At 34.5% G+C, this 72,089-nt stretch overlaps 3 protein-coding genes across 7 annotated transcripts; all 3 read left to right on the forward strand.

Moving 5' to 3' along the window:
- The first annotated feature begins 545 nt into the window (after window positions 1-545).
- On the forward strand, window positions 546-1,735 carry LOC140875689 (probable membrane-associated kinase regulator 1). The gene has a single exon (XM_073279457.1). It carries the CDS (start codon window positions 647-649, stop codon window positions 1,589-1,591), a length of 945 nt encoding a protein of 314 aa, XP_073135558.1. The 5' UTR covers window positions 546-646; the 3' UTR covers window positions 1,592-1,735.
- Window positions 1,736-15,580: 13,845 nt separating this feature from the next.
- Window positions 15,581-21,471, forward strand: LOC140882452 (uncharacterized). Of its 5 annotated transcripts, none has more exons than XM_073288481.1 (5): window positions 15,581-15,707; window positions 16,418-18,499; window positions 19,237-19,821; window positions 19,979-20,108; window positions 21,096-21,471. In XM_073288481.1, exon 2 carries the CDS (start codon window positions 16,563-16,565, stop codon window positions 18,219-18,221), a length of 1,659 nt encoding a protein of 552 aa, XP_073144582.1. In that variant the 5' UTR covers window positions 15,581-15,707; window positions 16,418-16,562; the 3' UTR covers window positions 18,222-18,499; window positions 19,237-19,821; window positions 19,979-20,108; window positions 21,096-21,471. The 5 variants fall into 5 exon arrangements, with proteins under 5 accessions (XP_073144582.1, XP_073144591.1, XP_073144600.1 ...); XM_073288490.1 differs by lacking the exon at window positions 21,096-21,471 and having other exon boundaries at window positions 19,237-19,599; window positions 19,764-19,821; window positions 19,979-20,678; XM_073288499.1 differs by lacking the exon at window positions 21,096-21,471 and having other exon boundaries at window positions 19,237-19,455; window positions 19,764-19,821; window positions 19,979-20,678.
- A 1,800-nt stretch (window positions 21,472-23,271) lies between these two features.
- LOC140879197 (heavy metal-associated isoprenylated plant protein 32-like) lies at window positions 23,272-25,743 on the forward strand. The gene is made up of 3 exons (XM_073282871.1): window positions 23,272-23,896; window positions 24,164-24,239; window positions 24,343-25,743. The coding sequence occupies exons 1-3, from the start codon at window positions 23,867-23,869 to the stop codon at window positions 25,689-25,691; spliced, it is 1,455 nt and encodes a 484-aa protein (XP_073138972.1). The 5' UTR covers window positions 23,272-23,866; the 3' UTR covers window positions 25,692-25,743.
- Window positions 25,744-72,089: the final 46,346 nt, after the last annotated feature.

The raw sequence follows: 72,089 nt of genomic DNA on the forward strand, positions 1-72,089 counted from the left end.
ATAACTAATGGCAGTGACAGCGCCATGCATGGGTCCTTTCCAATTAATTATTATCTTATCCCACTTCCCAAATTCTTTTTCTTTCAAAACCACAACACACATACATCAAAGATCTCGATTTCGAAACAATTTTTTCAACCAACGCAAAAATATGTGTACTACCAACTTCGCTAATTTGAAATTCTATTGAAAATAATTTAATAATAAAAAGATTTTATCAATTGAACATTTGATAATTTGACCCTATATTAAATTAAATCAATGTTTAGTTGACTAAAACCAACTTATTTAACACACAAAAGCTCTTATGAAACTGCCCAATACACTAATTTTGTGAAACGAATCTATAACTCATAAAAAATATTAATTTTTTATAGTAATACGACTCAATTTACAAATATAAATCAATGAGACCGTTCAGTAAGAACCTGATAAATAAGATAACATTAATTAATTGTTTACCTGGCTATGCAAGCTAATAATATATATATTTTATATGTAACTTAAATAAATTATTTTTCAACCACATTTTATATCTCATTCATTATGCAAACTCTCTCATCTTCCCAAGCTATATCCTTTTATCTCTTCCCCTAAAAAAAAAAACATAATGTGACCGGCGGCCACGACCTCCACCACGACCACCATGGGACGGCGTCATTTCGGCGCTAAATCTCACACACTCCCATCTTCCCCCACCCACTCCTTCTCTTCATCTTCCTCCTCCGATTTCGAGTTCACAATATCACTCTCTCCGCACAAGTCCGCCGCCGCCCTCTGCCCCGCCGACGAGCTCTTTTACAAAGGACAGATCCTCCCCTTACACCTCTCCCCCCGCCTCTCCATGGTCCGAACCCTCCTCCTCTCCTCCCCTTCCTCCTCCGACACCACCACCACCGCCTCCCGTGACTCCACGGCCTCCCACTCCTCCGACTCCTCCTCCACCGACCTCCTCCACCACCACGACTGCGACTCCTCCCGTCCCAGCTCCGTCGCCGACGACGAATTCAAACGACTCTGCACCACCACCACCACCTCCAATCTCAATTCATTCAACTTCCACGCAAGAAAATCGTCGAAATACTTCTCCCTCTCGAAGTTCTCATCCGTCTTCCGCAAGGAACACAAGAACCCGACTCCGGCGTTGTCCGGCGCCACCGCCGTGAAGCGAGTGAGTTCAAGCGCCAAAGATGTCATACGCAAATACTTGAAAAAGGTGAAGCCTTTATACGAAAAGCTCTCCCAGAAACAGAAAATGTCTCCTCCGCAGCCGTCGAAACTCAAGAAACCCACGAATCCAACCCTCTGCATGATGAGAGATAAAGATCAAGAACCCAAAACACGTCTAAAATATCCGCCGGAGAACACTTCATTTTCAGGAAACTTGGTGTATCCCAGAAGAAGAAGTTCCATTTCCAGCTGCCCATCATCGATCGGATCATCGCCTAGCCACGGCAGAAACGGGTTCGGGTTCTCGAAAACGGGTCGTTCGGATGCTTCGTCAATGGAGGAACTGCAGAGTGCGATTCAGAGCGCAATCGCGCATTGCAAAAACTCCATGCTTCAGCATAAGAACACGATCACAATTTGATATATGTAGATCAAATTAACTGAGACTATTTGTTGATTAATTAACATCTTTTGCTCATTATTTGACTTAATTTATGGATCAAGTCATCAGTTATTTATTATGCATGTGATCTAATCATGTTCAATGTTCTGGATTTTCTCTTTGTTTGATTCACAAGAATTTAAATTTTGGAATTTTTGTAATGGAGTTTTGTTCACGACGACTCCATAAATGTTTGAATTTTGTTTTTTGTTTTTTGTTTTTTTTTTTTAATTTTTAGCAGCTCAAATTAGGGGTGGGCACGGGTCGGGTAGTTCGGGTTTCGGGTAGTTCGGGTCGGGTACCCGATTAGTCGGGTAGTATTTTATACTACCCGAAACTGAACCGATAACATCGGGTACCCGACTCTTCGGGTAACCGATTAAGTCGGGTTCGGGTCGGGTTCGGGTTCGGGTAACCTAGTTTTTTAAAAAAAACAAAAAAATTAATTTTTAAAAAATAAAAATAATCAAAATAAATACAAACTTTCTCTCATGAAAGAATAAGGACACAGTCCCTTCCCTCATTCACCAAATCATGCATATTTTGTACTAAAATAATGGGCCTCATAATAAAAGTCCAAACCAATAGCCCAATTAATTTTTATATTTTTAAATAAAGTAATAAAAATCGGATAGTCGGGTACCCGATCGGGTAATTCGGGTAGCAGTTTGCTACCCGAAACCGAACCGACTTAATAATAGTCAGGTTCGGTTACTACCCGAACCCGATTAAAAAACCGAACAACCCGATTTTCGTATCCGATCGGGTTCGGGTCGGGTCGGGACCCGAACTACCCGATCCGATTGCCCACCCCTAGCTCAAATATAGGTACAAGAATCTGGCATGTGCATTCAAACTGTCTTAATTGTACTCTCAGCTTTTTCTGGCTGGACAACATTTATTAGGTGAAGCAAAATTCAAGCTTCCTTCTTCCAAATAAATATTCAAGCTTCTATCCTATTGAATATAATATGCTAGCTAGAGTTTAAATATTATTTGTGAATATGAGTCAATAAAAATAGTTTGCAAATTATTTTTAGATTTTGGGGAAAAATTAGTAGCGAGGAAAATGAAACAATAATTATACATTACTTAGGTTGTGTTTAAATTAAAAGATTTCAAATTCAAGAATTTTGATTGTATTTTATGGTTAACGATGAAATCATATATCAAATTTTAAATTTATAAACAACTTATTTACACAAACTAATATTTGAAATCCTCTCAAACTTTTGTATCCAAAAATGAGGTTTGTATGTCTATTTATAAGAGAGGGATCGGAAGGTCCGATCTGGGCATGAATTCTACGTGTAAACATCATTTTGACACGTAGAGTTTGGAAGGTCCAAACTGACACTTGTCGAATCTACCATGATACATGTTGCCTGCTGAGTTCGGAAGATCTGATCTTAGTCCGAAAGGTCCGAACTTCTTCTGCTTCTTCTGAACAGGTTCAGCTGCTTCCGAACTATTCGGGCCCCCGGAACTCTTTTACCATTTTCAGACATCTCGGAGCTGATTTTCCACTTATTTTTTCAAACAATGACTTTTTAATCATGTTTTGACACATTTAAAATTTAGTGTCATTTTCTACTATGTAAAATGGAACTCGGGTTACTACGTGTAAAACCAAGTGGGAGTCCTTCGAAAGCTAAAACTGGATTTTAATTCATAAAGTTCAATGTTTTTACCTATATATGTTAACTTTGAGTGGCATGTTTCGATAACTCTTCTGTCAAAATAATTATTGTTCTCATGCAATCTCCTTTTAATTAATCAATACCGGCACGTACTTAAAATTTATGAGAATCCATCATGTCATGTTAACTCTAATACAATTCATGCTATGATACATCAATGTAATTGTTGTCAAATCGCTAGGGTATCCACTTCATTATATTAATGGGTCACATTGCAAAGCAAATAATGAGAGTGACCATCAATAGGGCTTAAATTCCGTGGTAGATATGTAATGATCGATAGATCTTGCATGCCAAAGCTTGTACTTTGCTAAAAAAAAGTTTTGTTGGGTGATTGGCTACCTGGTCCACCAAGGACAATTTAGAAAATTTTGAACTAGAGACATGTCATTAATTGATGGTCACGGGATATCTTTGCTATTTTATAAAACTCGAAACCTTTAGAAACCGAATTTGGTCCAAATTGGTTAAACCAATGTAGTAGCCCGGTTTTATTTTACAAAATTAAGTGATTTTAAACATGTTAGAAAATAACATATAATTTTATAAAAAGTGTCAAAACATATTTAAGGAGTCTTTATTTGGTAAAAATAAGTGGAAAATCATATCTGAAACGTCCAAAAATGGTAGAAAAGGTCTCAGGGGTCTCAGACAGTCCAAAAACAACCAAACGAGTTCGGAAGGCCCGAAGCAGTTCGGAGCATGCGGACCAGTTCGGACCGTCCGAACTCAGCAGGGTTCATGTGTCTATTGGATCGGACAAGTGGCAGTTCGGACCATCCGAACCCAGTTCGGATCGTCCGAACCCAGTTCGGATTGTCCGAACTCCGCCTATAAATAGGCCATCCGAGGCTCATTATTTTCTCACAATTTCAGCTCCTCTCTCGGTTCTAGTGCAATATAGGTGTTTTCCAGCCTTCCTAGGCTTGGTCCGGAGGTTGGTGAGGCGTTCCAGGGGTGATGCGGAGTGGTGCCCAAGTTTTGGGGCATTCGTCATCAGCGGGCTGACGACGGACGCAAGTATAGCTCTGGCTCCTTATAGTAAATAGAAAGTATGCTATAGTAAGACTTTTATAATAAGGTTATAATGCATGAGTATTTTGCATTGTAATGCGAACTAGAGGCTTGGAGTTTAGAGCTGGTATAGCTTGCCTAGTAGAACTAATGTACGTAAGTACAGACTGAGATAGTCAGCTAAATATACATGTTTATGTATTGCATAATTATGTGTTGCATTATTATCTGTCATGATATGCATGATATATATTGTTCATGATTTGTATGCGGCATTTGCATACCATGTTGAGTCTGTTATCCTTTTGAGATAGTCAGTTGTTCTAGAGTCGCTCAGCCCTAGGGTTGTTCTTATTATACGATCGGTACCGTGTGACACCCACTGGATCGACGGGGTAGCGTGTGCGGTTTACCCAGGACGGTGATAGTCCAAGATCGGGTTCAGTATGTGTGACACCCACTGGATCTTCGGAGCAGCGTACTCATACTAAAGGGCCAGTGTACTGAGCATGATTTTCCAGATTTGATCTCAGTTTACCCAGAGCATTCATAGTTCATGTTGCATGCATCATATAGACCTGTATATTCAATACTTTACGTACTGGGTGTTAGCGCTCACGTTCCTGCTTTTATCTCGGACACCCCATTCGACGGGCAGGTTTTGCAGGTGGACCAGGAGCGAGCGAGATCAGTGGTTGGTCGGTGACCAGGGCTTGGTAGCATTCAGAGATTTTTAGATTAAGATTTGATTCAGTATATATTCGATTTGGTTGTATCAAGATTTATGTATTTTGGAATTGTATATCTTTAAGATTTTTCGCTGTTATTTCTCTGATTATGTTTAATTAAGTTAAATGCATGCTTAAACTTCTGATTAGTAGGTGATCATGGTGCGGGTCACTACAACCAAACTAAAGATACATCTCAAACACCGTTAATTATTGGTCTAAACCTAAAACCAAGATGGATAGAATCATATTGTCACTTTGATTTTATCATGTTGTGTCGTCATTAATCTAGACACATGATAATGTATGTGTGTGCATCATATGCTAGTCTAGCAAGACGGGTTAAATTAATGTATTGGAATGAAATGTGATAATAATTCATTTCTTGTTCCTAAAAAATTTAAAAACTATATAAAACATATGTGACAGTACGTAAATGTTTTTGATATTATTAATCACAGTTCAAGTTTCAGAGAGCTAGAAAGCAACTGGTTATGAATAAAAATTAATTAATATAGATTTGTTACTTCTAGTTTGCATGAATGCATGATCTCAAGTCTCTTTTGATTCTGACTAAACTCGGATTTGATTATATTTAAATTAGTAAATGTTTTAGGTTATGCATTGTATTGCGTTTGATTTCAACTCTCATCTATAATGGATAAGTTTTTGTTTGATTGATAATTTGATACATGCTATTCATAAGCGACAACTACCTTAAAAAATAAAAAAAAAATTTAAATAAATAAGTGACAACTCACTCTTTTCTTCAAAAAATTGTGTGTGTTTGTTTATATTTAAATATATATGTCTGTATATATATATATGATTATATATGTATATATATATATGTATACACACGTTAAAAAAATTACAATTTTAGTCTTGTAAGTTGATATATTTTGAGTTTTAGTCATGTAAATTATTAATATTAATTATTAGTTTTCATCCAATAATTTGGATTTTTTTTTTTTTTGGGGGGTGGGGAAGAGGGGTGGGTTTTGATCTTTTTCTGCCAAAGTTCGATAAACCAATATTATATTACTAGTCATGTTTGCACATATACTGCGTGTGATTAAATATAAATATTATTTATTGTATAAGATAGCTAGTAAGATAATACATTAGTTTATTCTAAAAAAACAAATGGAACAAATAAGAAAAAAACCAAACCCAATATTTCAAAATGGAAGGAAAGAAGCTAGTCGTTTCCATTTATTTTTGCTCAAATAAATTTTAATGGGTATAATATATATTATATTTTCGTCACATAATCCATGAAGAAGATCATGGGTGTCAAATAAGTATATATATTGGTAAATTTGGTGGCTTCAAATAAAAAAAAAAAGAACAAAAAAAAATTGAATGAAAACCAAACCCGGATAAGTTACATAACTACATGAACCCAAATTAACAAATTAACTTATTGGAGAACTAAAATTGATTATTTTTCCATATAATATATATCTTTTAATTTATTTTTGTTTGTGTGTGTGGCATTGGACAAGTTGAGTCGAGAATGTAAAGGGTTTACTCCACATGTTTGGGGAAGGGGACAAGTCACATGCACCCCTTCATTATATTGATGATCATCTTAAAAAAGGTTGACTCCGAAGGGAATTTTATTCCACATGAGTTAGAGGCTTATTGGCTCATGCGAAGGTTAAATCGAGGGATGTGCACGAATGACAGGGACCTGAAAAAGAGAGCAACATGGCCCAACCCCCAAAGCAAACCCCACAATATTTCAGCAGGGAATATGCTCCACACGAGGATCGAACCCACAACACTAGGTAATTTTTTCTCACGTCACCTCAGTCCTTACCAACTCGCATATGCCCCTGTGGGCCATATATATATTGATGATCATCATCATCATTATGGATGGGTATGGCCGTTGTGAAAAAGTAAGCAAAACAAATCTTCATGTACTCGTCCTTTCCACCATACATGCATACATACACATATACATACACATTTCAAATCAATTTTTCTTAGTGGCCTGTAATGACATAATTGTATTTGTAAGCAATGTTTAAAAATTGTTTGACTTAAGATATTAAAAGTATATTAAATTTTAAAAAATCTTTAAGCTTAAAAGATCAAATTAATTGACCATGCTTAATTATGCAATAGTCGAAAATTAATGAATTACCACGCTTCAATTTTTTTAAAACTTTGCTTGAATATAGAACTTTCAAATATTTTTCGAAATAGGATTATCGGTGGTGACATTACTTCTCTTCAAACAAATTTTTTTAAGGGAGAACTTGTTATGATGTCAATCTAATAATCTATTAATTCGATATCACCTCTTTACTTAATACCGAGAGATCCAATTCAAAGATACACATAGAGAATTAACCAATCGATAAACCAATAACCTGAGTCTAAAACCAGAAAACTTAAAGCAATAGAAATCAAGAACACCAATTTACGTGGTTCGGCTATAACGAGCCTACATCCACGGGAGATCACCACTTCTTATTTAGAACAATCCAAGATCCAATACACTTTTACAATCGAAAAACAAAGAAGTAAGAACAATACATATTTAAAGATTGTGCTTTTAAACCCTCAATCACAGCTGCTATCTTGCTTCTGTGTTTCCTTTCAACTTCTAGGGTGTAATTCCTTGTGATCTTCAAGTTTCTGGAGAATTGCCTTGATCTATATCGATCCCTTATCTGATTTCCCTTTGTTCTGATATCTCCCCTCTCTAAGAAGAACTGAATCTGTTATATTTTGACGTTTTCCAACGACTAGCACATTGATGGGCTTCTTAATCACAGACCATGTTTTGGGCCCAAAGCATTAAGTCATGGCCAGTAACTTAATGCTTATATTAGGCCCAACAACAATATCCCTTCTCGAGGACCATTTAAAATCAGCTGGTTTGATAGGCACATCTCAACAAATCTCCACCTTGACTGATAACCATGGCTGATCTCCATTCCTTCCTCTTATTGTTTACTTCAATTCCACTGCTCCAATCAAGTCTAAGCAAAGCTTAAACTTTGATTGAGGCAATGTTTTTGTTAGAGCATCTGCAGGGTTGTCATTTGTACTGATCTTTTCAAGTTAAACTTCCCCTTTTCCAATTATGTCTCGAACAAAATGCTGCTTTACATCAATGTGCTTAGTCCTTTCATGGAAAGTCTGATGCTTTGAAAGATAGATGACACTTTGACTATCACAATGGATCACCACCTGTTCTTGTTTCAGTCCAAGTTCAGTGATCAATCCTCTTAACCAAATTGCTTCCTTTAAAGCTTCTGTCATGGCTATATACTCTGCCTCAGTTGTTGAAAGAGCGACCACAGATTGTAGATTAGCTTTCCAACTTATAGCAGTCTCATACATTGTAAACACGTAGCTGGTTAAAGACTTCCTTGTATCAATGTTTCCAGCATAATCGGAATCAACAAATCCTTCTACTGATTTCTGTCCATTTTCTTGCTTCTGATACAGCAGACCAATGCCTTTTGATCCCCTTAAGTATCTCAGTATCCATTTAAGAGCCTCCCAATGTTGTATCCCTGGATTTGCCATAAACCTAGAAACAACACTTATTGCATGAGCCAAATCTGGCCTGCTACACACCATAGCATACATTATACTACCCACTCCACTTGCATAAGGTATGGATTCCATTTCTTTCTTCTGATCATCTTCTATGAGATATTGGTCTGATGATAGCTTCATGTGCTGTCCAAGTGGTGTGGTAACAGATTTGCACTCTTGCATATTGAATCTCAACAGTACCTTGGCAAGGTAGTCTCATTGACTTAAGATCAGATTTCCTTTCTTCCTGTTTCTCTGAATTTTCATCCCCAATATTTTTTTGGCTTCTCATAGATCCTTCATGTCAAATTCAGAATTCAATTCTCCCTTTAACTTCTGAATTCCAGCCTTGCTGCTACTTGCTATGAGCATGTCTTCTACATATAATAAGAGGTATGTTTTTGAATGATCCAGCTCTTCTTTGTAGTAAACACATGTGTCATAGCAGCTCCTGTGGAATTCTATTTTCATCATAAACTCATCAAATTTCATGTACCACTGCCTAGGACTTTGTTTCAAACCATAGAGAGATCGTTTGAGTAGACATTCTTTACTTTTACCTCCTGGAATAAGATAACCTTCAAGAGGCTCCATGAAAATAGTCTCCTCTAAATCACCATGAAGGAAGACTGTTTTTACATCAAGTTGTTCCATCTCTAAATCCATTTGAGTGACTATGGCAAGAATCATTCTTATTGAGTAGTGTTTCACTACATGGGAATAAATCTCATTGAAATCCACTCCTTCAATTTGTGAGTATCCTTTGGCCACCAATCTGGCTTTGAATTTGACTTTGCTTGCTGCTGTAGAATATTATTTAATCTTATAAATCCATTTACAGCCTAGGATCCTTTGGTGTTTTGGTTTATCAACCAATTCCCAAGTTTTATTGTAAAGAAGTGAATCTAGTTCTTCTTGCATTGCCAACTTCCACTGATCTTTGTATTTACTTAGCATTGCATCCTTGTATGATGATGGTTCACCATATTCCACCAGTTCTGTTGTACTTAAAGCATATGAAACCAAATTTGCATCTGAGTATCTGACAGGTGGCCTTATTTCCCTTCTCTGTCGGTCTCTAGCAAGTTTATAAGATTCAAGGTTGGTTTCTGCTTGAGGTATGACAATCTCTGCATGTTCCTCTTATTCTTTGAGATGTTGAGGTTCAGCTTTATCCTTATCCTGTAACTCCACCTCAACTTGAGTATCATTAATCCTTTCACTTTCTGTTTTAAGTTCTGCCTTCTTCAAGTTATATCTCATTCTTGTTTCATCAAAAGTCACATCTCTTGAATTGAAACATAAGGTCCATTTGGCTCCAAGTTCCATAGTTTGTAAACCTGGACCCCTTTTGGATATCCTATGCAGATGCATTTCAAAGCCCTTGGTTCCAATTTATCTTTCTTTATGTGTGCATATGCTAGACAACCAAATATTCTCAGGTTTGCATAGTTGGCTGATGTTCCCCTCCAGAGTTCAAGAGGTGTTTTGAAGTTTAAACTACTGGAGGGACTCATATTTATCAGATATGTTGCAGTGGCTAGAGCTTCACCCCAGAAAGTCTTAGGGAGACCTGCATTCAAGATTAAGCACCTTACCCTTTCCAATAGTGTGTGATTCATCCTTTCTGCCACTTCATTTTGCTGGGGTATGTAAGGAACTATGAAGTGTCTTGATATCCCCCTTTGTGAACACAGATCTTTGAATTCCTTGGATAAGAACTCCAAACAATTATCTGTCCTTAGGAACTTGACTTTATGTCCTGATTTGTTTTCTGCCATTTCAATCCATTCCTTGAATTTTCCAGAAGCCTCATCCTTAGTTTTAAGGAGGTAAGTCCAAACCATTTTTGAGTAATCATCAATGATAGACAAAAAAATCGGCTACCTCCAAGAGTGTAAGTTTTTTAGGGACCCCGCAGATCCAAATGGATTTACTCTAAAGGTTTGGAGGCAGTGTATTTGCCTTGACCAAATTTAACTCTCTTAGTCTTCCCTAAAATGCAATAATCACAGAGTTCAAGTCCTTGAATCTTATCCCCACAGAGAAGTTCTCTTTTAGAAAGTTCCATCATGATTTTTTTCACTCAAATGACCAAGTCTCATATGCCAAAGACTTGACTTGTCTTGAGCTTCATGAACTAGGACTGATCCTCCTATTACTATTTTTGCTTGTAAGACATACAAAGATTTCACCCTCTTTCCTTTCATGACTACCATCGAACCCTTGGAAACTTTCATCATTCCAGCTTTAGATTTGAAAGAGTATACATTTGATTCCAGTGTACCTAAAGAGATTAAATTCCTCTTTAGCTCTGGTACAAATCTAACATCCTTAATCAATCTGTTCATACCATCATGCATTTGTAGCCTAATAGTTCCAATTCCCTTGACTTTACATGACTTGTCATTCCCTAGTAATACCATGCCTTGATCTGTTTCTGTCAACTGTTCAAACCAAGACTATACTGGGTACATGTGATAGGTACAGCCCGAGCATAAGATCCAGGCATTCTTCATGTCATTATCTGCCACTACTAAAGCTTCTGCAGTGTCATATTCATCAGATACCAAAGCCACTTCTCCCTTATCATTCAGTTTTTCAAACCCGGTTTTCTTTCTTTCTGGACAATCCCTTTTAAAATGTCCTTCTTTATGACAAGTGAAGCATTTGTATCTGGTTTTGCTCTTTGATCTTGGCCTGGTCTTAGCTGTTCTTTGAACCCTCTTTTCTGCTCTGCCCCTCACATTAAGTCCTTCTCCAAGAGGCATTCCAGTGAGCTGAATCTTCCTTTGCAACTCCTTTGATTGAATAGCTGATTGTACTTCTTCCAAAGAGATAGATTGATCTCTTCCATACAACATAGCATCCTTAAAGTTTTATAGGACTTTGGTAGAGCATTCAACAATATGAGAGCCTTGTCCTCATCATCAAGTTTCACTTCTACATTTTCCAAATCGTCCAAGATCTTGATAAACTCATCAATCTGGTCCTCAATGCCTTTGCCATCCTGAATTTTGAATGAATACAAACGCTGTTGGCAAGAGACTTAGTCATATATATACTCTCCAGCTTAAGCCACATAGCAGATGCTGATTTTTCCCTTGCCTCTTCTCTTAACAGTTTGTCTCCCAAACATAGAATGATAGCACATTGAGCCTTTTCCAGTATATCCTCCTTTTCTTGATCTTTCAAAGAATTCGACATTTCCCCTTTTGTTTTCAGAGCTTCTCCCAAACCCTGTTGAATCAAGATAGCCTTCATCTTGATTCTCCATAGGGCAAAGTCGTTCTTCTCGGTAAACTTTTCGATATCGAATTTCATTGACCCAAACATGTTTCCCACAAACGGTGCCCCTGTTATGATGTCAATCTAATAATCTATTGATTCGATATCACCTCTTTACTTAATACTGAGAGATCCAATTCAAAGACACACACAGAGAATTAACCAATCGATAAACCAACAACCTGAGTCTAAAACCAGAAAACTTAAAGCAATAGAAATCAAGAACACCAATTTACGTGGTTAGGCTATAACGAGCCTATATCTACGGGAGATCGCCACTTCTTATTTAAAACAATCCAAGATCCAATACACTTTTACAATCGAACAACAAAGAAGTAAGAACAATACAGATTTACAGATTGAGCTTTTAAACCCTCAATCACAGCTGCTATCTTGCTTTTGTGTTTCCTTCAACTTCTAGGGTGTAATTCCTTGTGATCTTCAAGTTTCTGGAGAATTGCCTTGATCTATATCGATCCCTTCTCTGATTTCCCTTTGTTCTGTTATCTCCCCTCTCGAAGAAGAACTGAATCTGTTATATCTCGACTTTTCCCAACGGCTAGCACATTGATGGGCTTCTTGATCATAGACCATGTTTTGGGCCCAAATCATTAAGTCATGGCCAGTAACTTAATGCTTATATTAGGCCCAACAACAATATCCCTTCTCGAGGCCCATTTAAAATCAGCTGGTTTGATAGGCACATTTCAACAGAACTTTATGAGAAAAATGAGATGGGAAAAATCAATCTCTCTCTCTTTTCATTTTTATTGCAACATGGATGAGATTGACCAAGGTTTTGATTGTGCTTCAATAAATAATGATCAGCCATCCAATTTGGATGCACAAAAGTTCTCTGACTTATTCAAGGATGCCGATGAATGCCGTTATAGGACATTGGGATGGTTGCAAACACCATACTAAACTATTTTTGACATATTTGCAGTATGTCCAACAGAGGGAAAGATATTGGTTCCATGATTCCAGCAGAGAAAGATCAATTGGGAGAGGACGGATAAGATGGCAATCTCTTAGGCTACAACATGAGGATACAAACTTGATATCGGTGAATCACACACAATCTAAACAAAACATCGGGTCGAATAGTATTTCCTCTGATGATGTTTCAGGAAGGCAAAGTGTGCCACCAAAAATCACCAACATATCAAATAGTAAGACACAGGTCCATGAACTTTTTATAATGTCAATACAAACATGTTTGTGAAGTTTCATGAGATTACTGTCCTTGTATTTTACATAAAACAGCTATTTATTGATGGACGTATCCTTATATATGTTTAATAAATCACATATATAATTTATTTAATTTTCATAGGATGAGGAGGTAAGAAGGCCATCATCATAAAACGATAACAAGTCATGCTTGTTATGAAGAAGATAAATTATCAATTGTTCGTCGAAGAGGACCTAATCTAGCATCTCGGATTTCGCCAAACGATGAATAACAACGGACTAAGATTCTCATGTGGTCATGAATAAGTAAAAACTTCTCATTTTTAAATTTTCTAAGTACTGATATTTTTGGATTAGTTAGTTTTATTGCTATACATCTTTTTATTTTCATATATTTAAATTTGTTGAGATGAAATTGAGGTTGCTCATGATACTACAAACGATATCAAATGAGCCATTACAGAAGCTTGGCCAACATGGAAAAGGGTGTCTAATGGTTATAAGAATCTACTTGGACATATATTATTTGATATTCATATTTCATTAAAATGCAATTCCTTTTTTATTTGATATTATATTGAAATGTGATATATAGATATATATTATATATAACTGTAGATGAAAGATTTGGGATGAGAGGCAGATGACTTTGAAGTTTTTGAACGGATGCATAAAAGAAAGCAAAGTATTGGAGAATTTGTAGAAGCAATGCAGCTACCAAGAGAATGGAGCAAGAAATCATTGAGGGTAAGAAGCAATTAGAACTTGCTATCATAGAAAGTAGACAGAGAGAAGATAAAGAAAAGTAGAACGAGAGAAGAAAATCTGGAACAGATGGTACGTAAAATAATTCCAAAGGTGGGATACAAATCATGTTTTGCATGAGAAACTGGTTTCTGTTAATGACATTATGAATGATGTGAATGTTTGATTAGTTGTGGGATTTCAAATTTATTTACATACATACTTTTGAGATTTGAATAAGTTAGTTTGATGCTTTTGAGATTTGAAAATGTATTCAGTTTTTTATGTTTTTATTAATTATCAATATCAATGATTCGGTTTACAACGATGATGTAAATATTTATTTATATAAATGTTAATTATGTTATATCTTTTGCGGATTGAGAAATATGTATATGTTATTGTTTTTTTCACAAAATGATGTGGATGTGAAATATAGGAATACGGATCTATAAATGAAATAAAATTATATTTGTTATGTTATTTGAGACCGAATAATGACGGATTTGATACAAATTTAGAGACGAAATTTGTATTTGAAACTAATGGCATTCAACCAAATTAAAAACAGATTCATAAAGGGTTTTATAATCCGTCTCTAAATTTAGAAACAGAATATTTCTGTTTCAAAATCAGAGACGACACCTTCAATAACGGATTTCTGAGACGGAATTTTCCGTCTCAAACAAAACACCTTCAATAATGGATTTCTGGGACGGAATTTTCAATCTCAAACTTTTGTTTGAGACCGAAAAATGGGCTTTCAGAGACGGATTTTTTCGTCTTTAAAGCCTTATTTTCTTGTAGTATTGCAATACAGTAATTCAAATTTTTTTTGTTAGTGTTGATGTTTTACTAGTTAATTAATCAGATGGATAAAATAATATATCATATCTCATCGTGATGAATATAATATATATCTTCTCGAGAAAGAATGTAACCTAAAACAAGACATGCATGATTTAGAAATATTGATGTAACTTACGTTGTAATTATTAGGTTGCATGAATTTCAAACTCGGTCACATAATTGCAATTAATTAGTGCAAAAGTGTAACGCCAACACCCAACTATCTTTAAGGCACTAGGCCACCACAAAAACCCTTTTAAATTACTATATTTTATGTACATCGATCACACCATATATTTGCAACCTTTTAATCCAAACTTCTAGCTACTTGCATGACATCAGCTACATTAGAGAAAATTCAGGTAGTCCATCGAGATTCTAGTGACCGGCTAATAATCGAAAGAACAGACGTCGTAAGTTGATTCCTGCATCGCAAAATAAAACGAGTGGCGCTGAGGATGTCCAATAAAAACACTTCGATGAGGGGTGTTAACACACCTTGAATATGTGTGAGTATTTGTCAATTACATAATTTTGGAGAGTTTTGAGGATTTTGGCCTACGGTAGGGTGAGCAAAATATAAAAAAAATGAAATTCGATTCGGTTGGTTGGTTATTTTTTTAAAAAAATTTGGTCAAATCAGTTTAGTCGGTACGATTTCAGGTTTTTTTTAGAGAAAAATATTGGTTAAACCGATATTTTTTTTTTTTGAGAAACCGAGATTTATTTATTATTGGGCTTTTAACACAATATATCAATTTATTATAAGTCCAACCCAACAGAAAACAGATCTCATCGTGAAATTTGTTGCCCCATATTTTTTGTTGTGTAGGATCAAACAATCAGCTATAGCGAATCTCAAATTTAAACCAGTGACCCAATGAACTAGCCCAAGCCCATTAACCACAAAGATAAGACTTGGCCCAAACCGATGCCGTTCCAACTTCAACTCTCGACCTCCGGCGACATTTCTACAGTTCTCCACTTAGCGACGGAGATTCTTGTCTTGATGAGGTAATTTCTGGCTGTTCTTCCGTAAAATCTTGCGTTGCTCTACGAACGCTAATCCTTCACTCGTGGGATGATTTCAAATTATTTATTTGTTAAAAAAGGTGGAATCTTTGTGATCTCGATGTTCGTTTCTTTTGAGTTATAGCTTGATCTCTGTGTTTAAGTCGTTCACGTGATGAGTTTTGCAAGAATCTGTTCACTGTAATCACTTTTTCCTCTGCATATCTATCGGTGAACGAGTGCTGATTACGGATTTCCAAGGTTCAACCTTTGGACTTTCCGAGGTTGTATCCTGTGAAGTTTGATTTCAAAAGTGCCAGTGGGAGTGTTTTGTCACGCAACTGTTGAAATTAATACGTTTCTACTTTCTATTCTTTTGTCTGTTAGAATTTCATATTCTTTCTGTTTCTTTATTCCTTGAGACGTTTTGTAGGTAATGCATATGAGTAGGATGGAGTTGGGTATGACGGCCCAAATTCTCCATTTTTATAAATGAGAAACATGATGCTAAGATGAAATTTGACGACTCTTAATGTGATTTAGTTATTTATTCACAGGAATAGGAGTTCTTGTTTAATAGATCGATGGCATAATCTATCCAGAAGATAAACTTGCTAACTTTTTTGAGATCTTGGTCTATTAATGACACCTTTTAGCAATTTGTGGAATTCTTGCCAAAATAGAATTAACATATATGCCTAATTTCTTTTCAGATTGTGATTCTTCGTTACAACTTACAAGTATAGAAGGTGTGTTTCATGGCTACTGGTTTCAAATAAATAATCTTTGACTGAGACGACTAATCACTTTCCTATTCAACAATTTGGATGTCAAGTGCTCAAGGAAAATGCGCTAGAAATGGTTAATTTGTTACGCACCTTCTCAGACTCCAAGAAAATATTTCGCATGCATTTCCCCACCTTATTTCACACCTCAGTGCAACTGAAACACATCATCTCGCATGATGACAATGTCAGTACGTCAATACTAGATTCTTTACATGAAGGACTGAACTGGAAGACACTTACACAAAGATTCAAGTCAGTTGGATTCACCAACCCCTTAGTTCAAACTATACTGTTACAGCTGAAAGAACCGAAAAATTCAAGAAAAGCCCTGAATTTATTTCATTGGTCAGCGAAAGAGATGCATGTCCAGCATGAGACTTCCACTTTTTGCATGACAATCCATATTTTGGTCAAAGGCAGGCTCATCAAGGATGCCAAGGCATTACTTGAAACAGTTTTATCGAAACCTTCCGCTCATGATAAAGCTCAAGTACTCACTGTTCTTGATTCTTTGCTAAGTACATTTGAGGCTGTTGACTCAATTGCTTTTGTGTTTGACTTGTTCATTCGAACTTGTGCAAAGTTGAGAATGGTTGATGTTATTCTTCATTGTTGCAAATTGTTGTTTGATCGCGGTTTTCGTCTGAACTTGACGACTTTTAATATCCTGCTTCATGTGATGCAAAAATCTGGTAAAACTGATTTGCTTTGGGGTGTATATCGCCACATGATTGAAACAAGAGTTTTCCCAGATGAAGTGACAACACAAATCATGGTTAAAGCTCTATGTAAAGAAGGAAAATTGGAAAAAATTCTCGATATTATAGATAGGATGTGTGGGAAGAGGTGTTCAGTTTCTGCACTGATTGTGAATACTTGTTTGGTCTACGAAATGATAGAGGAAGATTGGATAGAAGATGGATTGCTGGTATTGAAGCAAATGTTGCAGAAAGACGTAATTGTTGACACCGTTTCATATTCATTGGTTCTGTTTGCTAAAGTCAAGATGGGAAATCTGAGTACAGCTATGGAGATATATGAGGAAATGCTTAAGAGAGGTTTTCATGAGAATGCTTTTGTCTGCAGTTTGTTCATAGGGGCATATTGTGAGAAGGGAAGGATGGACGATGCAATTGCACTGTTAGAAAAGATGGAAACTTTGGGATTTAAGCCACCAGCAGAGACCTTTAGTCTGATGATTAAAGGTTGCTCTATAAATGGACGATTGGATGATAGCTTAGTATTTTGTAAGAAGATGGTTAGGATAGGGCTTGTTCCTAGTTGTTCGGTTGTTAGTGAGATGATTGGGAAGCTTTGTGAGAATGGGAAGACTGAGCAGGCTGATGAGATGCTGACCATTTTGTTGGATAAAGGGCTTACTTGTGATGAAAATGCATTTTCTCATCTGATTTATGGTTATTGTAAAGATGGTAATATTGAGAGGGCTACAACGATTTTATTTGAAATGGAGTTCAGATCATTATCTCCTAATATGTTGGCTTTTACTTCTTTGATTGTTGGTCTCTGCAAGTGTGACAGATTAATAGAAGCGGACAAGTATCTGGAAATGATGAAATCCAGGTCACTGCTTCCAAGTCCAAATGTTTACAAGGAAGTGATTTGTAGTCACTTAAGGAAGGGTGACAAAACTAGGGCTCATCAACTTAACTGTGAGATGGTTGGAACATGGCCAAAGACTGATGATTCCCGATATATAGAATCTTGTTGATCCGCCGCTTATGCAAAAATGCCGTCGTGGTTAAAGGCTTGAAGGAAGCAATTTTATGAGCTGTACAGTCAAAGCCGGAAAGTTCATCTGGACAGCAGAGTTTTCATTTCATGTTTGTGGTTGTAATGAAAATGAAGTTAAGCACAAAGAACCATCTAGTTGACACTTGCACACCTCGTAACTGAGCTGTGTAAACCGCCTTCTAATTTTAATTTTTGCGCTGATGTGAACCTAAATTTGGATTCTGCCTTGAAGCTGTTCACAGTTCTTTATGCACGGTATGATGTTCTATCCTCAAGTTGCAGTAAATTTTTTATGAAGATTACCTGTAACTCTCAAAATTAATTTAGAAGAACCTTAACATTTCATTTTCACAGAGGCATATGAAGTACACCATGATATCAATACAGTCCGTTTTAGAAATCCGAAGGCACTTGATTGAGAGGTGATCTGTCATAATTTGGAGCTACTAAATTATTTAATTCACTAGTAATAATTGCATCCAAGAAAGGAATATTAAGTTGCAATTAAGTCTTTGTTATGGGGCATGTGGCAAACTGAACTACACATATTTGGAATTCAAATACTAACGGAGTCAAAACTAGTTCTTCCGATAGAAAATTTCCTTGAAAAACAGGTGATAGATTATCTTTTGGTGCTATGAGATATCTGAACGAGGCATAAATTAATGGGACACTTCTTTGCGAAGGAAGTTAAGTGTTGTGAACATGGTATAGAAATTTCGGTTCGTGTAATCCCAAACCTTTCATGGAATTGAACTTTTTTCCTTTTATTGCTCATCATGGATGATGAACATGAGGTGATAGCAGCAGAGTTTGACCATTTCATGTATGATTGCATAACAAATTAGGCAATATGTGGAGTAGCTTCAGACCGCGTCTGTTGTGTGTTCTGCACGAAAAAAATGTTGCTTTTTTTTCCTCCATTTGGAACTTTTCCTTTCGAGGTTTCTATATTATGCTACCTTCGAATTGAAAAACTGTTGCTTTTGCAGGATTTTGAATGAAATACCAACAAGAATTAGAGAGTTCGTCTGCGCACTCCACTTTTAGTTTTAAAGGAGAGTTTCGCTCAACAACCGAGAGGCAGATCCAATCATTTTCTGTGGCCAGAGATTTCCCTTATCCCAAAGGTCTGTATGGATGGCAATCAGATTAAGTTTTACTCATGATACATGTAAGGTATGTGGGACTGGGATAATCTTGAAGAAGAGGTATGCATCTCACAAAAATCTCATTTCAGTTCTATATATTCCATTGCGTTCCCACCTCCTCTGTTTTGTATTATATGTATACTGAGGGAAACATACAAAACTCAAGCATGAAGAAGTTTTTGGTTCTGTTTCTTTTGATCACAAGTATGGTAAAATATATTTTTATTTAATTTTCCATGTTTAGTATTCAAAAAAATGTACCAATTTTTTTATACAGAAAAGGAGTTATCATGTATTTATTTATTTTTAAATATGGATGAATCATATGATCGCAGATCGAAGAGTATGTTAAGTAGTTGTCTTTGCAGGAGGATTAAATGTTTGGCTTGGATGGGCCTAAAAGGACTGCACGGCGATCTTGTAGATGTGAGAATCACTTCAATTCTTGGGTTCTTGAGTTTGCCTCTTATCTTAAGTTTAGATGAGTAAAAACGTTGAAGCATGTGCAAACTTCACTTTTCTTTTTTTCAAAAGTGACTTCGAAAAATGGAAGGAAGTGAAACGACTTGGCCTTTCGTTCCAGGTTTCACGAACTGCGTCTGTCGTCGTTTCTCTATGATATAGCCGGTCGTGTTGGGGCGAGACACGCGCGAAATAATCTCACCAGGATCTTTCAACTTGTTTAGAATCCTACATTTTGTGCTTGTCAAAAGGTAAGAGTTTTGGCTTACTTATACTATTTTCTATTATTCGGTTCTGCAAACTAACAACCAAAAAGGGATTGCTGCAAAAGAATATTTAGCATAGAAGTTAGCAGTATGATACAAAATTCTCTGCAGTTAACATTTACAGGGGACCATCAATTATTCTCTTGCACCTGCTTCTAAGTTGAATTCTTGAGCTTTCTGGGGTATTATTATTATTATTATTATTAAATCATGAATTCTAAAAAAAGTATCAATAAATTTTGAATTTTTTCTTGAATTTTTTTTAATAAACCTTTCATTCCACGGACGTGTTAGGGATCGTTCTTACGATGGGGTGACAGGGACTGAGGAGTAAACTTGAATTTATCAAAATATATAAATATTATCTGTATTTTTTGGTGGGGGAAAAAAAAGTTTACCCTGATATGGAACAAACATGCATATTCAAATGTTTAAGTCTCTTTTGCCGTTTTTAGTTTATAGCTATACCATCATTTTTTTTGACATAGACTTCATATCTTGTTTGTCTATATATATATATTTTTATTCCTTGGACCCAGGCATTTCTTATTAAAATTCTGAATCTACCACTTTATGCCGATGATTAATAATTTAATAATTCATTCTTCTTTTCCATGAAGAAATGAATAAAAAAAAAAGCATGGGAATGCAATCATGTGTTGAGTAAACAGTAAGCAAAGATGAAATTATATTAATGTCAAGAGTAATTTATATACAAAATCTTACAAGTGTTTTTCAAATTATTTATATAAACCAATTCCGTGGGATATTATTGTATCACAAAATTTTTGTGGGGTCGTTTCATATGTCAATTTTTAAAAAAATTTTTAACTCTTCTCATCAAAAATCTATTACATGAAAGATTAGCGAGATCGTGTCATCAGAAATGTATTACATGAATGATTAGCGACGAAGAATTATTTTAGGTGAAATGACAAGTAGTTTTGAATTTATTTCACATTTCCTTTATAGCAAAAGGGGAAGGGGTCCCTCGAAGTCCAAAAGAGTACACAAGTATTCAAACTAATGTTGAGAAAGTGGATGGACAAAGGCACAAGGGTTTCATCATGATTTAGGCTTTTAAGAACGACAACACTTATTAGCTTATAAAGGAAGGATGCCAACTTATAGAAATATAGAAAATAACTCGTGTTAATCGCCTTTCGCCCCTTCCGATCCTTGTCGATTTCGCGTTTCGCCCCTTACTGATCCTCGTCGATTTCGCATTTTGCCCTCACTTTGTTGGTTGTTGATTTTGACCTCTCAAATTATTCAACATTCTAATAAGGGTGTTCCGAAACTAACTCAAAACGGAACCAAATAGTAACACCTCTGAAAATGGATTTTTTCCTTAAAGAAATTTGTGAAAGAAAATTTCATAATCAATTATTTTTAGAGTTTGCAAAACATATGTATATTATAATCACATTAAAGATAAATTTGTTACAAACTTTCGACCAAATTAAGATAACCACAACGGCCAAATTTTAAGTTTTTTTAAATATATATAAAATAGTGAAATTCTGTAACCTACGTAAGTATTTTATTTTATTATATTTTACTTATAATCATTCTCGATCACAGTAAAATAAATGTAACTTTTTTATCAGTGTCAATTGCTACTTTTTCCAAATTACAATATTGTATGCACTAATTCACCATGAAACTTAAAAATTAAAATTAATCTACCAAATCAGATCAAACTAAGCCAAAACAAAATTTCTTGATTTGGTTTTTTTTTTAAAAAAAAAAAAAAAGAAATTGTAAACCAGGTCAAATATGGTTTGATTTGTATTTTCATTTAAAATTGAACAAGCCGAAGTTGAGCTTGAGCACCTCTAATTTTTAAGATAGAAGGCTTCGAGCATAATTTTTTTTGCGTATTGTAAAGACTAAAGAGTAACGAGATATGTATATATGTTGCTTGAGCTTCTCTGCAAATATTTATAAAATATTTTTTTTTAATTGAAAAAGAGATTTATTATAATTGGATTTCGAATCTCATCTAGAGAATTTGATATCAGCTCGACTCTAAGACATTGGCTAAAATCTAAATTTTCAATCAATGTCAAGATTGTGAATTTCATGTTTTTCATTAATGGCAGTTTAAATTCAATAGTGTTAAATACTTAAATAGTGCGAGAGGTTGAATTGACCATTAATGAAATAGTGAGAGTTGGGTGTACGAAATTTGATTTTAAAAAAAATGTTTTTCAATGTAAGTTTCTTTCCTTAATTAGTTGATTAATATATACTAATTCAAGGTCAGTATAATATTTCTTGAATTTGAACACTATCTACCATTTTCCTTTGTTTCCAATTAATCATTGTATTTTTCTTTGATTAAGGATAAGAAAGGAAACCGACGAATTTCCTCAAAAATGTCCCATGCTTGACAAAATCGTTTTATAAAATTATCCAACATTATTATTTATTTTTTTCATCTATTTATTTTTTTTGTTTTTTCAAAAAAAGCAATTCACAAAGTTCAAATGAAAGTATCGACAGCAAGATGGTGACTTTTGTCACGAGCATTGAAGCATGCATGCTTAATATTTAATCCTCATTATTAAATATTTTAAAGAAAAAAATATCCATAAAATTTTCAAATCATACATGTAACTTGTAAGACGTACTTTATCATGTTTTCACATGGATATTTTTTTTATAGTAACATTACCGTTATTTTTACAAAAATTCAATTTTTTTTTTTTCACATCTGTCTATTTTAATTCTCAAGATCAAGAATATATGACATAGTATGTATACTCACACAAAACCTTGAGATTATATAAAACATGGTGTCATGTCAATGATATATTAAATTACAAAATTATCATAAATGTAATTTGCAATAATAATGAAGGATATATCAAGCTACATGTACAACCATGAGATGGTATAAACCTTGAGATTAAGCAATAATAATGAAGAATATATCATGCTACATGTACAAATGAGATTACATATTGGATTATAAAATACAATTTAAATTACAAATTTATCCTAAATGTAATTTAATTTTTTTTTTCAAATTACATTTAAGATAATTTTATAATTTTAAATGCATTTTTAAAAATCTCATTATATGCACTCTACGTATGATAATAATGATTATAAGCATACATATTTCATCAATATTTTTAAAAATAAAACGATAAACAAGATATGTTATTTTTTGATATACAATAGATAAACTCTCTACTAAACATATCTTATTTTTGTATCACCTAACCATGGTTAATATTAGTCCGAAGCCAAGCCAAGAAAACTCAAAACTCCAAAAAGCCAAGCCGACAAGCCTGGAAAGCCCATTTGAGAAGAGTCTCTTAAAAATCTATACAATACAATGCTGGAATTATGGTGTAGTAATTATCTTTATATTTGTACTTGAGGAAAACTAATTTTATTTTAGTTTTAGTAATATAAAAAAGTAAAATTTAAAGAAATGTAGGCATAAATAAAGCCCCAAAACCAAAGATGTGAGAGTGAGTATTTTCAGTGATAGCATGGTTTCTCTCTCACGCACGTTTCTTGTCTTCCCCAACTCTGAAACACAGAGCTTGACAGTAGAGTTTTAATGGTGTCCATATCCGCTCCTCAATTTCTTTCTCTCTCTCTGAAACACAGAGCTTGATTAAACTTTGTTTGCTTGCTTGGATCTGTCAACTCTGATACCCATTTTGGTTTCAAGAAATTTCTTTGTTTTAAGCTTTGTTTCTTGTGTTTTTGAGTGCGTGAAAATGAGCAAGGAAGAGTTCGTGAAGATCCAGGTAACTTCCTCTCTTCCCCATTTTCCCGTGAAGTTTGGATTCGTGATAGTTTGCACGTTTTGGATTTATGGGCTCTGTTCTCTCTTTTTCTTGTTGTAATGTAATTTGAAGTTTTCTATCAATTGTGTAAAGTAGATTGTTTCATTTCCCTCCCCAATTTGTTTTCTTTTGCTTTTACTCCCTTGTTTGTGATTTGTGCTTTTCTGAGAGTGATAAAGATGTGAACTTTAAGCTGTTTGTGTTCTCTGGCTTTGCTTGTACATGCAGACTTGTGTTCTTAAAGTCAATATACACTGTGATGGCTGTAAGCAAAAAGTGAAGAAAATCTTGCAGAAGATTGATGGTATGATTATATTTCTTTGTCCTCAAAACGTATTTGATCTAAATCAGTGAAACTGGTTGAGTTTTTTCAAGGTTTGGCTTGATTTTTAAGTTTAATTGGACAGGGGTTTACACGATAAAGATAGATTCAGAGCAGGGGAAGGTGACTGTTTCAGGCAATATTGACGCAGCCACACTTGTGAAGAAACTTACAAAGAATGGAAAACATGCTGAGATTTGGGGCGCAAGCAAGGCAAATAACCAGCTGATGAATAATCAGTTCAAGAATATGCATATGGATCATGGAAAAGGTGGGAATAACAAAGGCCAAGCTCCAAAGAATGGTGGAAACAACCCGCCTCCGAAAGGTGGGCCGCAGCCACAGGCCGGCCAAAATCCTCAGATTCAGCAGCAGCTTCAACAATTACAACAGTTGAAAGCGTTTCAAGATCTGAAACTAATGAAAGATATGAGAATGCCCATGCCCATGAATAACAAGGATCAGAGCCAGAAGGCTGTTAAGTTCAGTGTGCCTGAGGATGAAGAAGATATGACTGATGATGATGATTATGATGACGATGAGGACTATGACGATGATGACGACGACGACTATGATGATGATGAAATGGATGATATGCCTATGCATAATAAGAAGCCTGTTATGGGCAATGGCCATGGTGGTGCTCAGATGCCTAACATCATGATGAATAACTTGATGAAGGGTGTTGGAAATGCTGGTAATAATGGAGGTGGGAATTTGAAAAAAGGTGCTGCTGCTGGTGGAAATATACCTGTGCAGATGAATCCCGGTGGTGCCAACGGTGGAAAGAAAGGTGGTAATGGGAACAACAATGGCGGCAACCAGAACCAAGGTGGTGGTGGAAAGGGCGGTAAGAACGGCGGCGGGCAGCCGCAAGACGGCAAAAACGGCGGCGGACATAATAAAAATGGCCACGGTGGCGGTGGTGGAGGAGGAGGAGGTGGGGCTGGTAATGGAGGCAAGAATGGGGGTGGGGGGATGATGCCTAACATGATGATGAATATGGGTCAAATGGGGAAGAACATGCCGATGCCAATGGGTCAAATGGGAAAGAACATGCCGATGCAAATGGGTGGTCAACAAATGAATCTTCCCATGAGCCAAATGGGCAACCTTTCGGCAGTACAAGGCCTGCCGGCGGCCTCAGCTGCCAACGGTGGTGGAGCAGGGTACTTCCCGGGGGCCGCCGCCGCCGCCGAGCAGATGGGGGGAAACAACCCCTATTACCAGCAACAACTGGCAACAATGATGATGAATCAGCAACGTGCCAATGGGAACGAGAGGTTCCACCCGATGATGTATGCCCGGCCTCCCCCCGCCGTCAACTACATGCCTCCATACCCTCCTTATCCCTACCCTCCCCCGCCGGGGGAGCAAGTCGATCAGTATTCGATGTTTAGCGACGAAAACACATCCAGTTGTACGGTGATGTGAGATCGATCGATCGGATTCGACATGAACTCACTAATGATTTTAACTTTTGCTAGTCTTGATGGCATAATATACAATGGTAATGGTTAGCTTTTTTTTTTTTTTTTTTCTTTTCTACTTTCCCCCTTTGAATTTCAAGGTTAGATTAGTGTTTTTAATGATATGGAACATTTGAGAGATTGATATGATGTGTTTTAACAGGTTTCAAGAGATGTGAGAGATGGATGTAATATGGGGGATGGTGCTGGTTTTTCTTGAGAAATTATGATGGATGTTTATATATGTTGAAAAAAAAAGCAGAAATAAAATTGTAAGAAAGTGTCATTTTAGAATTGTTCTCAATTTTCTTCTTTCTACTCTCTTGCTTGTGAAAACCAAATTCAATCCCTCTTCCTAATTATCCCTTTCCATGTATATCCATCAATCACCAAAAGATGCTTGTGTTGGGATCCAAATGAACCATGAATGGTGGCATTTGACATTATTGAACTAATCCCCAACTACAAGGATTGATTGAAATATCAAATTATAGAGTCCAAGTTGGTGGGACAGATCTCATATGGATTTTTCTCTATATATTTAATATTATTTTTGGTTTTAATTTATTATATTATATAAACTTGAGTCCTTCCAAGAGATTATTGGGTGAGCGAATGGGAGTACACATCCATATATTGGATGACAAAACATTGGATCCCATTTTTCAATGAGCTGTGGACCCCATTTTGTGTATTTATTCATAAATACTATAATATATATATATAATATATGGTCATTAAATGAATTTATTTGTTTGTTTATATTTATATTAAGAGGCAGGTGAGTGGTGAGTATTATTGGGTTTGGTGTTATCCCATATCTATGCATGTGTTGATACAGAATATTTCCCAACGTACAAAGTCAAATCAAGTGCATAAGTGGGCAGATTCAACTAGAAGCAATTATATTTAAATAATGGCTATTTTTCATTTTTATTGATCATATAAATAATTATTATTATTTTTGAATAAACTAAAAATTCATAAAATATATACTGGTAGGGGAGGGCAACCACTTCAAAAAGCCTTTCTTGGTTAAACAATATGGGCACGATGGATTTATCTGTGCTATATATATATATATATTAAAGTACAATATTCATTAAAATACAATGCAAAGATTATCAGTAAGCTAATCTAATACCAATATCTATCATATATCTCTTTCTATATATAAAAATTCTCTTCGTAAACACCATATTTTGTTTTATCAAAATTGCCCTCAATTTTGTTTTGTTTTTTTTTAAAATTTCGAAAAAATTTGTCAAATTATAGATTAGTCCTACATAATTTTTAAAACTATGAGATTATTTCTATTTGAATATAAATCAAATTAATATAAAAATATTTTATAAGCACGCAACACATGTATCAGTATACTAGTATTACATTATTTTAGGATATGTTTGAACAACTATTTATACAAATCAAATCTAGATTGAGTTTTATAAAACTCGTTGTTCAGCCCGTAAAATCTATCCACGGTTTAGTCTATGCTATCTCATTCGGGCACTATCCAAATGAGATCCAACGAACTTTTTTTTTTCTTTTTTTTTTTAAGATCTCAAATGCAAAAAACAAATGAGCTGTTGAATGCAGCACATGGACAGTGCCCATGTGTTAGCATAAACAAGACATCTATCCACACCCATTGCCATTTCTAATATGCACTTCGAGATTTCCACTTAGTATTCTCTTTATTAATAAGGACGGAGCCAAGAAATTCGACTAAAAGAGACGAAAATGTTTTTTTGTTGGATGAGGGGAGAGTATGATTAGATCGTTTGGAAAAAAAAAATTGTTAGTGCAAATTTAGAAAATAACATACGTTAAATTAGAGAAAGTTGAGGGAACGGATGCAACAACCGACCAATCCTTGACTCTGTCTCTGTATGCCAATGGTAACAAAATTATGTAAAAATACGTTTAGTTAAATATAGAATGAGCAATAAATAAATAATGTCCGGAGACCATGGAAACAAATTCAAACATTTTTACAGTTAAATTACTTAATTTAAGAGTCAATTATGAATAAATCCCTAAACCCAAACCTTTCTTTCTCCCAACTCCCTTCCTTAAAGATTCTTTCTTTGCACTTTCTAAGGACCACAAAACTTGATTATTTTAATATTTAATTCTTGTACTCAATATGGGTTGTTTGGTGCTTAGATCTGAAGGTTTTATACTTATATCTAAAGATATCTGTGCTTATATCTCATGTTTTAATGCTTATTTTGGAACAAAGAATTATGTGCAAAAAATGGTATCAGAGCTTTAGGTTAAATATTCAGACTTAATATTATTCGTTAACTCATACTTTTCTTTGTTGAGGAGAAGATTTTTTACAAAAGATGACTTCAAACGAAGGTTTGAATCAAGAGGATTTTATTTATATGAAATCCTATAAACAAGTTAATCTGTTCACAATAGATTACTTACGACAGAAAGATGATTTCTAACTCTCAATTTTTAGAAATTACCCCAGATTCCTCTAAACTCTCCGGAGATCTTAGAGAAATTCAAAAGACGGTACAATATTACAGCAATCAACTGTATGAAATACCTCGGCAGATTGAAAGAATCCTTAAGAAACAAGAAAAAATTCTTGTAACCCTAAAGGATCTTCAAACTAAAATCACAAATCTAGAACAAACTTCAGGTTCTAGAAAAGGAAATACAGAAGGAAGGTTACCACTCTCGTTTGGTACCGAACCGTTGTTACATCAGAAAGGTAAAACCAAAATGGTTCAAAAACCTTTAACTGATGATGAAAGGATGATTAATCTTATAAAAGCAGTATCAGAGAAAAACACTATCTGATGACTACTTTAGAGAGATTAAATCTCGAGGATCTACAAGATCTCGCGGATTCTTTTGCGAATCTCAAAGTAGTAGATCTAAAAATGAACTCCCCTGAGGGTGAACAACCCATAGGAAATCCCCCAAGATATGCGGTTAAAACAGAAGAACCACATAGTGAGTTTCAGGTTGGAGAAAATTCACATCCAGCAGGAACCAGATCAAGAAGGAGTAAAATCCCACTCCATCAAACTCCTTACGGAAAAACTGTTTTAGATCCAATACATCCTTACGGGTTTATGTTAAACCTTGATGTTTTGGACTTCAAAAATAGAGAAGATCTTATAGATGATTGGACGTCAGCTATGAGAATTGCAGCAGGGACATTAGATCTCAATAAAGAAGGATTCATTAAACTTCTAGAAATGAGTCTAATGAGATCTGTCAAGATTGCTTGGGAGATGACTATGCCAGATACGAAGGAATCAATCTTAGCAGGAGAATCCCTCAGAGAAATTGGAGAAAGAATGGTCACCCTATTTAAAGCACAATTCATAGGGGTAGACTATTTCAACAATCAAAATACAGAGAAAAAAAAAAGATATACTCAAGCTCTGTATAGCCTCGAGTTACATGATATCTGTTTAGTTGATGAATACATTATGTTATTCACTAAATACAGATGAAATTCAGGAGTCGAGGAAAATGTAGCTATTCAGCTATTTTTCGCAAAAAATGTCAAGTTCCTGGAGAGAAATGCTGATTAAAGAATACGTTCCAGGTCATCTTGACACTTTGGCAAGACGCGCGTCCTTTTTGAAAGGAAAATTGGCAGAATGGTGCCATATGGCAGCATTACAAAAGAACTACAAGAAAATAAGGGGTATAAATAAACGTACACCTTTATGATGTAAAGATAATGATCTTCCAACGATCATTGGAAACAGATCACAGGGATTTAAAAGGAAGAAATTCAGAAGTAATCCCTACAATAAAAGAATGAGAAGTTCTTGGAAACCAAGAACATTTTGGTCCAAACAAAAGGCCAGATCTTATAGGTCAGGAAGAAGAAGTGGACCTACAAGAACATCCCCAGTAACAAGCTCATCACAAAGCAGGGGAAGAACACCATCAAGAAGAACTTTCAGAAGAACTCATACAAGAGCAAGTGAAAGTTTCAAGGATTGCAACTGCTGGACATGTGGAGCAAGAGGACATATATCTACAAATTGTCCAGAAAACGAGAAAAAAGGAGTTAAACTCTTTGAAGCAATACCAGATATGGATGATGCGGTCTTCTTTCAAGATCTAGTCCAAGTATATCAATTTGAGGATATCCCCTCAGATGAAAGCATTTACGAAGAAGAGATATTGTTTAGTCAAGAAGATTCTGAGGATGGATCAGAATCAGAATCAAAATAAAGAATAAGTGTTTCGGCATGAAACACATGAAAGTTTGGCTAGATTCTTTAGCCAAACCACGATATCTCATAATATGGTCCAAAGGATTATGAGAGAAAATCCAACGTTACAAAAGTACCAGGGATTTTCGGCAGTACAAGTAGAAAGAGTCTTAGGCAACCTAGGGCTTAGACAAAGAAGACATAATTTGATTTACAAAGTATCCAGAAGGGAAATGGCAATCCCCATGGAGTTAACAAGTAATCAAATAGAGATGCAGTTAATTTCCTTTGAAGAAATAAGAGAGGAATTGCAAAAGTTGAAAGGTGAGGTAGCAAGGACGATGTCTTGGATTCATATTGGAGCAATCCAAATAATGATCAAGGCAAATTTTAAAGAAGGAATAGATTCACCCATAGATATCGTAGTATGCGATAAAAGAATGGGGAATATTCAAGATGCTGTCCTGGGTACTATATCAGAAAATCTTTGTGCAGAAAAAATTGTAGGAGTTATCTATCCAAGAATAGCCTACAATTTAGCTGACAGGGACTTTAGTCGAGCCTTGACGTTGCATCAAAACTTCAAGGAAAAGAGACTAATGAAGGTAGGTAATAGACCATATTCTATTACATATCAAATTTCATATGCTCTTTCTAATACTCATCATTCTGAATTATTTATTAGAAATGAGTTCATTGAAATTCCAGAGATCTTTGGGAAAGTTGCTCATGCAATATACCCAGAAAAAATCGAGTTTCCTTTAATTCAGGAAACAGACATTCAAATTCAAGACAGACCGGTTCTATACAGAGACCTTAAAATAGAACCTTAAAGATTATCTTTTCAAGAAAACCGAATGACAAGTAGGAGATGGGACAAATCTCCTATTCAAGAAATTCCACCAGAAGAAAAAGAGTTTTCTATAATAGGAAAACTTAGATCTCCAGAAGGATGGAAAGAAGTGAAAATAGTATTCGATATTACAAGTCATCGGAACCAGTTCCCTTGTAACTCGATTTACTATTTGGAACAACATGAAAAAGGAACTTACCAAGGATTGATAAATATTGGAGAATTGGAAGTTCAAATATGTGGAATTCCAGGAAAAGAAGTGGATCAGCTCATTCTTGGCCTAGAGTTTCTGGAGGACCATAAACCATGGAAATGCCTTGAAAAAGGAATAGAGTTCATGGCAAAAAAAAAGACTTGGAGGATTCAATAAGAATTCTATGAAATGGAAAACCAAGAGAATTGGATAAGGGACAATCCCTTAATCAGATTCGAGAACTCTGTTTACAAACAGAGGAAGAAGCAGCTGTTGAAATTAGTAAGTCATGAACATGATTTACTAGATCGCATTGAAGAGGTAGAAAGAAGTAACCATACTCTACCTTCTGAAGCCTTAGGAAGACTAAAGGTGAATAGTCTTAATCGGATTACTGAGTTACAACACAGTCTGTTAAAAATGGCAGGGCCATTTAGTAATCCCTTTAAAAAATGACAACAAGTCCTTTCTCCATATACATTCCGATAGGGATGTTGTATGAACAATATAAGGCTGAATACTTTGCAGCTTATATTGATTCGGGAGCAGGAATTTGTACAGCAAAAGAGGAGTCTTCCCTGAAAAATGTGAAGAAGATTTGCCAAAAATTGCTGGACGAGATTTCTCTCGAAGAATTTTAATTCTTTGCAAAGGAATAAAACAAGCAGAGATCCTTATAGGAGGAGCAGGTCAGACACCTTGGTACAAGGTAAAGACACCACCAATCTATTTCCATGATACAGGAGCTGATATCCTGTTAGAAAATAACTTCTTACAAATGTTTAAGAAGTACACACAAGACAATGAGTCAAGAAGACTTATGTTCACTATAATTTGTGATCATAAAATTATCGTTCAAAGACTCAAAGTTGCTTTTTATCGACAATTGCCGATAATATTTCGCAGCCAGCGTGGTGATAAGGGACAACTTTTTCACCCAAAAATGAAAGATCCAAGAAGGTTTGGAGAAACCATGTTGAAAATAACAACAGAACAAGAACTCCAAACAGAGGATATGGAGCTTCTCAAGATAACTCTAAATCATAGAGATATAGAGTTAGAAAATAAGGTATCCCTTGAAGATGTCAAAAAGAGGCTCAAAGAAAGTTATAATGAGCATCCTTTCGCATGGTGGGATAAAAATCAACTCAAAGCCAGTCTTACTCTAAAGGAAGACAAAGAGTATGAATTCGTCAGATATAAGCCTATCACGATGAACATAACAGATCAAAGGGATATGAGAATGATTATCAAGGAACATTTGGACCTTGGTCTAATCAAAGAAGGAGTTTCATCATATAGTAGCCCAGGTTTTCTGGTCAGAAATCATGGTGAAATAAAAAGAGGGAAACCCAGGTTAGTTATTAACTACCAAGGTACTAATAAAATCCTGGAGTTTGACGGGTACTTCATACCTAGTAGAGAACATCTAATTAGCTGTGTACGAAATGCTAGAGTGTTCTCAAAATTTGATTGTAAGCCTGGATTCTACCAGATAAGAATGGAAGAAGGCAGTAAGAAATTCATAGCCTTCTCTACTCCACAAGGACACTATATTTGGGAAGTTATGCCTATGGGATTGGCTAATGCACCCCAGATATTTCAAAGAAAGATGGATAACCTTTTTAAAGATTATTTCAACTTTATGTTTGTTTATATTGATGATATTCTTATAGCATCAAAAAATATAGACGAACACGTTAAACACTTAGAGATTTTCTCTAAAATTTGTAAACAAGAAGGACTGGTGTTATCTGAAATGAAAGCAGTCATAGCAACAAGGAAAATTGAATTCGTCGGTATTGAGATTGATAAAACTGGAATAATTCTACAACCCCATATTGTGGAAAAGGTAAAGAATTTTCCAGATAAACTCAAAGATGTAAAACAACTCCAGAGTTTTCTTGGAGTAGTTAATTTTGCAGGGATGTTCATTAACAATCTAGCAATGTACAGAAAGGTGTTCAGTCCTTTGTTAAAAAAGGATGCTAGGTTTATATGGACCGATGACCATACTAAAGGGGTAAATCAATTAAAAGAGATATGTAAGAATCTCCCAAAAATGGCTATACCCGTAGATGAAGATGATCTGGTATTATTTACGGATGCCAGCGACGATTGGTGGGCGGCAGTCCTTACCAAAATCACTCCAGATGGGGAAATACCATGCAGATACTGTAGCGGTCTTTTTTCAGAATCTGAGGCCATTAGATGACATATCAACGAGAAGGAATTTTATGCGGTTAAAAGGACTTTTGAAAAATGGCCATTATTTTTACTTGCTAAAAAATTCACTCTGAAGGTTGATAACACCCAGGTAAAAGCTTTCCTAAAGAATAAGATTGAATCTAAACCTGAGAAAGCTAGGTTATTAAGATGGCAAGCATTATGTCAAAATTATATTTTTGATATTGTTATTATTAAATCTCATGAAAATATTCTTGAAGATTTTTTAACAAGAGATGGAAGGCAGTGACGTGGATTCCATCCTGAAAATGCAGAGGCATCTCAGGGAACACCTTGGGTTGCTTCAAAACGAGTTCAACCAGTTAGCCATTAATGTTGAAATGGCCGGCAGGTTACAACAAGCTGATCGGATCAAAGTATCTAATCGAATTACAGGATATATGCAAGCTCAAACACAACTATGGGCTGCTATTCAAGGGCCAATTGTGAAGGCTATAGAGAAACCATTGGTTTCTCATAAACAAGATATACTAAAACCATTGGTTTTACAAGAACAAGATACACAACCACCGGTTGTGAAACAAGATGTTGAGAAATCTAAAACTCAAGAAACAAGAGCTAATCTATCATCAGCCTTTGATGATATGGATGAAGCAACAATTGATGAGGATAACTCATCAAGTCAACCCTCCGCCTCTGGGGTAAAAGAGGAAGAGATCAATCTTAGGCCCAACACTGACAAGGGCAAATCTAAGATTGATACTAATCCATCTATTATTTCTCCATTCCAGGTTTATCTACAGAAGTGGGAGAAATTGAATACAAGGAATGAAATCAACCCGAACACTTGCAGGGTTGATGTTGCAGGAATATATCCAAGGGTTTGGCTAAAAAACAATGTCAATCCTAAAGATGTAAAACTCTGGTATGAATTTGGGGCTTTGGCCTCAGTTTATACAACGTCACCAAGCTTTCTGGAGATATCACAGTTACCAAAATGGATTCAGGAAGCAGTCCAAGAAACATGGGCAAATAATGATCATTTGTCCAGAGGAGGTGTGCTTGAGTTATATTTTTTCAGTGCAACTCCAGAACCAACAGTGAAAAGATCACACGAACCCTTTCATTTTATCAAGCTGAGGAGACCTGATATAAACAGTCATAAATTTATCAAGGATCCTAAAACTGAAGAAGTACCCTTGGTGTCCACTTTCGGGGAAAATGAGATCTCAACCAGAAGGGCATGTGGTATTTGGGTCTGTCTTACTGAGATGGACAAAGTCAAGTTTCCATTCAAATTTTATCAGAATTCTGTGAACGGATCGTTCCTGTTGAACACAATGACAGGAAAAACTACAGCATTTGCGAAAGAAATCTTCGAAAAGAAGGAAATCTTTTGTGGAACAACAAGCTGCCGAAGAGTAAAGAAACTCGCCGAAAATTTTGTAACATGGCTCATATTGGACGATGGTCAGAGAATATCTGCCCAGAATGCCCAAATCAGAAGGAGCCAGAATTTGGAAAAACCTTTAGACCCCGAACGGATCGAAAGGATTTTTCCGAGACAAGCAAAAGTGGACAAGGACCACCAAAGATGCGTTTTTACAGGGGTCTACTTCAAAAGCAAAAGATGCCCCGACAACAATAAAGCAGGCATATGAGGAGAATAAAGCCAAAAGAAAGTGGCAGGCATGTGATTCCTCCACTAGTAAAAGATGCCATCAATAATGGCATAAAGAAATACAAGACAGCTGTAAGATTCCCTGAAGTTTCTCGGTGAAACGAGTGGAACTACAGCTATAAATACAGGCATTTGAGGAAGCTGAAGACATCGATCATTCCCTTCAGTTTTCTTACGAATAAAATTGTTGTAATATTTCTCTTTCTATTGTAATAAGTTTTCGTTTATGTATTTCAAGAACGAGGCTACTATGAGTAGCTAAACAAGTTGTCTTCTCCTCTTCAAATGAGTTGATTTATGTAATAATATTATGTCTGAATAATTTTTTTAAAGTCTCTTGTTCTTTCATGTTCATATTTTATAATTAAATTTATATACCATACGCCTTAAGGTAGAAAACGAATTAAGGCTGTGCTGGGTGTCGTTGAAGGAGCTTGTGCAGAAACCATCTGTTGCGACTGCATGGTTGGAGTGTGAGGAGCACTTCATAAAACTCGGCAGGTATGACCCGACGACATTATGGTCAAAGAGGTATTTAAATTTGATTCACTTTACGGAAGCATGTTGAACCCTAATCTAAAGTATATAGGCTGGAAACCTTGCGCAACCAATAGTTCTTCACGACATGAACTGGTTCAATAGGTAAAACAACGCCAAAGTACAAAAAATTAGTTGAATACTTGTTTAATCAAAATTGAGGACCACTAAGGAGTGCACACTAAAAAATTTAAATGTAGGGAGTTAGGAGAAATTTATGTTTAGACTTAGGGATTTTAAAATAATTATCCCTTAATTTAATCAATGTAGTATAAGTTTTAATACAATGTACTTAATGTTAGGTTAAGTACTGGGGGTGAAAGAAACAAGTGACACAGACAGGATAACAACTTTTTAAATGAGAGATAGAGCTTCGTAATAATTAATAAACTTTGTAAAAATCTACGGCGTTGACAGTTGACGCGACGTTCTTGTGGTGCAGTTTAGTCTTGTCAATTTATTGAATGGAATGGAATCTACGAACACTCAAAATCGATAGCCGTATATACAGGTTGTTTATGGGTCGAATCGATTCGAACATCGATTCGGTTCGATTCGTTTTGTTTTTCGATTTTTTATTTTGATTTTTTTTATTTTTAGTTTTAAAATATATAATTTGATATGTTAATCATATTTTAAAATTCGATATGCTAATCGTTTTTTTTGGGTTCAATTTTATACTAAATTGATTCGTTAATTTCGATAAGTTATTTTGATTTTGATATAATTATTTTAATTAATATTCTAAATATATTTTAAAATATAATATTTTATTTTCTAAATGATTTCTTTGTAAAAATTTTAAATTAAAATCTATATGACTTAAATAAATAATAATAATAAACTAAAAAATTATTAAAAATGATTCTTTATTAAATAGATATCATTTCATAAAATATATAATATAAATACAATTATTAATTTAATAAAATTTCAGTTATTTCGATCGGTTCGATTCGGTTTTGAGATATATAATCCGAAACCGAATTAAATAAATTTTGGTTTAACATTTATATTTTAATTTCAAATTTCGGTTTTCGATTCAATTCGGTATTTGATTTTTTCGATTTGAATTTATGATTTTTTCGGTTTTTCCGAAGTTTGAACACCCTTAGCTGTATTTTTATCCATGAAACTGATGAATTTGATTGATTGATGTTTACATTAAAAAAATAATATTTTTAATAAATCAAAAAAATCATATATATATATTTATATTATAAAATTAATACGTGAAACAATCTCATTAGAGTTTTAATATAACTTGATTATAAGAATTAAATCAAGTCCAAAACTACAATATTTTAATTAAAAATTGTAAAACTATTATTATAGTAATTTACAATTTGATGGCATATTCTGAGATCTTACCATTCGTTGGATAAGTTGGATTTAAGATAAATAAATGTATGATCGGGGGAAAAGAATATATCACTTGACTTAACGCCGACATGTATCTTAAAACTTTTTCCATTATATATATATATATATATATATATTTGCCAATTTAGATTCGAGGTTGTGATCGGATATTGTTTGAATAGAATATCACATATATCATATATGGATTTAATTTCCTCTATTAGAACATACAGTAAATGTCAAAGCTCGTCCAATAATTCAAAACATGTGTAAAAGAATTTTATTTTTATTTTTATTTTTTTTGCTCCAAACAAACAATAAACAAGTACTTTGTAAACCCATTTTACATGAACTAAATTTTATTCTATAATATTAATAAAGGGGGGAAAAAGAGATATACATAAATAAATATTTAAAAGTGAGGAGGCAGGGTGATAACGTGTAGGGCTCTTACTAGTTTACACTTTTCTTTGTATCCAAAAGTAAAATGTAACTCAGATTTCTGCAGCTTCTCAAGCGCATCGCTTTTAATGTGTTGTACGTTAGCTGTTGCTGAAAGAAGAAGCAAAACTGTCCCCTCTAATTTTTAGCCTATTTTACATCTTTCGTCTTTTGTTTATCAAATTTCTATTTTAGACATCGCGCATGTCACCGATAACAAGACTAGGAATAATAATAATAATAATAATAATAATAATAATAATAATAATAATAATAATAATAATAATAATAATAATAATAATAATAATAATAATAATAATGTGCAAGTTAAATTACAGGACCGAAAAATGTAATCTTCCGTAATTTTGGTTAGGATTTCCTTATTGTTGTTTCTTTTTTTAAAAAAATGAAGAATTACATGAGAGTCGGAAAGTTAACCATTGATTGTTCTAGGTAAATCAATATGTAATTTTCTAAAATATAAATTTACTTTTTCAAAACATATAATTAATAAGAAAATTTTTTAAAACAAAAACAAGTTTCCCGAGTTAATCTATTTTTTAATCATTAATTACAATTATAACTAATTAGTGGCTCGGGCTATGCTTAGGAGGTCTGAGCTGTCAAAAGAAGGCGTACAATGATTTGATGAAGTGGGCAGAAATCAGAAGCCAAAGTCCCTTTCACTTTTCCCCTACTAATTTCTTTAATACTGTTATTTACACAACTAATCCTTTTTTTACTGTTTATTTGTTATTAAAATTAAGTTTACTTCATGATGTATGATATTTAATTTTATGTTAAATAATTATCTTAAAAGAGTAATTCTCTTGTGTAATGGTTCAACAGATCTATATCCGTGAGTTGTATCGATCCGATTAATCTATATAATAAAAAGTGATATTTTTAACAAACCGGCAATAATTTTTAATCAAACCAGCATGTATTATGTACACGATATTTCTTCACAACATAACTAACAAAAAATGATTTTTTATGTGAAAAATGATTTTGAACATAAAAAGTAATATTTTTCGTAGGTCAGAAAATGATGGAAGGTCGAAGATACGTATCACAAAGTTGAATCGTGAGATGTCTCGATCTGAAACGAGTTTTTTTAATTAAAAAACGGAAATAATTTTAAAACTAATAAAATCTTAGACGGTTTTTTAGAGTTTTTGATAATTATTCAAGCATAATTATGATATGGTGTAGATAGCATAAATATATTAAGACTGTGCTTGAATAATAATAATAATTAGACAATGGAGCACACACATTCTGTGAGTAAAGTTTTTTTTTTTTTTTTAGTTACAACTATATGTTTATTGAACAAGAGAGAAAATTTATTTTAAAAATGAGATAGATCATTTTCAAGATATCGAATGAACAAATGCTGAGAATTATGAAAAAATGGAGACTGGGTTTGTGGCATTGAACATGTGTGTGGATTATAAGAAGTTACCGTGTTTTTAGGAAGAGTAAAATAAAATATCAATATCTATAAACCAGATAAGTTACTTAATATCTAGGAAATTTATTCCTACATACAGTTATGGTCAAAATAGTTTTTTTTTAAATGGTTAAGGCATAGAGCCACTATAATATATAGTAAGAAATAAGAGGATGATGATAATAATAATAATCGATGTTTTCAAAATTGGATCAAACTAGTCTGTTCAACTGAAAATCGGTCATAAGTTAGGTCCGGTACATTTTAAAAAATCGTTCTAACGATCGAACCGGTCAACATCGATCAAGAACCAGAAAACCGATTCAACATGTTGAATCGATTTTTCGAATTTTTTTTTAATTAGTTTTTTTTATTTTTAAAATCTTAAATTTAAAATTTTATTATATATATATATTATTTGAAATTTGTACTTTGTTGCAAATATTATTTTAGTAATAGTTTTTTAAAATTTATTTATTTATTTAAAATATATATATAAATATAATTGATATTTTAAATATATTTAGATTTCAAACTATTGTAAATATATTATTTATTATATTATATTATATAAATAGTTTTCATCCAATCGATTGAATCATTTTTTAACATAGATCGATTCAATCACTTATTCGATATAAAAATATTGATAATGATAACAACATCAACAACAATAATAATTTTCACAATTCGTACAGTATATTTTGGTAAGCTAATTTTGCGGGATTGGATGTATCTTTATTTTAGTTGCGTGAATCGAGATTACGTTTAACCTGCGACAACAAATTGCATGCGCTCAGACATATCCAATCAGGCTCCGGATTTTGTATAATCTTCGTTTCTATTCGTTGGACCCCAAATTTTATGAAACACACTTACTTTTTACTTGATTGTTTTTTTTTTCCTCTGCGTAATTTTGCGTCAATTTTTTTCTACGTTTTATGTATTTGACACTCATCATCTTTGATAAAATATAATTTTATCACTTTATAATAAGATAAATGTTAACATACATGAAAGATGAATACAAATAATCATTTTTCCGAAAACTAAAATGTCATAATATTGACACACAAATTAAACAGTGCATGAATGTATGCAACATATTTTAATATTAAAAGATTAGTATGATAATACTCACTCAGTTACTTCTTCCGTCCTACTAATTTAGATTACATTTCGTTTTTCAACTATTTCGATTATATATTCTAGTTTTTATATTTAATGTTGTGTTTCATGTTCTTTTACTAATTTACCATTATTAAATCAATAGTGTTAATTTTTTTTTTTTAAATATCGTGTTAACTACTTATGCAATTATTCTATTAAAATATTCATTAAATAAGAGTAAAAAGAAAAATTGTTTTACAATATTTACTTTTTCAAATACTTTCTTAATTCGTGTGAAAACACAAATTTAAATGAGTGAGACTGATAGAGTACTAAATACTATTTTAAAATATGATCATCGACATTTTATTTGTTTTCCGATGCTGTTTTTATTTAATATTTGATATATATCATTTTAATTTGGTCATATATTTTTTTTTTTGTTCTGGCTTTGATTTGTTCTATCGTCTAATTACATTTTTAGCCATATACATCAGGAAAAATGCAATATACGGATAATTCGATATTACATTTATGGTTAGAAATTTTTAGCCATATATATATAAAAAAAAAAAAAAAAACCTGCAATATACGAATAATTCGATGTTACATTTACGGCTATGCCATAAAGCGCACAACCATAACATTTTTGGAGTCATATAAAATGCATACTTTAAATTGCAATCAGGATGACATTTTTCCTTTCCAAGGATAATAGATAATAAAGAAAATAAAAGAGATGTAAATGGATTCAAAAGGACTTTTATAATTTATCATGCAAGATGTAAGTATGAATATAGCCGAAAGTGTACAACCAAAATATTTCATATAATTTCGTGGTGTATCTGGAGGTCCTCCTATCTTGGCTATGGTAGCTAGACATACTCTAAACTTAATCTATAAAAACATCTTATATATGAGCTAGTTCATAGTTCGTGCACGAATTTTCGATTAAAATTGCGAGATTGTTAACCTTTAATTCGAAGAGTGTACATTTAATAGTTGAGTGACACCTCAAAGATGGACATAAATATGTACCCGATGGTGTGCAACATATCAAATTATCAAAATTATATACAAATGAGGAAAAGGATATCCTATTTAACGTGTGAATTGAACCCAAAACTTCATGTCTTGTTCAATGCTCGTAATGATTTCCATGTACCATCTAAGTGTCATTTTCACATGAAAAAAGGAGTATTATTTAATTTGATCGCAAACCACCAATAATTTCCGCCTAGTAATTCAACACAAAATTAAATCGCGTCACGCAATTATTTGGATATTTATGTTCATTTATTATATTAATTAATAAGTGGACAACTAATAATTGCGTCTAATAAAATGCCCACTTCCAGTAGAATCGTATAAAGTGATTAATTTTTATCAAATCGGGACAAAAAGTTGTTACTTTTAATGCCGACAACGCAATTTTTTTTAATATAGTCTCTAGTTTTAATTTTATATGAAGTCCAAAATTCTATGCACGTAGGAAAATAATAATTTATTTGTTTATACTGCTAGAATGTGAATAATGTTTAAACGCGTTTTAGCTTCTATCCCAAGAAAAAATTGAAGCGCATATGGTCAAAACGTATTTGTTTTCAAGTATAAGATTAGGTGTGGATTCAATTAAATAATCGATAGGATGTCATGGCATTGAAAAATCAATTAATTACAAGGCAACAAAATTATCTAAAATATCGTAATAACGTTTTTCTTTACCAAATATATAGTTGCAATCTTCGCGTAGGCCTACATAGAATATATTTTTACGTGAAACGATTTCATCTATCTGTATCTGTGAAATGGAACGATTCATTCCATTTATAAAGAGAAAAGTAATATTTTTAGCATAAAAAATAATATTTTTTCATGAATCGGATTGAATTAATAGGAAATTTATCTCACAAATTTGACAAGAACGGATCTAACTTAGCTAGTTCTAGGCAGCAGGCAACTTTTTTTTAACCTATTTTTTTTTTTTTTTTTTTACTTATTCCATAAAGTCTAACATTTTCCCATACAAAGCTCAGCCCACCTCCTTAATTCTCGGTCACAATGTAATGAATTTTTTTTGTTAATGTAATAAATTATATATTTTATTAACAAATAAATGTAATATAATTTATAAAAAATTGTTTTTTTTGTCATAATGTTTGCATATTGCGATTTTTGTCTATCTATGCTATCAAATTTAAGTTTTACTATGCTATCTTAGTTTTTTGGAAATTTTTGTTTATTTCTAAACTGACGCTGGCATGCAACTAACGTAGCGTTGATGTGTATAATATCACATCAATATTCCAAATATAAAAACTACTAAAATTGACAATAAAAAATTGCATGATTAAACTGAAATCTAATAACACAGATGACGAAAAATACAAATTTTCTTATAATTTATTGTATAAAATTGAAGTTCATCTCGAATCTAATTCTTAGATCCATCCTAAGCATGAGAATATATATATATATATATATATATATATATATATATATATATATATATATTGGTTGTGTTGGTTGAGTCGATGTTACCCGTAGGGTAGAGCCCTGCGGGTGATGTGACGGCTTGTGATTGGTTAAAATCAATGGGCCTCACGTAAAACCCCATTTTTTTTACAAATCATAGGGTTACACGTCACCCGCAAGATAGTGCCGTGTTGAACCTATATCACAAGAATCCAGAATAGCAGAGACTTAATTATCTTGAACATTGAGATGTCATTATCATTTACAAAATTGCATAATGGCCTAGTTTTTAATGTTTTATACCCACTGCACATGTGAAGTATCCATTTGCCACTGCCTACTAAAAACCCCATCTTGGGAAATGCGTACAAACTATTTATTTATTTATTTATCAACACACTTGCCCCCTATGCCCTACAAAAGTAAAATAACCAAGAAAACTAAACAATAGTACAATTTTACTTTAAAATTAACAAGAATTTGTCCCCAAGAAAAAGGACCCGTTTGCATAATTTAATGGGGATTAATTGATTCTCAGCTATACAAGTCAAAAAGGTGTGGTTAGGGAGGGGATAATTCCGAGGGAATTCTCCGTTCAAAGTTCAAATTCCAACGTAATATTTTAGCAGAATATATATCACATGAGCGGTGGCTAGGGTTTTGCCGGGATCCGGCTGCGCCGCCGTGCCCCACCACCTTCCTCAGCCTCACGAGTGGCCCACGTACAATCCCCTTATTCTCCGCCGCTGCCTTTATTTCAGCCATCATCATTTATTTTATCCATTGGAAATTTTGTTTTGTATATTTATTGGGGGATATTATGTGCATGAAATTCACAAAATTCCTCAAATTAATACCTAGGACTAGGTTTTTGGTTCACACAAAAATACAAAATGTGTGGAATATATATAATGAATGAACATTCCTAATTAAAATCATTTTTTTGAACCCTTTTCTTTCTAGTTGTTTACATTGTTTGTATATATATAATACGAGAAAATTATAATTTTTTTTAATTATAACATGATTGTTTTCTATTTTTAGTCATGTATATTAGTGTTTATTCTCACTTGTCATCCAGAGTGACGAGGTTGATGAGAAAACATCAAAAAACTGATGGTGTGACGTCGGACATTGCTAACATATATGTCTAACGTTATATCAACAAATATTTGAAAAATAACTATAAGTAATGTTTTTTTTATAAGAAGAGAGTAAATTTATTAAATATGAGCGATAACATTACAAATCTTCCTACCAAAACAGAAAAATTCCCACGATCCCAAGCAAACGGGATAGGTCAGGAAGAAGCAAAATGATTTAAAGTGTCGGCGGTCGAATTCTATGTACGCCTAATATGGCGAATATCAACGGTTTGCGCGTTGTATCCATAAGGATATGGATCTGATGAATTCTAGCTTATGTGTAATTATAACCCTCGATAATTTTTGTGGCTGCTTGCACTGAGATTAATGACTCTGAGGACTATAAATAATGTTAAATATCAACTTTCAAGACTAAAAATACAACTTAAAAACTTATAGGAATTAAAAAATATATGTAAAAAATGATCAAGTTACAAAACCAAAATCGTATTTTCCTTTTGTATAATATATACACACAATCTTCTTTGTTTATAAAAAAATGATATATAATAAAACAAAATTTCAAATACAAACTTTAATTTGAAGCAAAATAAATTACTTCAATACATGTCCTTACTTATATACAAACTATATTTTAAATTTGATGCACGAACACGCCACATGCCAAAATATTGACCAAGTACATGTAAAAGTTTGACACACACTAACTTTAAACTAATCTTTGTTTTCGGCTGCACTTATAAATGGCTATTAATCATAATATAATATTGATGTTATTAAGAACTCAAGAAATTTTAGAGTCGATGAACAAAAACTTAGATAATATCTTTGAGGTAGGCAAAATATATAACTCATCCAAGTCGCTTGCACGTGGAGTTGTGTGTTTTGCCGACATAAGATTTTTAAACAATATGATTTTTTTGTTTTTTGCAATAAGAAAAGTAAAAAAAATATATTTATTATAACTCTATCCACAATAAATATGGTTTAAAATTTTAAGTTCACTTTATTGCGAAATTTTGATCATGACTTACATAAGCTTCCATTTTTATTTTTTAATTACATCCACGTAGTTGCTCAAAAAAAAAATTACGTCCACGTAGTGTAAAATTTTAAAAGATGCCAGAACGAATCAGATTCAGGTCCGTTTTGACATGTCTAAAAATTTTACGTGGACAACCGTTAAATAAATTTCCACTTGCTAACCAATAGACGAGCTAATAAAATCAAACAAAGATCCGAATCCTATACTAGTGGGATTTTAAATCTATGAACCTCTTTTTTTGTACATAACTTTTTATGTCATGAAATCCTTTCAGCTAGCGGCAAAGTATAATATCCGTAAGATTCTATCATTCTAATAATTCACTCTTTTTTTTTTAAAAAAAAAAATAATTTTGCCATCTGAAAAATTGTATGTGACAGTTTGACCTTAATTTGGATTCCTAAATTTGAGTACGTTTTCCACCACCTTTAAAGAAAACACACACACACACACCAAAAACAAAAACAACAAATGATATGTATTGTAAGATTTGTATGTTAATTTAAAGGAGCTAACGCATGCTGGAAGAAGTGAGGTAGTCGCAAATCGCAATATTAAAACCTTGAATTTTGAAAGTGGGTGATAACAAGGTAGCCACTACTCGAACAAGTCGAATTTTAAATGGGAATTAAAATATTAAATAATTTGATTTCGTGAATTTAATTAGGTCCACCAAGAATTTTTAGGATTGCCCATAATGGGGATTTGTTAATTTACATGTTTATATTATACTTTCATGTTGATGTGTTTTTATAATTATTTGACCAATATATCTTTTTATGTAATGGGCAGATCGTGTGTGTATATAGTGTATATATATGTGTACGATAATTTAGTAAATCACATCATTTTAATTAAAACACATGCTCCCTCCATCCCATATATTTGAACTTATATATGTGTGTGTTCACAAAGATTTAAAAAAATTATTGGGAAAGTAAGATTTATAAAAACAAATTCCAATTTTACCCTATTTAGGGAATGCTTTAATATAGTAAAAAAAAAGGTGTTGAAGTAGTTAATATATTTAATAATTTTAGTATACTGATAAAAAAACAGATAAATATAACCACGTACACTATTTTGGTTAATAAACACTTAGGTTTTGACAAGGACATTCAACCATTTACCCACTTTACTTTCTTATATATGTTATAACCAAATTAATCACCGGATCGGAGGGTACATTTCAACCTAACATATGGATAATACCCTAACGATAGATCTAATGTCTCATGATTTGTCATGTCAACAATAAATAATTAATTACGCTTATGTGTAAAAATACTAACCGTTGGATGCATGATTTGAGTATTACTCATATGCTAGGATCTCATCTACCGGATCGAAGATACCTAATCAACTATCAACTTTAAGCTTTGAACCGGAAAATATTTAATGCTACTCTTAAAATTAATAATCAATTGTTTGGTATATCGGATATATAGGAAATTATGGATTGTCTAGCAAACTTATACACCAACAACCAATAAATAAGTGATTATATCACAATATAACTATTTTTTAGATTTTTTTAAATCACCCTTATTACATATAATCTTAATCTCTTATCATCCCGTCTCAGAGAAACACAATGCACCTGCGTCTAAAGGCGAACACATTATCCTAACATATGAGACTTATTAAAAAAATTTTGAACCCCAGAAAGATTGATAAATTTTGGTTCTTTGATACACCTTTGGAACAATACCGTCATTGCATGTGTTGGATTTTGGTAATTGTCTCCAAATATTGAATAATTCTTTTTATTTTTAAATGTTAGTTGTTGCGTGCTACATAACAGTCTAATACATGAATTAAGGTAGTGGGATTTGGAACTCGGACTTTCCCCCTTTCAGGCCCATTGAGAAGCCCAGCTTAAAATCCTGTCGGACCAATGTAATTATTACAACGACCCAATTATATTTCAAATATGTACCGTGAAATAATAACAATAATAATAATAATAATAATAATAATAATAATAATAATAATAATATGCTAAAAAAAACTATCACAATTATAATAATAATTCAAAAAAGAATATTATGTCTTTCTATTTTATAAAGGCCAAACCTATCATAAAAACTGTTTTTTTTTTTTTTTTGCTTAATTGCCTGCATAACCACATATATAATCAGAATTTTAAATTCTCTTAAAATTCTGATTGTTCTAAGTTCTCTACTCTTTTCTAATTCCACCGAACAAGTACGTGGTGTTTTGAAAGTTAAGAAGTTGGGGAGACCCAAGGGAAGATATCACTGATGAAGGTGATGTTTTAAAGGAAAAGAGAAGAGAGTACAAAACTTTTTTTTTTTAATTTGCTCAACACTCGCAAAATTTACCTCTCCCTGGATCAATTCTATGTTCAAACAGATTTTATTCCATGAATGTGTTTATTCATGGAATCGTAATGCCTTCCACCTCTTGCATCTGAATTGTGTTATCAGTTTTTCGTTTCGTTGTTCGTAGGCATAAATGTACGATTTCTCAATTTCGACATCATTATGAAGTAATTCAACAGTTAATAACTTCATCCTTCACGCTTTTTTGAAGCTAAGCTTATTTGGTTCCACTGATCAAATACATTAATATTGCTTTCTTTATACTCTTCATATTACTTTATTTTAAAATTTTCCATTGTTGATTTCAGATTTTACATCTTCTCCGACCGATGTACTGAATATAATGTCCTTATAGCAGCGGTTCAACATTTTCTATCAGTTTTGAACTTATTTCGACCATTGTATTTCATGTTATTCAATTTAGTTTCATATTTTATTCTCAAATTCCTCTAATTTTCTCAAAAACCATTTACTATGCTTTTATCTTCCCCATTTACTTTGCATTTTCTATTTTGGTCAGACAAGTGATGCTAATTTACTCACAAATACATTTGGCAATTGTGATTTTGTCCAATGCATTTGTATGTTTGAAAATTGTTTATAAAATTTAATATCATTCAATATCTAAAACAATTTCATTAATTTAATGTCATCCTCGGCATTCCAAGATAAACAGGGATGCAGACAGAATGCCAAATAAAATGTATTACATTCTAATTTGCTTAACACTCAGAATTTGTTTTAAATAATGATTAATGATGAATGCTTCATATATTAAAAAAAATATAATGAAATTTCCTTTCAACATGAACAGAGAATGATTAGGATGATGATCCACCAAAGAGTTTTTCATTTATGATAAATTAGACAAACATCTAATTTACATTCTGATCATGTGAAGTGAATTATGATCTTAACCATTCTAACTCCTAAAATACTCCTATTTGAAGCCACACACGTGCTTACCAGACTTGAGTGACATAAACATGAAACGGGAGAAAAATAAAAGCACTTGCATTGGCACAATATGGCTTGCATCTATCTACGCCATAAAAAATAGCACTGGCCGAATTTCCGTGACAATTTCTTTTACTATAAAAGTCAATGAAAGTCCATTCTATTTGCAGAGAGCAAGTGCATTGCAAACTCTGTTTGGTTGCGCTGGAGTTAAGTTTGGTGGTGATAAAACATGATAAATGAAAACACACTCTGGAGTATGGGTTAGCATTTGCTTACCTAATTGAACTATAAAAATTAATAGTGTATCTTTTGTATAAGTTTCAATTGTGTGCTATTCAAATAAACCTAACACTTTTGTCGGTTATCCGATTTTTGTTGATTATTTTTTTACATCCTTCGAACATGGTGTGACAAAAACTAAACTTCAAAAGTGGAAACTACATAATTTTACATTTAGGCCCCGTTTGGTTACAAAAGCCAGATCAGAAAAGCATTTTTTTTTTAAAAGTGATTTTTCAGTTAATAAGGTGTTTGAATGACCAAATAAGTGCTTAAAAAAGTACTTTTTAAAGTAAAAAAAAAGCTTTTTCAAAAGCAAAAAAATATAGCTTAAAAAAACACTTATTTTAAAAAATCTCTTCAAAATCCAAACGGGCTCTTAATCAACTTTCATCGATTACGCATATGTATATTGACATCATTTTATCTTATTGCATTTGGATTCTTTTATATTTTAAAAATATCGTTATGATTTATATTTAATTATTGGTCATACTGAGTTATTACATGCCAAATATCCATAATATGGTGTTTTTTCTCCTCTCGCATCATGAAGTCACTTTGAAGTCTCACAAACTGTCAGTCTATCACAGAAAGGTCAGTCACCATCAATAACTCATAAGTTGACACAAAAGTAAGTGCTTTTATATTGTACGTACTCATCAGTAGTGTGAGTTTTTTTTAATAAAAATTGTAGTCTGTTTAAGTAACGAGTAAATTTCTATCCACCATGCATATATGTTACCGCATAACTGAGTTTTTCCGCTTTCAATGTTTTTTTCCTACACAATTAATGCTCATTTGTTTCATTAATAATTCAGATAAGCTTCTGCACCTTCTCTGAATATATTTTTTCTTTAACTAAATGCATTATGATATTGAGGGTTGCAAACGATGTATATTATTTGTTTGTAAAAACGAGTTAGTGAATTAACAAAGTGACTACGTGTCTAAATAAAAACGTTACTCATGTTTTGAAGCCGAATATATTACTATTTATTAAGTCCAATGCATATATATATTAAATGTCATGGTACAACAAAGACACAACAAAATTTTTTTCCCAAATTTATCCACGATTTATATTTGCAGCCTAGCTTTTGTGAGAGGGCTTACCAGTCATATATACATCAACCTAAAATCTATGTTGGTTTCCCATTTTACACCGTCTTCGTCCGCATCAGGTTTTTCCATTTTCTTTTTAAACGTTTTTTGATTCAATTGAAAAACTAGGTCGTTCTTAGTTGTCGAAATTTCAAATTCTCTATCCAGTATGTTGTTATGCTTATTTCCAATTATTTTTCATTATATGTTGTTATGCTTATTTCAAATAATTATAGTTAAAAAAATTCAAATTCTCTGTCCAGTCGAATCGGTTACATTTTTGATAAATTCAAAATTCAATTTCTTAGCTACCAAAATTTCAAAGTTCTATATGGGAGGAGATATATGATTATTTTATCAGTATGTTGTTCATGGGAGAAGATATAGGGTTTTTTTGTGATGAATTTCAATTCAAAAAATCATTAAAATACTGAGAAATAACAAAACATTGAGATTGAAGAAGTCAGATAGAATTTGAACGAGAAGCAACATGCCACACCATGATACTGAATCCGTACAGAAGCCCTTCGACACGAGGTCGAATAATGGAAGCCAAGCAGTATAAAATTTATACATATGGTCCTTCTCTCTTCATTCTCGGCAATTTTTTCTTATTTGAGGTTGATTATTTTTTAATTGTTGTGCTTATGGATGACTAGCGAATTTATTTATTTATTTTTTGTTCAAACATGTAGTCTTTTGATTTTGTATTTCAATATTATGTTCATAGTTACTTTTTAAATTTATATCATAAAAGTATGATAAAAGATGCATTGGAACAGGATAATTTCAATATTTCTTAATTTATCGATTTGTGTGTACATATATGCGATATATTATTACTTCAATATTTTTATCCAGACTTGATGAACCAAACTTGCATTAATATATTTATTTACTCCATCATACATTTGTTTAATTTCTTACAAAAATTACTTCGACACTAACAATTGCTGGAAGTTTTGATCCTTTTCAGATGTTAAAGTTTAAAAAACATTATGCCCATTCAAATTTCTGAAAAATAAACTTCTTTTGATAAATTTGGCATTATCTAGGCATATATACGACTCTTTTGTGCAAATTTTACGCAACAAAACAAATTATTTTGAAAGCAAACTTTCTCAATTATCATAAATATTTTATTTATGGTTTATTAAATGTATGGAATACATGTACATTGTTTATATATTTCTTTTATTTCTCCGGTCATTGAAAAACTAAAACATAATTTCATGCATTCTTTCATTCTTCTTCACGTTTTTTCTGTTCTTTTGTTAATTATTATTTTATGCAGTCCAATAATCTATGTCAATGAGCTTTTGTACATCTGATTTCTACATCATTCTTTTTTTACATTTCTAATTTTCTTCGGTCTTAACTCATTTGTTACTGTGAAATGCTACATAGAACACAATAATGCCTCGCTCTCCTTCTCAAACCAATCAAAACATTGTCGAACGACGTCAGTTACGTACAATTCGTGACGTAATAGAAGACATGTCATGACATAAGAACAACGACAAAATTACCTCCAATGGCGCCGATCAACTTATCAAAGAAGAAGAAATCAGTCAGTCATACAAACTAATGAAAACTCAATCGCTATTAATTCTTCGGATGCTACTTCTAACCGCCAAGGTATGATATGCTATACACAAAATTTCAGCATACAAAAAAAAAGTATATTATGTTTCAAATTAAACATGTAAAACTATTATAATTAAATTATGGTTATCCAAGCAAAACATGCTCACACATAACTTTACATCCATATAATGTTATATAGAAAGACTTCAGCAAAGGAGAACATCTGATCGTAACTGAAGACACTCAATGACCGAAGAAGAAAGATATCCAACTATTTAGCTCGTCGTAGAGAATATTACCGAAGAAGAAGATTCCCTAATCATACCTCATCCACAACGGATTATTCTGATGTTTCCATCAATAACTTTACAACATCTACAATACATTTTCTATCAATACCAACATCAATAACTTTACAACAACATCTACAATGAATATTCTATCAATACCAAACGCTGATCAATTACATAAGCATCTTTTATAATAAATTACATTCAATATACATATTTCAATTACTCAACTTCACATTACTGTCTTCAATAACCTTCATTTATTCAATTAAAACTAACAAAAATTCCACTTATAATTATTTCATATAATACAAGTACAAATTACAATTTATGTTGTTCATTTCAGGTCATGATACAACTACAGTGAGACAAATATGCCGTGTAGAGGCAATACCTTATCACAGTTTCTCGCAAACTTTGAGACAGGAGGTACTAGCGGACGACATCCAACAAATTTTGAACATCAAGGTAACTTATTATATATAATCGCTCAAGACTAGAATTTCATATAATACAAATACAAATAAAAATTTATGTTGTTAATTTCAGGTCATGATGCAGCTACTTTGAGACAAATCTGCCGTATCGAGACAATATCTAATCATACTTTCTCATCAAACTTTGAGACAAGAGGTACTAGCGAACGACATCCAACAAATTTTGAACTTCAAGGTAACTTAATATATATAATCGCTCAACACTACATTTTATGATGAAATTTTTTACGTATGAATTCATTGCATAAATGATAAAAATTAATTTCTATTATTATATATTTACTCAATACTATTAATATATATACTACCGAACCTACGCACACATGTTGCATGTATTTTCAATTTTCTTCTTCAATTATTATATTTAAATAATAATATTATATGTGATTCATGATTTATATTAATATTAATTAATTACATATTAATATAATTTAATATTTTTAATCAAAAAAACATTAACCACTTAAATAAGAAATTACCAAAGAGAAACATTTTTCTTTAAAAATAGAGACTTTGTCCTCAAAATTATAAATTTTGGCAAACTGACGGACCAAATAATTACTATCACCTTCTCAATTATATGAATAAGATAGAGATAGATAAATAGAAGAGATAAAATAAATAAATAACACATACGAAACAAAACAAAATTATTTTGCATAGTCAACCACCATGACATAACAATGACTAAAAAACATCCTACTAAAATTACTTTGCTAATACCGATAGATCTAGCAAATTAATTTATTTATTTTAAAAAAAAATAAACATCGATCACAACATCATATGTTAAGATGATTAATTCCATAAAAACAGCCCACAGGGGTATAGGCGAGTTGGTAAGGTCTGAGGTGACGTGAGAAGAAATTCCCTAGCGTTGCGGGTTCGATCCTCGTGTGGAGCATATTCCCTGCTGAAATATTGTGGGGGGTATGCTCTGGGGATTGGGCCATGTGCTCCCTCCTTCAGGTCCCTGCCGCTCGTGCACATCCCTCGATTTACCCTTCGCATGAGCCAATGGGCCTCTGACTCATGTGGAATGGGGTCCCCTTCGGGGTCAACCCTTTTTAGAAGATTAATTCCATAAAAACAAAATTAATGTACTCAAAGTTTAAAAAAAACATGGATTGAAAAATATACCATTAAATCCGTAAAATAAATAAACAACATTAAATAAAAAAAACTGTCAAGTAAATACGATAACTAAATGACGAGTTGAAGACATTTAGTATATACAAGTAAAAAGTAAATAACTAAATTGATTTTAGTTAATCTATTTATTGGATGCATTGATTGGATCTTTATTTGTTGTATTTATTGATATTCACATTCTTCATAGAGAAGATGAGATGTTTAGGTTGAGCGGAGAAAACTCATTCCACTTCATTATCTCATCGATTGTCACCCATTTAGATAAATTTCTGAATTAAATTTTTGTTTTAACTTTTGTTTCAAATTTAATATATGAGCAATGGACATATACGAGTAAATAGACTCCTTAATCTGAAATTGAAAAATAAACTAAAAATATTTCATTTTCAATAATCCAATATTTATTTTAAAATTGACCACAGAAAATAGCTATACAGAAAACAACATTGATATTAGTGTTCAACAATGTCAGCGTCCACGTCGGTATTGTAATCTAGCTAGAGATTTCAATGAATGTCTACAATATTATCGATGGCGACTTCCGAACCCAACAAATTGTCTACATTGTCAAGTTTTGCTATTCCATGGCGAAACATCACAATTATGTTGTATAAATGGACAGACAAAGCTAGAATGTATTCCTTCACCAAATGAATTTCAACAACTGTTTGCTGGAGACAATGAAGAAAGCAGACACTTTTTGCAGTGGATAAGAGCATATAATCATGTTTTCTCATTCACGTCAATGAGAGTCAACATAGACCAAACCTTGGCAACTGGTGCAAATGGGATTTACACATTTCGTGCTCATGGGGCAATATATCACTCAATCGGAAGTCTTTTACCTCGTGAAAATTGTAGACCAAGGTATCTGCAGATGTGGATTGTTGACACAGATCATGAGGTAGATAATAGACTTCAAAAAAATCGCGAGCTAAGGCAGGATTTGTTGATCAAGATACAAAACATTCTTGATCAACATAATCCATTCGTTAATCTCTTTCGACAAATAGCTCAACGTCAAGACATACCTAAATGCAAGCTTATCATTAAGTAGCAAGCGCCTAATCAACATCAATACAGTCTACCAACTGCTTCTCAAGTTGCGGCTTTTATTGTCGACAACGAATCCGCTGACAACTTTGTCAGCAGAGATATTGTCATACAAGGATTTTTTTGACACCAGATGTTGCCGAGGCATTACTGGAACAAGAGAGATTGACGAAGACTACCTAATGAACTTGGAACTGCAGATACACTCAAAGAAACTTTAGATTGATATTTCAGTGAGTTGTAGTCTTGTCTTTAATTCATGTATTTTGCAGTAACTCACACTCATATCATTAATATTATATTGGTTGACGGTGTACGATCAAGCATATTAACAACATTATTATTGTATGTTACAATTTGCAAGGTCTGCTCTTGAACTTTGTAAATGAAATTCTTTTGTAATCAATCACGAAATATTGTTGATGCCTGATGGAGTTATAAATAAAAAATATTTTTTAATGTATTTTAAATTTTTTTGTTCAATTTTTTACGTTAATCTATATTTGTTAGTTGGTTTTGATTATCTTTATCAGTAATTTTTTATAGATTAAAAATAAAAGTTTCATAAATATTGTAATTTAAGGCATAGAGGATTTGACACACCGGGTATATGTACTTTTACTGGGGAGATGATTACTATTTCTTACCTGGATATTTTTTATTGTAGAATATGTATATTATTTGGGTAATTTCATGTCAATTAGGTTGCTTGACTGGATTTGTTGAGTGTATGATTTACATAAACATCTTAATATATTATTTTCTATTTATATTGTTGCTAAAAATAACTTCAAGTTTATGTACAAGTCAATAACTATGTCATTTCCATTGTGACCCTAGATACAATTATTATTTTAGACCTTCAATCTCCGCATAATTTTATATCATAGTACACTTATTATTACACATATTATGCTTAATATTCATGTACAAACGTCGCACATACATCGCGTGTGCCTCGGTCACTAGTTAATAATAATAAACAACCCTTCTTGAGTAATTATTATTTTGAAGTTTTATTTAAAAATATTTATCATTAAAAATAATTCACCCCCTTCTTTTTCTTTTTTTTTTTTTATTTTCCATTTTATTCGGTATCAATCAGTCAACTTGAATATACTTGTAATTTTATTAACATTCTTATATCATTCTAAATTTGATTTCATTCTTACTTTATTCTATTAGAATATATCAACGATATATATATAAAAAACGTACTAATTTCAAATATTTAGCACAAATTAACTCTCAAATATTAGGTGATTAACAACACTCAGCACATGTTTTACAAGACATCACTATTTTTTTTAAAAAATAAAGTACTTAATTATATTTATAAAAATCACATAATTTTTATGAAATTGATAAACTTGCATGATGTTAGTTCCCAGTAAATTGGATAAGCAGGACTGGGATTATAATAATCAGGTATGAAGTCAGAAAATTTCATTAAGGGAGAGGAAATTTTATTATTGTTATATTTTAAAAGCTATTAAAATAAATATTAGTAGTAAAAAAATTTATTTAAAAATTTTGTCTGTGGATCGTGTGGACTTAATAATTTTTTTAAAAATCAATTATTAAATTTTTAGAAACCTGTATTTAAAAAATTAGTAGTAAAATGAGAGCTTTAAACTAAATTAAAAGGGGTCAAAATGTTAAAATTATTTAAAAACTAATTTTTAAAATAAAATAGGGGTAATAAGAAGAGACTGAGATGCCCACCGCCCCCATTTGGCTCCATCTATGATAATAAGTATAAATTTTGTTGTATAAAATACTAGTAGATTTCACCTGTGCGATGCAATAAGCGTTATTTTATATATTTAATTATTAGAATTATGTATAAGTTTTTGAATTACTAAAATAATGGATGTGATATAATGAATATATTTAAATTTTAAATATTATTATAAAAAATTATTAGATAAAAACACGTTTTCATCATTTGAGATGACATTCAAACGAGGATAATATATTTTGCCGTCAATTTGACTTCATTATCATTGCAATCTTGGTTAAATAGAACTGTTATTAATAAAAATAACTTAAAAATATATTTAAAAAATCATATATTATTTTATCTATCAAAATTTTAAAGAATAAATTTTCACAGTAAAAAATATAAAGAATAAATATATATTTTTCAGAAAGGCAAAATTCTTGTCATTCATTAGATTAATAAATTCTGATTAAAAGTTTTAATTAAATTTTAAAATATGTTAAAAAAAATTATAGTCGTATTAAAGTTCTAACTAAGATACTTAATATTATCAATTTACAGACAATCATCACATAAAAAAATCACGACATAACTCTTCACTAAAAAGTTGGAAAAGTAATATTATATAAAAAGTTGTATTTTATTTAATATTTTATACAATAGTGAGAACTAAATATATAAAATTAAAGCATAACTCTAAACTATAATGAAAATTAAATGAAATGATATAACCAAGCAGACATTTTGTTGGAACATACGCGATTTAGGTATTAGCAAACACTAAGCTGATTTCATAGATCAGTGATATGAATGAATTTAATAGAATTAGGAAGAAAGAAAGACGAAGGAATAAGAGGATTGAAACTCCAAAATTAGTTCCTCATTTGAAAGCTTCAGACTATTTATATTAGTCTTACAATGAAAAATAATAACGTATTAATGCTAAAATTAAGGAATAAACTATCTACTAAGCTAAAGATCAGCCATCATGAGATAGAATAAATAATTAATTAAATATGCATTTTATTGACCAAATCTTCCACTATCTCCACTGATTTATGCTCCACCTCCTCGTACGTGTCACTTGTATGGCCTTGTGAGTAATGGCACATAACATTGCCCCCCTCTTCAATATCCTTGTCCGCAAGGAGAAAGTTAGGAAATGACTTGGAAAAACGACGCATATTCTTCCAGGTGGCATCTTCAATTGGTGCTCCTCTCCATTTTACTAAGATTTCAGTGTAGGGACGATATGTTCCCTTACTTTTGACTCGACGGTTTAAGATAGACTCCGGTTGAGGTAGGATGGTGGAGTCATCCATAACTGGAGGCATTGGAGCTGAAGTGTGAGTGAGTGGGCCACTATGCTTCTTCAGTAAACTAACGTGGAAGACATTATGAATTTGTGATCCTGGGGGAAGATCCAATTTATAAGCCACCGTACCCACTTTGTCAAGAATTTGATAGGGCCCAAAAAAAGGGGAAGCAAGCTTCATATTACGCCTGATAGCAACAGAAGATTGACGATACGGTTGAAGCTTTAAGTAAACGTAATCTCCGATATTGAAAGAAACTTCTCTTCGATGTTGGTCGGCTTGAACTTTCATTCGATCTTTGGCCACCAATAGATTACGTCGTAATTCGCGGAGAATGGAATCACGATCACGAAGACACTCATCGACAACTTGAACACGAGAGGTGCCAGGGATATAAGCTAGTGGAGTCGGAGGCGGAATCCCATAAACGGCTTCGAATGGAGTCATTTTGGTGGAAGAATGCACTAAAGTGTTATAGCTGAACTCGGCCCACGGAATCCATTCCACCCATTTTCGTGGTTGTGCACCTGCAAAACAACGTAAGTATTGCTGTAAGGTACGATTGACTACCTCGGTTTTGCCATCGGTTTGGGGATGATAGCTTGAACTCATGCAAAGTTGTGTTCCTTGTAACTGGAATAGGGCTTGCCAAAAGGAGCTGGTAAACACCTTGTCTCTATCACTCACAATTGATGTTGGAATGCCATGGAGGCGAACCACATTAGCAACAAATGCCTTGGCGACCGAGAGTGCAGTAAATGAGTGCTTCATGGGTACAAAGTGAGAATACTTGGTCAATCGATCAACGATAACCATGATAACTGTACACCCGTTAGATGGCCGCAACCCTTCAATAAAATCCATGGAAATATCAGTCCATGCTTGAGTAGGAATCGGTAAAGGTTGTAGTAATCCCGTCGGTTTCATGCAATCAGTTTTGTTGCGCTGACAGATATCACATTGTTGCAAGAAATTCTTTATGGTGCGGTGCATATTTGACCAGAAGAAGCTTTGCTTGATGCGAGAAAGAGTTTTGTGGAACCCAAAGTGTCACAATAGGTGATGAGTGACCGTCAGCAAGAATTCTGGAAATTAAGATAGAATTGAGGCATAATAAAACTTTGTCACCCTTGAACCAGACACCATCACGTTGGAGAATTGCAAGAGAGGAATTCTTCTGGATGAAATCTGCATAAAATGGATCCTGCTGGACCTCTTGTTGGAGGATTGGCCACCAAGTGGCATGTGGTAATGAAATAGATAAAAACTAAAATTCCACAACACGTGATAAGGAATCCGCACCTTGATTTTCAGAACCTTTCTTATACTCAATTTCATAATCATAACCAAGAAGTTTTGGGAGCCATCGAGTTTGTGCCGGCGTAGTAATTCGTTGCTCCAACAAGTATTTGAGACTTTTTTGATCAGTGCGTACCGTAAATGGTTTCCCTAGTAAATAAGGACGCCATTTCTGAATTTCTTTGACAATGGCCAGCATCTCTTTCTCATAGGTAGATAATGTTAGGGCTGAACCTTTTAATGCTTCACTGAAATATGCTACTGGACGACCATTTTGTGTGAGTATTGCTCCGATTCCAATTCCGCTAGCATCACTTTCAATCACAAATTGTTGAGAAAAATCAGGGAGACATAAAATTAGGGGGGGGGGGGGGACGTCAATGCCTTTTTCAATTGAGTGAAGGCCATACTGGCTGCCTCATTCCATTGGAAGCCATCCTTAGATAAAAATCGATTCAATGGGGCTGCGATACAACCAAAATGACGGATGAAATTCCGGTAGTAGCCCACTAACTCGAGGAACCCTCGAACTCCTTTGGTGGTTGTCGGTGCAGGCCATGCAACAATTGCTTGTATTTTATTGGGATCCACCGCCACGCCTTGAGAAGAAATTCTGTGACCCAAATAATCAACCTGTGTAACACCGAATTGACATTTGGATTGTTTTGCAAACAAGCTGTTGTCAGAGAAAATGTTCAAAACAATTCGCAAATGTGTGAGATGGTCAGCCCATGTTCTCGAGAAAACGAGAATATCATCAAAAAAAATCAAAATAAATTTCCAAAGGTAGGGACGAAAAAGATCATTCATCATACTTTGGAAGGTTGCAGGTGCGTTCGTGAGGCCAAATGGCACGACGAGGAACTCGTAATGGCCTTCATGTGTTCGAAAGGCGGTTTTCGGAATGTCATCTTCCTGTACCCGAATCTGATGATATCCCGAGCGTAAATCCAATTTTGAGAAAAATTTAGCCCCATTGAGTTCATCCAAAAGCTCATCAAGAACATAAATTGGATATTTATCTTTGACATTGATCTTATTCAAAGCGCGGTAATTGGTAGCGCTTATCGCGTACGCCCAAATTACCCGACTCAATCAGATAAACAAATTAATGTAGTAGTGTGAGTAGGGATCGTTCCCACGAGAAAAGAAAAATTTAAAAGTGTTCTTTAAAAGAAAAAGGGGGTTTTCAAGTTTGGATTAACTACTAAGAAATTTAAGCAACTAAAATTCACTGGCATGCAAAAATTAAATAAAGATTGGAGAAATTCAATAGGAGACGAGACTTGGTTTTGGTCAACTACACCCTTGATTTCATTCGTTCGATCATCGATTATCTAAAAATCTTTAATCACGTTGAATATTCATCATTGGAAATTAAATTCTTGTTTTACCTTAATCTTAGTTAACTAGACACAAGCGTTCTAAGATAACCCTTATCAATGAATCAACCCAATACAAGCGATTAGATTTAAACTCACGATAGCAAGCAAACTAGTAAAACTGATAAATCTAGACAACTCATACACAAGCGGATGAATTTAGCCTAGTCAATTATTATCCCTACAATTCCTAACCTCACAAGAAGACGATTATTAATTGTAGTTGCTTCGCAAATCAGATAATTCGAACAATTACGGATTCAAACTCTAATTTAGCAGTAGATTATATATAAGAATTATCAGGTGATCAATCTAATAATCAAACATACAATCATGAAATAAATCAGAATAATACTTGATACTCAACAATAATCAAACTCTGTGAAACAAAAATCTCACGAGTAAATTAATCAAGGGCTTCGTCTTCCTTAACCAAGTATTAAAAACTAGCCAACACAATTCATGAAGAACAAGATAAAAATCATAAGAAAAAATGAAATTCTAGAATTCTTAGAAAAAACCTAGTCTCCCTTCTACGTTTCTTCCCCTTTTTTCCATAATAAAACTCCCTATCTTGGTAGCAAATCGTCCAAAGATAAGCCTAGGAATTAAAACAAGAGTTTCCAAAACATAAAATTCTTCCAAAAATAAGTGTGTGCGACCGACGGGGCGGGCGCTCCATATATCGGCGCGCGCGCCCAACCTCTACGCTCTTTCATTCCTCAGAATGGCGCGCGCGCTCATTGTTCCTGTGCGGGCGCTCAGTGTCTACGCACTTTCTCCTCTTTTCTTCTCAGCAATGGCGCGGGCGCACCTTGGTATAGAGCGGGTGCTCAACCCTCACGCAAAAATTCCATGTTCCTCTAGATCATCGCGCGGGCGTGCCACTCAGTAGGGCGGGCGCTCCTTGCTCTCGAATTTCTCCTTTTCTTCAAGTCTTTAAGCCTTCAATTCTTGATCTTTTCTTCCCTCTTTTTCACTTATATCCATCAACTCGATTCTCACGCCTCGTTTCCTTCATATAACAAAAACAACAGAAAAACGCATAAAATCGACCAATAAAACACAAGAGTCAAGCAAAATACTAACAATATAAGCGCATAAAATGCACTTATCAAATTTTCCCAAACTTGAACTCTTGTTCGTCCCGAACAAAACCAAATGTCTAAAAAGAAACTTACACAACACCCCAGAATCATCAAGAATTATCGTGTATCAATAGCCTCAGCAATGAAATCCAAAATTTTTAAATCCAATCACATCACATCCTCCTAACATTGAAAAATTGTTTAAGCAAAAAAAAAAAAAACATAGCTCAACCTTATAGGCTTTTAGACTCCGCAACTCACGTTCACAACATTCTCCACCAAACTCAATTCAAACATCTATAGATCATGAGGACTTTCAAGGTAACTCAGGATCAACACGAAGGAAATTCAATCAAAACCGCTCACAATCAAATTAGCTCAAGAAAGAATAAAGTGTGTGCATGTTTTGATCAAAATGCATATTCATCAAAAATGTCAATCGACAATCCATATGCTAAACTCTCACAACCCCTCTCCACTAGTATATTAGGTGACTGTGACTCGGTCCATAGGTCTTATTCGGCTTATAACGTCAAGCTGGGCTTATGACTACAAACGAAGGAAAGAATTCAAAGAGGGAGTAAAATATGATCTTATCTCTTAATCCACTCCTTTTCACTCACACGGCAAACTCTTTTCATTTTTTTTCAACTCCGTTTTTTTTTCTTTGCATTTTCATCCCGCTTTTTTCTTTTTCACAGTTTTCTTTTTTTTTTTTTTTTTTTTTTTTTTTTCAGATTTCTCCACCCAACGTATTTCTTTCTTTCTTTTTTTTTCTTTCCCTCTACTACTACACTTCTGTCGATTTTTCATTGCAATTCTCAACACTATCCATTTAAGTATTCAAATCAAGATTATAAAAATCAAACATGCAATTACTCCCTAAAGGTAGAAAATAGTGTTTAATCTGCAGGTAGTAATTGTAGGACCTTGAAATAATGCCGAATGGGGGTTTATCACACGTTTTCACGCATGCCATTCGTTTTCAATTAGCTCAAAAGAGGTACTAGGGACATAATGTATTAATGGTGGCTTGAAAGGCTCAATCGAATTAGAAAAATTGCCTATCTCATTCCTAAGTCCCAGTATACCCATATTGCGCCTCGAGGGATGTTCAAGCTAGTTCTAGATTAATCTCTCTCCACAATTAACTCATATGAATTCGACCAGTGCAGAAAAAGAAAAAATCACCAACAGTAAATGGTGATTTTGCACAACAAAAAAAAACTCAGCAAATGCACCTCTTGTGCTCATGTATATGTGATGGCTCAAAGGGCAACTATGGATAATACATGAATAAATAAGTAAAGGCCCAATTGATCCAAACGACGCCTCAATCCTTTCTATTTCTGTCTGTTTCAAATTCAGGGTCAAACGAAATTCACAGAGTATATAAGAGTTTCAAGTCCACTTGGTCAAAGTTTCAAAAAAAATTGTTTGTCAGGAGGCAGACATTCAAGGATTCAATTTCCCAATTAAAACAACTAAACATTGGTTATCTTACCATTGTTCTCAAAAGAGATGCAACTCATACAACTCACACAAACCACTAATCAATAAATTAACAAACTAGACATGGACACACAAACACAACTGACGCTCAATTAAACAAAGCAAAACAAAGCAACACCTAGCATCCTACGGAACTCCCCCCAAACTTAGGTACATACATTGTTCTCAATGATATGACAGTATAAAATAACAGAACCAGGACATGTACCTCGGGTGATGACCGTCAGTGGTCACCACCATCAACGTCAGGATGTGGATCAGCAGGAGGGTCAGTCTGGCCAAACATTGGAGGCCACTGTGGTCGCGGGGGCAGGAAGCTGGCACCATCAGGAAAGTAGTGTGGGAGAACAGCTGCAGAGAGGTCCATCATGTAGTTCATAAAGATTCCAAACGTCTGCTGCATAGTGCGAATCTCCTCTCTCTACTGTTGCTGCTCCTGTCGTGATAGGCGCACCTCCTCCTCGAGTCTAGCCAATCGATCAGTCATAGAAGGATCCGACTGATGCTGGGGTGCCTGTGCTCGACGTCCTGCAGCTCTCTCGTCTCTCGCTCGCTGCACCGCTGGAGGTATCAAGCGGGTGTTACAGTCAAATGCAATGGCGGTGATGGGCTTCAAAATCTCCTCCGTGGGTCTCCAGTCCACCCCGACCGCCTCACAAAGATCAGAAATAATGACAGGCAATGGAAGACCACCACTCGTCTTGCCGCCTACTACATGCAGAATAGTCTCTTGACAAATGAGTCCCAAATCAATGGACTTCCCCTCCACAATGCAATAGAGCAATAAAGCTCGATCCCGTGTAACCTCATGCTCATGGTCGGTCGGCTTCAGACGAGCACAAATAAAATTACACCACAGATTGACCTCATATTGTAGCTCAGTCTTCTTTAACTTGGATGGCATACCATCTCGCCCATAGCGCCACTCAGCCCCCGGTCGACAGATGCAACGAATAACAGCGTCGTAATCAATGTCACTATTTTTGAATTCTTGATATTCGTCGTGATACACCGGAGGAATCTTAAAGAGAGTATTGATGGTGTGGGAGTCGAGTGGAACCATCTTCCCACGCACGAGTACCTTCAACTAAACATGTTTCACCTTGAGGTTGGCGTAGAACTCTCTAACCAAAGGAACAACTGCGTCCTGAGGTTGCTTTGCAAACTCCTGCCATTGTCGGGCAACAATTTCCCGACCAACACTCGTCATATAAGCACTAGGGTCAAAACCAATAGATGCGTCGAATCCTCGTTCGGCGAGGATATTCTTCCCAAGCCATTCTTGATAAATTGCAGCCGCCTGGGCGTTCCAGAAACGCTTACTATCTGCGGAAGGGGCGGGAGTAGAAGAAGAAGAAGCCCCAAACTTAGTTTTCTTCGTGGGCGTCATAGAACAAACACTTGGTGTGCACTCCTGAAAATTCACAAGAACCACAATACCACACCCTTCTTCCCCCGAACTTCAACAATACACCCACGGCACGACTCCACCACAATCACCAAACAACCAATTTATAAATAATATGCCCCCCCAAACTTCAACAAAATTCAAACTTCACAACTTCACAATATGAATATCGGCTTGAAGAAAAGTTTCAAACCCGAATATGAAAGCCAACACTTACCCAATATAAGAACGAACTCGATGTTCGACTTGAAAAGCTCCAGACAATGCCCACTAACAATATGAGCAATTCGACCAAAATCCACGCTTCTTCGACGGGTTGAGAGAATTTGGGGAAAGAATTTGGGAGATAGTATGAGACAATTCGCTCCAAAGAAGAGATATGGTGAATGAAATCGATCTCGTGAGATTAGGGATTGAGGGATTTAGAGAAGTTTGCAAGAGTTGGGGGGGAAAGTGAGACAACAATCTCGAACAAGTGTTTTTTTATATCCCTTCGCGCGGGCGCTCGGTGGTGATGGAGCGCGCGCGCATAGGCTTCGCACAATGTAATCTCTCGAGATGTTAGATCGCGCGGGCGCTCATGTGCTTTGACTTTATAAGACTCGGTGCCCAGGGTTTGCGCGGGCGCTCAGTAGTGGAGGGCGCGCGCTCATTATCTTCGCAAAAATGAAATTTCCTGACTTTAAAGCTACGCGGGCGCGCGATAGAGTGGGGCGCGCGCTTTTGGCCTACGCAAAAATATAAATTTTTTGATATAGAGGTGGCGCGGCCGCGCAATAGAGTGGGGCGCGCGCTCTATGGCTTCGAATTGTCCAATTTTCTGCGACAAAACCTGTGGAAAAGTAAAACCATATCAACTCTCAAGTTACACAAAATTAATAAAGTAAAAACTAAGATAAAATGACAAAAGAAATGAATGAAACAGAGGTGCAAAGACGAGAAAAATAAAAATTTGGGTTGCCTCCCAAAAAGCGCTTGGTTTATAGTCGTCAGCCCGACTGGATGCTATGAGTTAATCAATCTGTGGCGGATCATCGAGTGTGAGATCATGCGCATCCTCTTCCTCATTCGCTTGGACCCCTTCAAAGTAATGCTTCAGGCGTTGGCCATTCACCTTGAATATTTTCGACGTTTCCAAGCTCTTTATCTCTACTGCACCATGAGGAAAAAAATTAGTGATAACAAACGGGCCAATCCATCTAGAACGCAACTTACCTGGGAATAATCGAAGTCGTGAGTGATATAACAAAACTTTTTGACCGGCTTCAAAGACCCTTCTAGAAATCATCTTGTCGTGGAAAGCCTTTGTCTTTTCCTTATAAATCTTTGAGCTCGCATATGCATCATTGCGTATCTCTTCTAGTTCTTGCAATTGCAGCTTCCTGTGCGCTCCACTCTCATCCATCCGCATGTTGAAATTTTTAATAGCCCAGTAGACTCGATGTTCCAATTCGACAGGCAGATGGCATGGTTTCCCAAAAATCAACCGATATGGGGACATCCCAATCGGTTCTTGAACGCGGTTCTGTATGCCCACAGTGCATCATCCAAACGCAAACTCCAGTCTTTTCTAGTAGGATTCACTGTCTTCTCCAAAACGGATTTAATTTCTCGATTTGAGACCTCAGCTTGGCCATTCGATTGCGGGTGATACGCAGTGGAGAGTTTGTGCGTCACATGATATCTCTTCAATAAACTAGCCACAGTCCGGTTGCAGAAGTGCGTTCCTCTATCACTAATGAGGGCTCTTGGGATTCCAAACCTAGAGAAAATATTATGTTGAATGAAATCTGCAACCACTTTCGAATCGTCAGTACGGGTGGCCTTGGCTTCCACCCATTTAGAGACATAATCCACAACAAGTAATATATAAATAAATCCGTACGAACTAGGAAAAGGACCCATGAAGTCGATACCCCATACATCAAAGATTTCACATATTAAAATGGGTTGTTGAGGCATCTCCTTACGCTGGGATATATTACCTATCTTTTGGCATTGAGCACATGACTTACAAAACATGTAAGAGTCTCGAAATATGGATGGCCAGAAAAATCCACAGTCCAATATCTTCCTAGCTGTTCTTTTTGCTCCAAAATGGCCACCACAAGCATATGAGTGACAAAATGTGAGAATTGGGATTACCTCGCTTGCAGATACACATCGTCGTATGACTTGATCAGCGCAGTGCTTCCACAAGTATGGATCATCCCACACATAATATTTAGCATCACTTCGGACCTTATCTTTTTGTGCCTTAGAGAATTCAGACGGAAATCCATTAGTAACTAAATAATTCACAATATTTGCGTACCATGGTAATTCCGTGCTGACTGAGAATAACTGCTCATCGGGAAATTCTTCTCGCAACTTCATCTCTTCTTCAACATGAACTAGGCGACTCAAATGGTCAGCCACTCAATTTTCGGTTCCTCTCTTATCCTTAATCTCCACATCAAATTCGCTCAGCAGTAGTATCCATCGTATCAGTCTTGGTTTTGCCTCCTTCTTCGCCATCAGAAAACGAAGAGCTGCATGATCAGAATAAACAATAACTTTAGCACCAAGTAAATATGAACGAAATTTCTCTAAAGCAAAAACTACTGCTAAAAGCTCCTTTTCAGTAGTGGAGTAGTTTCGTTGGGCATCGTTCAGAATACGCGAAGCGTAGTAAATAGCGTGCGATGCTTTCCCAACTTTTTGTCCCAATACCGCTCCTACGGCATAATCACTGGCATCACACATGATTTCAAATGGCTTGGTCCAATCCGGTGGTTGGATGATTGGTGCTGAAGTCAATGAGTCCTTGAGTTTATCAAAAGCAGTTTTTCATGACTCATTGAATTCAAACGACACATCCTTCTGCAGCAGTTTGCACATAGGAGATGCAATCTTGGCAAAATCCTGAATATACCTCCTGTAAAAACCTGCATGGCCAAGAAAAGAGCGCACCTCCCGCACACTTACGGGGTAAGGTAGAGACTGAATAATATCAATTTTTGCTTTATCTACCTCTATCCCCTTAGATGAGACGACATGACCCAACACTATAACTTGCCCAACCATAAAATGACATTTTTCAGAATTAAAAACCAGGTTGGTTTCGACACACCTCTTAAGAACTAGAGCAAGATTAGACAGACAATCTTCAAATGAGTCACCATAGACAGTAAAATCATCCATGAAGACTTCTAATATGTGCTCTACAAAATCAGAAAATATACTAACCATACACCGTTGGAAAGTAGCCAGTGCATTGCATAGTCCAAAGGGCATGCGGCGGTATGCAAAAGTTCTGAATGGGCATGTGAATGTCGTTTTTCTCCTGATCTTCCGGTGCAATTGCAATCTGAAAATAACCAGAATAACCATCAAGAAAACAATAGTAAGGATGACATGCTAACCTCTCAATCATTTGATCAATAAAGGGGAGAGGGAAGTGGTCCTTTCGGGTTCCTGCATTAAGCTTCCTATAATCAATACAAACCCTCCACCCATTTTGAATGCGGGTGGGAACCAATTCGTCGTCCTTATTTTTCACCACTGTAATTCCAGTTTTCTTGGGTACCACCTGTACCGGACTGACCCACTGACTGTAAAAAATTAGATAGATGACCCCAACTTCAAGTAGCTTCAGAATTTCATCTTTTACCACCTCCATCATAGGTGGATTCAACTTCCTCTGCGGTTGCCGTGAGGGACTTACACCATCTTTCATCAGAATTCGGTGCATGCATGTGGAAGGGCTAATTCCCTTGATATCTGCTATGGTCCACCCAATAGAAGTTTTATTTTCTTTTAGAACCTTGACCAGTTGTTCTTCCTGCTCGGCTTCCAAGCTGCTGGAGATGATGACAGGTAGCGTTTCTCCTTCTCCAAGGAAAACATACTTAAGGTGGGATGGAAGCATTTTTAGCTCAACCACTGGTGCCTGCAAAACAGATGGAAGGCGCCGAGTGTTAGAGATCGGTAAAGACAAATAAGATACATCACCTGACTGTGGTAGCTCAGGAGCACTGTTCAGAATATCCTCAATCTCATCCACTTCTCGGCTGCATCTAATTCCTTCTTCTGTCTTCATAGTGGGTGCTGTAATAGCCACCTCTAGCTCATCTTTTCCTGCATGCTCAAAAACATCTTGGGCCAAGAAATCCACAATGTCAACAGAAAACACACAATCATCACTATCAGGAAATTTCATAGCATCATAGATATTAAATTTCACAACCTCGCCATCAAATTCCATAGTGAGTGTGCCACTGTGAACATCAATTTTAGTCATGGATGTTTTCAAAAACGGTCTGCCTAACAAAATAGGACTATTATGATAACCGTATTCCATGTCTAGCACATAAAAGTCTGCAGGAAAAACTAACTCATTCACTTGCACTAGCACATCTTCGACCACGCCCCTAGGATATGCATTAGACCTATCAGCAAATTGTATGACAATTCCAGTCTTATTTAGTGGGCCAAGTTTCAAGGATGCATAAATAGAGTATGACATGACATTGATTGATGCTCCTAGATCTAACATGGCCTTTTCAAGTCTAATATTTCCTATAGTGCATGGGATGGAGAACATACCTGGATCCTTGCATTTGGCGGGTAATTTTCTTTGGATCACTGCAGATACATTCTCACCTAACTCCACTTTCTGAAAACCCTTCAAAGTTTGTTTCCTCTTTGCGGTGCATAACTCTTTCAAAAACTTTGCGTATCGAGGTACCTGCTTGATGGCATCTAGCAATGGAATGTTAACCTCACATCTACGAAAAGTTTCATATAGCTCCTTAATTCTCTCACCTTTCCTAGAGTCCTTAAGAGCTAAGGGGAAAAGGGCAACAGACTTATATTCAGATAGAGGAGGAAACTTACCTCTTGACGAATCATCCTTGGATGATTTTTCTTCACTCACCTTTTTTTCTTCTTCTTCCTTAAGCTTCTCTTGGGGCTCAACCTCGACTTCTTTCTCTTTCACCTTCAATTCTTTCCCACTTCTTAGAGTTATTGCGCTTGCATTCTCTCTTGGGTTCACCACAGTTTGGGAAGGCAAACTGCCGGAATTTTGTGATTCCAGCTTGTTGATTGCGGTAGCGAGCTGTCCCATTTGAGTAGTTAAGTTTTGGATACTTGTCCGAGTGTCCTGTTGAAAAGCCAAAGTGTTAGTTGTAAGATCCTTAACTATCTTTTCAAGAAACTCACCTGGTGCAGGAATCTGAGGGCGCTGCTGTTGTGGTTGAAATGGTGGCCTAAAAGCTTGATTCTGCGGTGGAGCCTGAGGTCCAGGTTGAATTGCTTGTTGATTCCCGTATCTAAAATTAGGATGATCCTTCCAATCAGGATTGTACGTGTTGGAATACGGATCATAATTCCGTTGAAGTGGTCCAGGAAATCCGCCAGTAACGTTTACCTGTTCAACTGAGTCCTCTTGAAGTGTAGGAAACATATCAGTGGTGTGTCCTATTGCAGCGCAGATGCCACATGCCTTCGCAGTCTGTCCATTCCCTACAGCCATCTGACACACAAGAGTGGTTAATTCAATTAATTGTTGTTCAAGGGAAGAGACATTTACCTCATTTTTTCTCCTCGGTGTATGATCAGTTCTGTTGGTGCCAAATTGCTGAGAATTGGCAGCCATATTCTCTATTAAGTTCCTTGCTTGCACCGGAGTTTTATCCACAAAAACTCATCCACTAGCAGCATCTAGCATACTCCTGTCATGAGGTAGCAAACCTTCATAGCAATATTGAATTAAGAGGTTTTCACTTATCTGATGTTGCGGGCAACTAGCGCATAGCTTTTTGTGTTGGAGAACGCGGCGATCAGATCAATCAGAATTGATACCCGGTGCAGCGGAAGTTTAAAATTTTTATATGGAACGATTCCATAATGGGTATCAAAACTTAACGATTAAATTGTGTGTGTAAAAATTAAATAACAATTATAAATTTTTACCTCCAATCTCGAATCGAGATTATGGACACCAACAGATTGCTCTGCTCTTGTTTTATATCCCTGGAACTGATGGACGAACTGTTCTTCAATCAGGTCCACGAACGGATAATTAATCCCTCTGATAGATTGCACTAGAAAATCTATCAGAAGTTTCTACAAAGATAATTAACGAATTTGATCCGTTAAACCAGACTGTAATTCAAAATTCACAGACTGGATTTTCCCGAGCAGAGGGGAGGGGGGCGGCCACTGTTAGAGAAAAATACTAGGTTTTTTCGAAAATTGTGACCTGTTGTATATAATTTCTGTACTGCAATAACTTATTTATAATGTAGGCCGCTAACAGCTTAGGGCCCATTAGTCATAAGTTCAAGCCCGACAAGCAAAGCCCGCATGTTCAAAAATTAATATAAAATTCATCGTGACTCTGATTGATAAACCGATTTTACCAATGTTCACAGAAACCATTTCTGCACCTTTTAAAGTCAAGATAAATTTTTCTGAATCCGAATTCAGTGATTTCCAAAAATGCCCATCCCTATGTCATTTTAGGAAATCTTACTCCTCTACTCTTAAATAAGAAGTCCCACTTCTTTGTTCATTAAATTTAACTCTTTAAATTTAACTATCTCAACGGGGATTAAAAATCCATTACTCTGTGTGACCCTCAATGGTTCAGGGATACAGCTAGCCGTGGGCTCACAACTCCTTGTGACTCGGAACAACAATTTCCGACTTGCCCATCGAATCATGGTAAGAGCGCCTAGCAACATCGCCCCATGATTCCCTAGGTATCACTGATAGTGCCTGCAAGAACCAATAGATTTTGGTTAGCGTACAGTACGGTCCCTTCATCCATATATCCCGATCGAATCAACAACCATTGGTATATCGAGAGTCGTTCGAGATTCGATAACTATGCATTACATCTTGGAGATCAAATAGTGACATCGCATGTGTTACTAGGATAACCAATTAACCTAAAACACATCATGTACTCTGGCCAGAGATTCGTCACACTAATATCTCATCAGATCGCATAGGATATCCACACTCGCAAGTATGTGGTGAATCCTTGACAACAAAGCATCGACTCCTATATGTGTCGTAACTGTACCCAATCCCGACACCTGATGACCCCAATAGAGTCGGTAAACGAGTCAAAGTACAGTACTAGCATATAGAGTCTCAATGATGTTTCAAGTAATAAGGACTAATGGTGTACAACCAAAACCGCGGACTTTATCCACTCGATAAGTGATAACCACTTGAAAAGTCCGAATAGGGTAGTTCGATCATTCATCATATGAATATCCATTTGCATGCTTCGAACATCTCTATGTTCCTTACCAATGAAACGTGGTACTCTGCATCGCAAATGCTAGTCTCAAACTCGAGCGATCCTTATCCTTATTATCGGACGGCTCAATCGACTAGGAACAGTTTAGAATATACAGTGACTATAAGATGTGTTTCATGATAGACATCTCCATGTTCTACCACATCTTACATACACTATAGTATATTCAAGGTCTTTATCAAAACAACAATAGTATATCACAATATAACAATATGAAGAAAGATAAAGTCATTGCCATTAATAAAAGTGTAAATTATATTAAACAAAAGATTGTTTATTCAAAGAGTCATCAAAGCCCTTAGCCACAAGTTGGCTCACCGGGCACCTACTCTTTCATTTTGAACCGCTCCCAATATTCGTGAAGTGATTCCCCCGTCATCTGTTTGATCCCATAGATCTCTTTCCTGATGTTTGCTGCTCTCAATGCTGGGAAGTATTTTTCAAGAAAAATTCTTTTCATGTCAGTCCAGGTTGTGATCGATCCAGAGGGTAAGTAGTATAGCCAATCCTTAGCAGCACTCTTCAAAGAGAAAGGAAAGGCTCGAAGCTGGATCTGCTCCTCGGTTACTCCATGTGGCTTCATGATAGTGCACACTACATGGAACTCCATCAGATACTTATGAGGATCTTCACCTGCAAGACCATGGAAAGAAGGCAACAAGTGAATTAATCCAAATTTTAATTCAAATGTAGCATTATTTTCTAATGGGGGAAAAGTAATGCATAAGGGTTGTTGATTCAAATCTGGAGTGCCCAATTGTCTGAGGCTCAGGTTTGCATTATCAGCCATCTCTTATTCTTCAGGAAAAGCAGCTCAAGCAGCGGCTTCTTGTTGTTGCCTACGAAGTTCTCTCCTTTGTCTATGCAAGGTTCTTTCAATTTCCGGATCGTAGAGAAAGTCTTCCTCAGTAAAATCACCTGAAAGCATGAACTAAAGAAAAAGCTAGAAACAAAGAAAAAAAAATAGAATGAGAATAATAGTATAAAACAAAAAGAAAAAAATTGAATAAATTAATGTAGTAGTGTGAGTAAGGATCGTTCCCACGAGGAAAGGGAAATTTAAAAGTGTTCTTTAAAAGAAAAAGGGGGTTTTCAAGTTTGGATTAACTACTAAGAAATTTAAGCAACTAAAATTCACTGGCATGCAAAAATTAAATAAAGATTGGAGAAATTCAATAGGAGACGAGACTTGGTTTCGGTCAAATACACCCTTGATTTCATTCGTTCGATCATCGATTATCTAAAAATCTTTAATCACGTTGAATATTCATCATTGGAAATTAAATTCCTGTTTTACCTTAATCTTAGTTAACTAGACACAAGCGTTCTAAGATAACCCTTATCAATGAATCAACCCAATACAAGAGATTAGATTTAAACTCACGATAGCATGTAAACTAGTAAA

Source organism: Henckelia pumila, chromosome 1, assembly GCF_033568475.1.
Source record: "Henckelia pumila isolate YLH828 chromosome 1, ASM3356847v2, whole genome shotgun sequence".
NCBI classification, from domain to species: domain Eukaryota; kingdom Viridiplantae; phylum Streptophyta; class Magnoliopsida; order Lamiales; family Gesneriaceae; genus Henckelia; species Henckelia pumila.

What these genes read in the sequence shown, in the direction of transcription:
- LOC140882452 (XM_073288481.1), top strand. Translation starts at nt 16,563, where the DNA reads ATGGTTAATTTGTTACGCACCTTCTCAGACTCCAAGAAAATATTTCGC.
- LOC140879197 (XM_073282871.1), top strand. Translation starts at nt 23,867, where the DNA reads ATGAGCAAGGAAGAGTTCGTGAAGATCCAG. An exon ending in AAGAGTTCGTGAAGATCCAG is followed by an intron (nt 23,897 to 24,163) that starts GTAACTTCCTCT and finishes TTGTACATGCAG; the next exon opens with ACTTGTGTTCTTAAAGTCAA. An exon ending in AATCTTGCAGAAGATTGATG is followed by an intron (nt 24,240 to 24,342) that starts GTATGATTATAT and finishes TTAATTGGACAG; the next exon opens with GGGTTTACACGATAAAGATA.
- LOC140875689 (XM_073279457.1), top strand. Translation starts at nt 647, where the DNA reads ATGGGACGGCGTCATTTCGGCGCTAAATCTCACACACTCCCATCTTCC.